The 72,089-nt window shown below is 34.2% G+C and overlaps 3 protein-coding genes and 2 long non-coding RNA genes across 7 annotated transcripts; 2 read left to right on the top strand and 3 right to left on the bottom strand.

The window, feature by feature from the left end:
* Positions 1-3,128: 3,128 nt before the first annotated feature.
* Positions 3,129-4,860, bottom strand: LOC126723162 (uncharacterized). The gene is made up of 4 exons (XR_007654179.1): positions 4,294-4,860; positions 4,020-4,138; positions 3,881-3,912; positions 3,129-3,467 (listed from the first exon to the last, which is right to left on the bottom strand). It is a non-coding gene; the product is annotated as an uncharacterized LOC126723162 (long non-coding RNA).
* A 372-nt stretch (positions 4,861-5,232) lies between these two features.
* LOC126723161 (calreticulin-3-like) lies at positions 5,233-10,063 on the bottom strand. Of its 2 annotated transcripts, XM_050426455.1 has the most exons (16): positions 9,804-10,062; positions 9,608-9,683; positions 9,381-9,523; positions 9,066-9,289; positions 8,903-8,959; positions 8,758-8,805; positions 8,386-8,472; positions 8,236-8,293; positions 8,050-8,117; positions 7,859-7,951; positions 7,719-7,775; positions 7,533-7,628; positions 6,899-6,928; positions 5,778-6,209; positions 5,498-5,686; positions 5,233-5,412 (listed from the first exon to the last, which is right to left on the bottom strand). In XM_050426455.1, the coding sequence occupies exons 4-15, from the start codon at positions 9,120-9,122 to the stop codon at positions 5,651-5,653; spliced, it is 1,119 nt and encodes a 372-aa protein (XP_050282412.1). In that variant the 5' UTR covers positions 9,123-9,289; positions 9,381-9,523; positions 9,608-9,683; positions 9,804-10,062; the 3' UTR covers positions 5,233-5,412; positions 5,498-5,650. The 2 variants fall into 2 exon arrangements, with proteins under 2 accessions (XP_050282412.1, XP_050282413.1); XM_050426456.1 differs by lacking the exon at positions 6,899-6,928 and having other exon boundaries at positions 9,804-10,063.
* A 9,890-nt stretch (positions 10,064-19,953) lies between these two features.
* LOC126722278 (serine/threonine-protein phosphatase 7 long form homolog) lies at positions 19,954-32,925 on the bottom strand. The gene is made up of 5 exons (XM_050425437.1): positions 32,828-32,925; positions 32,442-32,553; positions 20,601-21,364; positions 20,138-20,228; positions 19,954-20,025 (listed from the first exon to the last, which is right to left on the bottom strand). Exons 1-5 carry the CDS (start codon positions 32,923-32,925, stop codon positions 19,954-19,956), a joined length of 1,137 nt encoding a protein of 378 aa, XP_050281394.1.
* On the top strand, positions 28,914-31,225 carry LOC126723163 (uncharacterized). Its single transcript, XR_007654180.1, has 5 exons — positions 28,914-29,011; positions 29,211-29,273; positions 30,374-30,436; positions 30,564-30,632; positions 30,739-31,225. It is a non-coding gene; the product is annotated as an uncharacterized LOC126723163 (long non-coding RNA).
* Positions 32,926-66,056: 33,131 nt separating the features above from the next.
* On the top strand, positions 66,057-72,070 carry LOC126723156 (UPF0481 protein At3g47200-like). Of its 2 annotated transcripts, none has more exons than XM_050426449.1 (2): positions 66,057-66,197; positions 70,191-72,070. In XM_050426449.1, exon 2 carries the CDS (start codon positions 70,320-70,322, stop codon positions 71,856-71,858), a length of 1,539 nt encoding a protein of 512 aa, XP_050282406.1. In that variant the 5' UTR covers positions 66,057-66,197; positions 70,191-70,319; the 3' UTR covers positions 71,859-72,070. The 2 variants fall into 2 exon arrangements, with proteins under 2 accessions (XP_050282406.1, XP_050282407.1); XM_050426450.1 differs by having other exon boundaries at positions 66,063-66,197; positions 70,200-72,070.
* The last annotated feature ends 19 nt before the right edge of the window (positions 72,071-72,089 follow it).

Here is a 72,089-nt window from a genome sequence, read left to right as displayed (position 1 = left end):
ACTAAATTCAATGGTATGCGGATGGTTACGTCTTATGTGGGTCCACACACTTGTATACCCTTTGGCCTAAAAAGAGATGGTAGAATGATGGATTCGCATTTTGTTGCATCAGAAATTATGGGAAAATTGCAAAAAAATCACACTGCACGTATTGATGAGCTGTGGGAGATCATACGTACTAAGTATAATCATGAGCTTTCTTACTATAAAGTATGGGACGCAAAACAAAAGGCAATTGCTAAGATATTTGGGGATTGGGAGGAGTCTTACCAAAAGTTGCGAAAGTTGTTGTTGGCATACTTGGATGAGGACTCAGGTACCCAGTACAGCTATCACACCATACCTAGGCCACACGAAGGTACTGCGTTACTACGCTATGTATATTGGGCATTCGCTCCATGCATTGCTGCATTCCAATATTGCAGGCCAGTGATTAGTATTGACGGGACTCATCTGTATGGTAAATACAAAGGGGTATTGATGATTGCAATGGCAACCGATGCTAACCAAAAGGTTTTGCCTCTCGCCTTCGCTGTTGTGGACAAGGAGTCAGGGGCTAGTTGGGGGTGGTTTTTAGAGTGTCTCAGGATTTCCATAGAGCATGTCATACCTAACGATGGCATTTGTATTATTTCTGACCGACATAAAGGTATTAAATGTGCCATTCGAGAGTGGCCTAGACGTGAGGACGGAAGAGAACAGGTATATCATCGATATTGCCTTCGACATGTTGCTAGCAACTTCAACAGACACTTTGATAACCCGATTCTAAAGGCATTGGCCTTGAAAGCTGGATATGCGAGTAATGAAGCTAAATTTAAGTCCATAATGGAATCCATTAAGGAGGCCGAGATTAATTTACTGAGGGGTGTAGACCCTACTGATACGCGGATTGAACGTTATATGCCGTACACATATCTAGTGAGTGAGGATGTGGAGAAATGGACCCAGTCACATGATGGTGGAAGACGTTACGGGGCAATGACAACCAATATCTCCGAGTGCTTTAATGGGGTACTTAAAGGTGCCCGCGGTTTGCCCATTGCTGCAATGGTTCATTTCACTTGGTGCAAACTTGTTGCATATTTCCACGATCGACATAAACAAATTACTTCTGATCTCTCTCGAGGTAAGCTGTGGAGTGATTATGCAATGGAGATCTATAGCAGAAATGAGCAGAAAATTGCAGGACACACTGTGAGGAATTTTAATCATGCAGAGGGTGTATATCAGGTGGTTACCCCGTACAATGACCATAGAGGTGGAGGGGGAAACCACAGTCATGAAGTGCGCATATTTGCTAGAACATGTGGTTGCAGAAAGTGGCAAAACTTGAAGATCCCTTGTTCACATGCAATTAAAGTTCTTCAAGGTCTGCATCTCAATGCGACCAACTATATTGACCCATGTTACAGTTTGAACAACGCCATTCTCACATATTCACATAATTTTGTGGTACCAAAGTCAGAGTCTGAGTGGAGGGACGTTTCCGGACCACGATGGGTGCCTGACCCACTGCTGTTGCGGGGCACAGGTCGTCCTGTGAAGTCAAGAATAAGGAATGAAATGGATGGGGTACGGCGAGAACGGGGAAGCCGGAGGGAAGATACGGACTTGAGGGAGACTCAACCGAGGCAACGATGCGGAGTGTGTCATCAAGAGGGGCATAACCGTAGAAGTTGTCCCAATTCCCGTGGGGCATCAACAAGTGGTACTGCTATAAACTAGGCAAGTGCCCTCACTGTTTTTATATAATATATGCAGAATTTCATTTTGTTATAGTTCTTTGCATTTGGAAACTAATGACCGTATTTTAATTTTTGGCAGGCAAGCGGAAACTCGATTTTGCTAAGTGACATTGTACGTGGAACTTGTGGTTATCTTCTGTATGGACAAGTGCTAGGTGACTATGTAGAGTATGTTGTATCAGTATGGAGAAGTGCTTGGTGACTATGTAAAGTATGTTGTATCAGTATGGTTTAGTATGGACAAGTGGTAGGCAAATATGGAGACTATGTTGTATTTATTAGTTGTTATTTTGGTAATTGTTGAATGTTGTTGTAATTGAACTATTTGCTGTCTATTGTACTTGTTACTATAGTTGCGTTGTGCAGCTTTTGTCTATAATGCCAGCAATTATATTACGGCTGGCATTAGTAGCTACTACTTTGGCAAATTCAACCACAGGGCCCTCCTTTGAAGCGATGATAGCTAGTATTGAATGTATTTTGTCCGTTAATAGGGAACCTATAATGGGTATGAATAGTAACTGTTTGAATCCAGTTGTTTGCATATGATGTACGAGCCATTTACCAGTATTGTATCTACTTGTTTACCGCTGCTCATGTTATGTGTTCTGGATCTAGTTTACTGCTGCAGGGGAAGAGAAACCAATTATGGTTTACTGCTGCACGAGTAGGTGCCAAAAACAAAAAAAAAAACAAAAAAACCCCAGTAGAAATCGACTCTGTGATAGTCGATTTCCCATAGAAATCGACTCTTTGAGAGTCGATTTCCCATAGAAATCGACTCTTTGAGAGTCGATTTCCTATAGAAATCGACTATAAGATGGTCGACTTCCACTGGGGGATTTTTTTTTTTTTTTTTAATCCAGTTGGGAACTAATTTCAACAGGCAAGTGAATAGTATTGAAGTGGACTAAAATAGACTGAATGAACCTAATAGACGGAATGGACCTAAGTGGACCGAATTGGACCGAAATAGACCAAAATGACCAAATAGACTGAATTGGACCGAATTAACCAAAGTGGACCTAAGTGAACCAAATTAGACCGAAATGGACCAAATGGGACTGAACATAAAGTCATAACCCGATTATGTATGTGCATGAAATACATATGCCAGATCAAACAGCCAGCTAAAGTTGATGCCAAAGTTGGCACTTATAAATAAAGTCATAACCCATGTGTTTATAGTTTTGATCTTCATGGCGGTCAACATGAGACCTATTATTGCCCAACTATAAAATGCTCACTGCTTGTTCCGAGAAACTAAAACTGGTTTTTCAAATGGAGAAACCATCTTGCTTGTACAAAACCATCAGTCACTAATTGCTAAAAATGATACTGTCCCTTTTGAAACACTATTTGAAAGAATCTTAACACAAGTTGATCGGACAAGTTCACAAAATATAAGCCAAACAATCTATAGAGGAAGTTCATACATCAAAAGGCACCATGCTATTCTCTCATAACTTGACCAATCAAAGACTTAAAAATAAAACGTATTATGCAGATCTTATATTAGTTGCTGGGAAGCATAAGCAGGTCTCCTTCCATTAACTTTACGCAGAATATGGTATCCTCAAGGCCATTCTTTGGGCAAGCCAAGGTCTTTCTGAATCTGGGTCAATGAAACGAGGCATGAGGAACTGTTCTGCTTCTTCGTCTATCAATTCTCTAGCCCATGCGACCCTCTTTGATGGGCAACTACCTGGCCCATAGCACCTGCATTTTTAATTGAAGCATTCCATACTTATTTAGTGTGCTATTAAGAATAAACTTTCATAAAGACACCAGCATCCATTTCAGAAGAAAAGTCAAAGAAAAGAAAGTACAACCAACTCCACCAAAACAGTAATCCAACATGTTATCAATTCATTTTCATTTTCATCTCTACTCAGCATCAAAAAAAGGTTATCAATAAGCATCTGCACTTGTTACAAGCTACCAAATCATAATGGTAAAATTGGCGAAAATTTTATTGCAATTTATTAATTATATGGTCAAAAATGCGATGTTCATAATAAAGGTTTATGGTCATTAAGCACAGGAATTAGCAAGCAAAGAATTTGAGAAGCATGGTGATGTGTGCTGGCAGCAGCCACACCAAATTGACTATGCTGGGATTGGACGCTTACCAAGTTAATTGAGTCATACTTTTCATCAGCAGCTGTAAAACAAGAAAGGTATGTTGTAAGCACTTCACACACTAATGTAGAATGACAACAATTGAATTTAGCGGAAATTCATACAATCAATCTAGTATCAAGTAATTACATAATTTTTTAAGGTAAAATACAAGACTTTGAGCCTGCACTGTGCTTTCTGCTGCTTTTGATGCCAGGTACAAGCAGGTTGGAGCCAGAAGACGCGGATCATATTCTGTCATACTCTTTCTGAAAGCACAAAAAGGAGTTAAGCTTAGCAACCAAAAGAGGTGATGCTATTTTTGTTTTTTGTTTTTGTTTTCTTGTTTTCACTTTCATCAGTCACTTCATCAAATTCAGAATCCTCAGTGGCATGTTCACTTTCAGAGTCACTCAACACATACCTTGTTTTCTAACTTGGTTCACCCTTTGAGGTCTTGCTCTTGCTGGTGCAACTTCAATAGTTTCTTCAGTACTGGCAGAAGTAGAAGCAGAACCCGAATTTTCTTCATTTTCAGTCACTTCATTTACCTTACCAACCCTTCCCAACACAGAACCACTTTTCTTGTTGAATGGAGATGCCCTCATCTTTCTCACTTTCTTCTCCAGTGAAATCCTGGAATTTTCAGCAGGCTTTAACATGTCAGTTAAAAGCTTCTGGGCCAATGTCTGAGGCTGCTGCTTATTCGCTGCACCTCTCTTCTTTGCCGCTGTAGGGGCCTTAACTGCCTTAGCATTTGCAGCCAGTTTTCCCCGCCCTTTTTCCTCGCTTCTGGAGTAGCTACAACTTCTATCTCACTATCTTCATCATCATCATCATCATCATCATCAATGTCATTAAAGCCAGTTTAATCATCATCATCATCATCAGATATCTCCGAAACAGTTGCCAAGGGCTTCTTCTTCTGTGCAGCAGCAGCCCTTTTGCTAGGTTCTTTCTTCTTGGCTGGTACTTTGGGCACTTTAGTCTCCATGGCTATCAGGCATAAAAACAAAGAGAAATTTACTGTGGGAATACTTACAGAAAAAACAGTCCAACACATTCCCAATGATCACGGTAAAAGATCATGGAAAAATTCACAAGAAACTAATTATTAGTGATGCTGAATCTCAAGTGGAAATTTTAGTTGGTGCTTGTAACATGGAAATTTTTTATCTATGTACATTACAGTATTTTCTTCTCTTATAATTGATTTTATGAAGAATATTGTCAGAAACACAATTTCTCACACAAGATCATATATTAACTGGTTTGCAAACAATATCCCCATATCATCCACTGTAATTTTTCTTACATTACAGCTGAGTTGTGTAAAGATCATAATAACACAACCTAATGAAATATAATAATATATATTGAACGGCTGATTGATCAGGAGATGCATCGAGGTTATAGGCAGCAAGTCGTTCTTTAAGCTCATCCTTTCCAAGGAAAAATAGAACATAGGAACAGAAACAGACCTTACCAGGAGCTTTCCTAGAGCCTGCTCTGTCTTTGGGTTTTGCTGCCTCAGGAGCTTTCTCTGGTAAATGAAGCAGAAGTAAACCAAAAATCAAACAAAAGAATGTAATTCCCATATAATAAACATAATATTTTTTGACACTTACCAATTTCCCTTGCAGCCACAGATGACGAGACAGCTTCTGCAACAGATTCTGCATTATTTGCCTTCTTATTATTGTTCTTCCGTGGGTTCTTGGGTGCTTGTCTAGCAGACTTCATAGCAGCTTCACCCCTTGCTTTGCCTCTCATTTTCTTTCTTAACTCCTCTGCCTCACATCACTTCTCTCTAGCTCCTAAATGACATAAAACTAAAAACAGTCAACAAATAGAAAGACAGAAAAATAAACAAATCATCACAAGGAATTGTTAATTTTTCAGTCATACATCGAGTTGCCCCTCCAAAGCATCAAGATCTGTCCTCCAAAAGGACTTTGGAGTTTCCTTTCTCAAATCATCAACCTCCTTATTGACCTTATCCCTTTCAGCGCATAACTCCTGAACCTTCTCAATGGTCAAGCTTCCAATTGCCATGGCCAGTAGATACTCATAATCACTTATCTGTACCCCATTACTACTGCTGTCAGCAGGAGATTTCACTTCTGTTTCTTCTGTATCATCAGTTGCACCAGCAACTTCTGGCTCAACAACTTTAGTTTTCTTTGGAAAAGGAGTGAAACCTTTTGTTTGCAGCTCAACAAACAGAGCAGCTCTCTTCCTATTACTTACAATGATCTCTCCCTTCACAACTGCAAGGATAAACCTAACCTTGTTTTCTAACTTCAACAACTCCATTTCACGTTTGTTCAGTAGAAATTTCTGCACAAAATACAAAAACTGCAATTAATAATTGTTTCCCTAATTTATGGCTGAAATTATTGAGTATCAGTGTTCTATTTGTGTTCACACAACAGGCCATGACATCAAAGGCAAAATAGACCCATTGTAATAAATTTGTTTTCACATACTCATTCTTCATCCCAACTAATGAAAAAACAATTTTTTTTTTTTTTAACAAGAAAGGTGTGTTCCAAATCACTCATCACTAATACATTGCCAATGCCAACTGCTCCACACCAACATTCTTTCAAATTTCCTCTCAAGATATAAATTCTATGAAGCAGCTTAACAAGCTTGCAATTTCTTAAAGCAACAAAGTTTTTCAGCAATTAGATTCTTCTGGAAAAAAAATACAAAAAATAATAATAATAAACAAAATAGATTCCAATATGTTTGACTGTAAGTCTGCTATAAGATGCTTCCAAAAAGAGAATTTACTTACTACATTCAGGATTTCCTAGAGATTAATATTCATGGAGGAAAAAAATAAATAAAAATAGACCTATGTGGAATGTGGTCAACTTGTAAATAAAAATAATTCAGAATACTTGGGGATGTTGAACAAATTACTGGGAACTCTCAGCGGTAGAAGAAAAACATATGCTTGTCATGACGAATACCACCTCTATTTGGCAATAAAAATAAGTAGAGAAAAGAATGAAGCTGACATGGTAATCATCCATGTAATCACGACGGTCCTGCATAACAAATTAAACCTTGAACTTAGGACAAACTTTGAAACAATCATACAAGTCTTTTGAGTCCAAAAAATAGGGAGAGTTTTAGAGAGCCAGGTAGGGGGGGGAAGCTGTCTAAAACTCTCCCTATATGGAATGTGGTCAACTTGTAAATAAAACAATCATCAATCTGCATCAGTTTCCTATTATAAAATTCCATTAAAATAAAGAACTGTTTCCATCAACTGATTGGCAGTACATTCAACATTATTTAGAAAAAAGGCCAAAAGCTTCCAATGAAAATCTTCGTTGGACACAACCACAGAGGAAATTCATTGTATTATTATGACATCTTCACAAAAATAAAATCTTGATATGAAAAATGTGTTTTGTCACGTCTGTAAAGAAGCCTTTGATGGGGAACAGCCATTAAATACACAGAAAATGCAACACAATCAATTAATTAATCACAGAAGACCAAAATTTCCTCAAAAATTAAAGGATTGGCTGGCCCAAGCCTATGATAGGCTTTATCACTTTTATCATAAGGGTGATCATCAAACAACCAATCATAACCAGATGAAATCATGAAAAATTTAAAAGGAGTGATGCCAATTGTACAAACCCTTCTGTATCTGTCCTTATATCTATCCCTGTACCGTCGATCATAACCCCGCTCTCTTCTCCTCCTTTCACCTTCTTGTCTTGCTCTTTGAGCTTCCTGCATGATGTTTGAAGATTTACAATCACTTGGAATGAAATTCAAGTAAGACTAAAGAAATTGCAATCAGCAGTAAGTATCGTTAAGAACCTCTTCCTCTCGTGCTTTTCTCACTTTCTCTGCTTCCTCAAAGGCCTCTTTTTCAATCTGAAGTTACAGAAAAGATATGCAAATAAGGAACTGCTATTGATCTAGAATCTAACAATAAAGTTTAAGGAGAAGGGCCACACCTCCCTGTTTGCAAATACTTCTTCCACAACTTGTGTTGCATAATCTGGGTCATCACAGATCAAAACATTGTCGTAAACTGACCCACCCTTTACCTGCATTATTTGACCCCATTAATCATATAGTTTATTCATAACAAGAGCAACATAATAATCAGTCTATCTAGCATAGTAGATTGAGACTTATGTCCTACCTGCCAAACCTCAATTCCTACATACTTAATTGGCTTAAGCCCATAAACATCAGGGTCATCTTCAAACTCTGGACATAGGAAAAAGGAAACCACTTAATGTCAACTTCAAATTTTTGTACCTGCGGTCCAAATTATTTTATATTTTATAATCAATGAAAAAAATTATATAGGTATGCTTCACAATACCTGGATTATCAATCCAAGGAGTCTTCCATTTTCCTTTATAATTGGGGTTCTTAATTTTCTGTCAAGTCAAAAAAGCAAGCTCATGAGAAACTGCAAAGGAGAATCAAGCTTCAAGCATTTTTGTGTATCTCTTGAGCTCAATTGGCATACCTTGGGCTTCCATAGTCCTTTATACGCTGGATTAGGTACCTTTGGGGGTTTCCACGCACCATTCTCTTCATCATCCCAGTTATGAGGCTGATCAGGGAAACTAAATTATGAGATTTTTTCATCTTCTATCATATTTTTCGTTTTCTTTTATCTTTTCTATAGGCACCATATCACAAAATAGCAGCATTAAACATCAAACTGGAAAATGGGAAATGAGGAGAGAAGTGGAACGTAAAGCAGCCTTTTGAAATATAGAGTGTACTGAAAAATAATGACAATTAGTAGTAGTGTTGGGTCCAACATCATTAAAGCCAGGCATTAATGATTATACATGGCTTTGCGTATGCATGGCTTCTTAAGCAATCAACTAACCTCTTTAGCTTTTGGGTCTGGAATTTCTTTTGGAATTGAATCATATCCCTGCAATACCAAGATAAACATTAATGGAAGCACATAATTTATACAGATACTAATTGCATTTTCAGTAGTTAGAAAGAAATATTTTTCGTTTTAATACCTCAGGTTTAACCTCACTAGGATCATCAATATATTCCCTATCCTCCCAGTCTGCAGGCTGTGAGATATGACAAATGACAGTCAAATTTCTAATGACAATTTCTAGAACTTGAATAGTTGTCATAAGAACAAGGTGAATCACAAACTATCGTAGGTCCACTTACAGATTTTCTGCTGTTGTTTCCAAAGTCCTCCAAGTCTTTAACAATTTCTTCATTCATCACACCATTGGCGCCAGCAGCATCACTATTCTTTTTCAAAAATTCATCCCTGTTCAACGAGCTGAAGATATCAAGTAATTTGCGTTCTCGAAACTTGTCCTCCTTCTCACGAACCTTCTTATGCAGCCAATCAGGATGTACTACCCTCTAGGGACGGGATTCGCAACCTGTTATAATCAACTCATCTTACTTCAGATCACACAAAAGAAAAAGGGAGATATACAAAGGAAAAAAATAACAATGAACAAGCAACAAAACCTGAAGCATTGCTGCAGGAATGGTAATAACTTTCTGAATTGCTGAACTAAGCCTTTGCTTGTAATAAGACCAGTCAATAATGGATCGAATGCCCACATCTGATGAAATCTTGCACCATCTCCGCACATAATGCTTCATTATTTCTGTGAATTCAAATGTGTACATGCTTTCTTTAGTACATAAACAAGAAGCAAATGAAATTTAAGAAAACCATGGCAAAACTTTACCAGCATCAGTTTCAAATATTGCAACAGGAACAGCACGCTCACTTAAGAAAACCTTGGATGATGCATTTAAATTTGGCTACATGCAAGTGGTATAAATAAAATAAATGTCAGATAATTGATGAGGATTTTGACAGTTGACATAAAAAAAACAAACACCAATATGTCACTTTATAAAGCATGAAGAGCAGAATCGTACTTGGTTTTGAAAGTAAAGTTCCCCGGAAAAGATCCAGGGAGCACACACCAGATACCATCTCTATCTAATTCAAGTGGTTTTCCAATTTTTTCAACCAATACGCGAGCATTCTGAATTATTTTTGCTCCTCTATTCGTAACTACTCCAGCCATTTCCATTGAGTACCATCTTGCACCCCTGGAAGAAATAAATGTTTGAGAGATAACACAAACACAGAAGCCACTGTAACAACAGGCTCCATACAATTAATACATTAAACCAAATGGAAATCACCAAACTCAGTTGTGCATGACGTAACCATAGAAGGAATTCAGTATACACTTATGGGCAAGTTGTAATGAATCATAAAGCACTACCATATCCTGCAAAAACAATACGAGACTATGTAACTCATCATCACAAATTGACTATATTCCAATTGTTCCAAAAGCTGATGAATACAACAACCACCTTGTGCTTCCTAGATTTTTATAGAATTTCCACTAGCCTTGGCTTCTGACAACTTCCCTTTCCAAACCTTGTGAAGTCCTTTGTATTCATACCTTCTGTCCCGAAAGCTTGAACAAGATCAAAAGAAATGCGACTTAGTGAAAAGAAAATGTAATTCAGGAATACACAGACGCACACAAAAGGACTTTCCTTTTGAATATTACAAATTCAGAATTTATAGCATACCAAAATTTTGAAACCCAAACGATTCTTTGTTAGTCACTACTACACATAGAAGCTTTTCTGGGCTGGAACTCTTTCAAGCTGACTTAGGTTTTCTATTATTTGCAAATCATATTGTAAAAGGGAAAATAATAATAAAGTTACCATAATCCATCTAGGAAAACACTATTTATTGGGAGAGAGTATTTAGCACAAATGCAAATATACGTTTGATTTTCTCTTCAATTCACCCCATCTGATTGCTCTAGTACAAAGTTGCTCCACCCTCTTGTGCAGAGCATGTGATTTTCTTGCAATCACATTACATCGTTAATTAACCCTTAAGAAAGAGGGCATCTGAGATAGAGTGTACTGAATGAAATTGAAACAAGACAAGGCAACAATAAAACTACTTCAGCTCGTGTAATAAAACCATTTAAAATAAAATGTAATTTATGGTTAAGTATATTTGAATCTGTACTTGTTTTCAGAAGTAAATACTGCACTTGATTTAAAAAGCTGAGGAAGCTTTTGGTTTTTTCCTGAGAGCATTTCCAAGGTGATGAATTAACTATAATCAGACTATATAAGCAATAACAATAAAATGAAATTCCAACAACAATAGAAATAATTGATAAGGAAGATATACTTGCCTGTTCTAGGATCCCGACCGGCAAAAACAATGGGCTCCATGCCTCCATCTAGCTCTGGCAGAGCAACTTGCAAAGCTACCTGAATTGGGTGAAGCCCCAAGGTACTATTCAACCATTCCTCAGTTGTCTGAAATACCAGAGGCAATGCAACAATATAAGGCACATCAAGCTTCCTCAGTGCCTCAACAGCCCTGGGATGATCCTGCTTGGCTGGCCCCCCGACAAGTGCAAAACCAGTAAGTGATATCACTGAATGCACAAACGGCTTCTTCGTGATTGGATCAATCAAATACCTCTCCACAGGCCCTGAAAAGTCAAGCCCACCGGCGAAAATTGGAATCACTTTAGCCCCTTTTGCCTCCAATTCCATAATCACAGCCACATAGTGACTCTCATCCCCAGTAACAATGTGACTCCTCTGCAAAATCAGACCAACAATTGGTGCATTTGGACCCTTAAGCTTCTCATTAGCATCCTTTTCTAGTATCATACCAATTCAAATACTCCTTCACATCCTCATACATACAAGGAGCCAAAGGATGACAAACCCCACTATCCAAATATAAAACCGGGTCCGAATACTCAATCTTGATCCCCTTCAGGGCAGGCACATAAGACCCAGAAATCATTTTCAAGAAAGTTTGCAGGTTATCAGGTGAGGCTCCTAGCCAAAACTGCAAAGTAAGTATATAAACCCTAGCATCCTGCGCCTTATCACTAGGCAAATATTTCAAAACCTTAGGCAAAGTCCTTTCAAACTAAGTTAACATACTCTCTGCAAACCCAGCAGACTGCTTCTTTCTCTTAAAGAGCTGGAAAAAGGGGCTCTTTGACTGTCCCAGCTATGACATACTGAAAGACCCCAGCTTGTTGAGTCTCATTACCTCAGGCATTGAACGAAACACCAACACTACATCAAGTCTTTCCCTTTCTTTCTCCACAGCATCCTTAACCTTCAAAGCAAGCTCCTCTACAAAAATGAAAGACCCAATAAAGATATTGGCATCCTCAAGGTCTTTACAGAAGGCTTTATATGTTGATTCATCACGAAGCTCTTCAACCAAGTAACCAACAACTTGAAAGGAAGCGTTCCTCTGGTTTTGGTTGAGAGCCTGAACTGCGGCTGTGAGTGATGATTGGTATTGTGCTAGGGAGTAGAACTGCAGAAAGAAAACAATAACCTTTTCACTGAAAGGGCAATAATGGCTGGTTCAATGCAAATGGAACCTGAATGAAGAATACAGCCTTACCTTTTCCCTGCTATAATGGACTCATATGCTTCTGCAGCATCAAATTTTGCCTGGTTTCTTTGAACGACATGCAATAGGTCACTCTTCACATTCATTAATTGTTGAACCGTGTCAAAAGATAGCTTCAAATAAGGTTTGTGCAAGCCAGAGAAATGGTTTTTCTGTCCAGAAGCATACAAAGATATCAGAATGCATATATAGGGATACAGAATTAAAATTGGACTGAAGAATAAATAATGATAATGATGTGCAAGGATATGACAATTAAATAACCAATCATAACAAGCCCACTATAGTAAATTAAGTCTGCAGGTGAATGATATAGATTATAAAATTATCTGCAACAATTATTTTACCATGGTACGACCTAACACTCCAAAAAAGATGATTAGCAAGAAAATGGGTTGAATAGACAACTATACACCCTAACTGCAAATTTGATGATTTCTTTTGCAAAACATAATGGTTATTTAATCATGAAGCATACAAGGAAAGATAACAAAAAGGTGGAATGATATAGTTTAAATATTCTTTGTCAATCATAAATAAATCATGCAATCCTATGCATACTTCCAGAATTTCTACAATTTAATGATAGGCTAACAAGAAAAGGCTAATGACCAAAAAGTAGAGCATAAGCCCAACTTCTGCATGAAGTACAAATTCAAGCAATAAAGATTAATTACCTGAGCCGCAGAAGTTGCACCATGCCGTTTTGACAGCTTACTCCGATCAGGTGCAATAATTGGATTCTCAAAGTTACTCACCAGTTCATCTTTCGGAGGTTCATACGGAGGCACGTTTTCAAGTTCTGCTTTACAAGCAGCAAGAAAAAGTTAGCAGTAATGATTCTTTGTTACCGAGATTCTTCTTGCAACCTCACGTGTTCCACTTCTTTATATTTCTTTCTAATACCCCTTAGGAAAAAATATAAAGAAATGGAAGACCTGAGGAAGCAAGAAGAATATCGGAAACATAGAATCATTAAAACTAACTTTATCTTGCTGCTGCTGAAGCAGGACTTGAAAACATGCCTCCATATGAACCTCCAAAAGATGAACTTGTGAGTAACTTTGAGAACCCAATTATTGATTTATGCCTCAGGTCGTGGGTTATGACGTGAACCCACGACCTGAAGCTTGAAGCCCATTTTGACGAAAATACTTTTCAGTAAAAAAAGATTAGAAACCTATTAGAAATAAGTCATGCCATGGAAAACAACACACCCACGAACCATTTACAAATTTAATTGTATGAAGTAACCAACCTCAGTATTAATCCTTGCTTTGGATATGGCATCATCCTTGAGCAACTTCTTCAATGCCTGCACAAAGTTCACTAACCATTAGCATCAGAAGTTGAAAATCTCTATACACTGCCAATAACCAAAAAACCTGAAAACATAGTCACTTGCCTTACGAAATGGAGAAACTATAAATAAATATAAGAGCTGAGGAAACAAGAAGAATATTGTCAACAAAGAATCATTGATGCAACAAGTTTGTAGCTACTGCTGAAACAGAACATAAAGCAAGATAGTCGTATTGTTGTTAGTTTTTGGTGGTTTACTACAGCTAAGATTCATTACAAAAATTTCTTATTTACAAGTAAAAAAAAAAAAGGAAAATCATTCTGTGCATGGTTTTTTCAAAGGTAGCTCTATTTACCTTATAGTGTTCCTGCTCTCTGTATAATTAGTTTGAAAGGACTAATTGGACAAATTCAGCTGTGGCTTTTACTAAGTTCCTGAAATAGTTGCTAGCTTTCTCTTGATCTAAATAGTTCCTTAACTTAAACACTGGTTATAATTTACTCACTTCTGTTTCCTGGCCGTAAGTCGTTGATTGGTTGAACTCCAGTTCAAAACTTGTTCAGGATTTATTCTCATAAGGCTCTCCTATCCCACTTAAGCTTTATGGCAAAGCCTAGGACTGCAAGTGTTTATTTATTTATAAACACTATTTTTTTGGCTCTTGTCTAACCTATTTCATTATATCTTTCACCCAAACCCTGGGTTTTGGGGTTCTTTTCTTGGATTCAATTTTCTTCTCCATTCTCTTCTAGTCCATTTATTACAGTAACCTAGCCTTAAACATATGCTTACATCGGGCTCTTCCCTATTTACCCCAACCTCATATTTCTCTTCTCTAACTCTTCCTCACCTAAGCAATATATCTGTACATGTAAGTAATGGACATAAATAATGTAAGCTGCACCCACATGTAAGAGGCAAATATTATAAATATAGCTAGAAGCATGAGACAGATTGTATGTCTCCGCCTTGAATTATAAACCCAAAGGGTGACCCTCGAAGCTTTTTCTTGGACTCCTCAAGACACAACTTTTACATTTCTTGTATAAATATAGCTGAAAATAGAGCAGGAAAATTCTTTGTATCATCAAGGGACAATATTTCATTAATGTACAATGAAATAAGTCAAGATTCAAAAAAATAAAAAAAAAATCATTAATAAAAGAAATAATTTAGATTCATATGTTGCAAAGAAAGATTAATAAGTCCAGAAAACTAACAAACAAGCAACATATAACCCAAAATTACAACGTACATCCTTTTTGTCAACTCGATGCTGTTCCGGAGGTTGGCAAAAGAAATCAGCATCAGCACGCAAAGGCCAACCCAGCCGGAAACAATCAACTGACCTACAATTCACGCCAACATAACTTTTAATATACTACATTCTGTACATACGAAACTCATATAAACAAAGAAACACATAGTACCAGAAATATTCATTTAAATCATCATAATTTCTCCACTGAGAATGCTTTGCTTTTCCTTCTTTGCTTCTTTTAGCTTCCTGTAAATCACAAAACAAATGGTAAGACAAAGCAGTCATATATCAATATAATAACATGCATTTTTATATACCCAAAAGAATGTGCAGAAGCAACACCTTTGCTATCGTCAAGAAAGGTATGGGAGTTACCACCTTCTTTAGAAAAGACTCATCGTCACCACCATAGGCTGGCTTTACAGGCTCACCAGTCATTGGACTGATACTTCCAGCCAGCATCCCATACAACTCAAACGCCATCTATAAAGATTGGAGTACAACAACTGAATAATTATACTTAAAATCAATAAAAGAATTAATTATACTCAATGATCAATGATAGTAACCATTTCAATGTTAGCAGAAATAAATTTTAAACATGTGTTTAAGAACCTGAAAATTCAGAGCAAGTCTATTAAAAATTGTTCTGAGTATCTATAATTTATCTTTTTTGGTCTGAGACCCAAACTTCCGCCAATTATGATACAGGGTTTTTTATCAAGTGTAAAGCACAATGTATCAAACGTGGTAATGGCCATAATGTACTACAAAAAACTTTATGGAAATTATAATCAACGTTTTAGAAAATTTACAACAGTAGAATTACTACAATGATATCAGTGCATAATTTAAGCCTTCCAAACTGTAATGACTAGACACTTGACAATATCACATAACTTGAAAAAGCTGAGCCAGGCTTATTTATGGAATTATTATTTTAAAAGAAAAGCCTTTATCTATGCTTCCTAAACAAGGGGGGAAAGAGAAAAAATTGGAGATGATCAGTACATACTCATCAAAATGTTTAGACTGAATGAGGTAGATATTGCTTACTGATTAATACATTTATTATTAAGTCTGTAGATTGCAAATTTAAACTACCTAAGAAGTCTATGAGAATATCAAAAACCAAGCACATGAAAGCCTATGATGGCACCTCTATCACATTGAATGGACCTAATTTAAAAACACATTCAAGCAATAAGTGAGTTGACTTGCATATTCTTGCAGCCCATTCAACCCCTCATATATCTTCCAAAGTTCCAAACCTCTCCTACCAATAGATCATAAAGCTGCAAATAGCAACAAAACATGCAGTCCTCGACACCATAAGCTAGGCATTTCCAACTACTCAATATGGCACATCAAAAGGCAAATGAAAAAACAAATTATGCATTTTCTTTCAGTTATAATCTCTCATTAATATCTGATAAAGAATTATTAAAAGTAAATTTTTTATTGTATTTTGGCTCCTTCAACTATCATGCCAACATCCTCACACTTGAATTAATTCTCATAAGTATCTAAATCTCTCATACATCTCCTTACGATTTAGTGCCCTAAAGAAATGGGAAAGAAAAATTATTCTTTTTTCTCTTCTTGCAATTTCATGTACAATTTGAATATCTACCTACATACATGATGATAAATATAGCAAAGGCATTCCGGCATGAATCTCAAGTTTGCAGCTTCTCCCCATATAAGAAGATATAAACCCATGTACAGTAATTTTCGCTGATGCACTACAACACTGTTGAATTGTTGGTAACCTGCCAATTAAAAAAACCATAAAGTAAGAGCATGAAAGAGAATAGACAATACACGAACTGTGAAAAATAAGGTGCTTTTAAGTACCAACTACAGCAGAAGGAAGCAGCAATGTAGCACTGTACATGAATATCTACCTCCAACTAATGTCCCAGCTGTACCTTTCACCTAGTTCAAATAATGTACATTAAAACCATTTCGGCCACAAAAATAATTTCATGAACTTTTCAACACCAGCTTGAAATGTCCAGTTCAAGGAATAAGGTATCATTTGAGTTACCTTTTTTGAACCTTACGCTTTCTCGTATAATAAGGAGGAGGTCTTGCATGTCCTTCGTCAGATGCCTCCGGCCCAACGTTGTGTCCATGTTTGTGCCCCCCTGTCCCACATAGAGGTGCCTTAGATATGCGTTTTGGCCGACCTTCTGCCGCTGCAGCTAACCCAACAGGCTGCTCAGGCTGAACATGGGGTGGGTCAACGGCTGAAGAAGGGCCAGTGGACGTACTGTGGGAAGGTGGGAGGGGTTGCAAGTCAGGAGGGGTTTGATCAAGACCCAGGTCAAATGATGGAATAGGTGATAGCTCAGGAAATGCCCGTGGGGTGGGTGGACGAATGTCAGACCCAGGACAGGCATGTGGGGTGGGTGGAGGGATGGTGGGACTAGGGGACTCATGTGGGGTGGGTGGAGGGATGGTGGGACTAGGGGACTCATGTGGAGTGGCTAAAGGGATGGTGGGGGTAGGGGATGGATGTGAGGTGGGTGAAGGGATGGTGGGGCTAACGGATGGATGTGGGGTGGGTGAAGGGATGGTGGGGCTAAGGGATGGATGTGCGGTGGATGGAGAGGGATCGAGGGTAGGGAGAACCTGAGGGGTAGCAACAGGCGGACGAGAGCAACGTCCGGTAGGAGCTGTGCTCGTGCTTGGGCTCTCAGTAGTGCTTGGCCTCTGAGTAGGCGCTGCCGCAGGAGTAGCTGCCGGTTCGTTCGGGGCCTCAGGTTCCCGAGGTCGTACACGGCCAATCTCATGCACTGCCTCCAGCACATTAATAATGTCATTGTGGGCCTCCGTGCCCACTGGGTGACGACGCATCATACGGACATATCCTTCAATCTGCACATAGAAAAACCAAGTATATTAATAATGCAATATCAAAATGAAGAAAGGCAATCAATAGATTAATATAGGCCGCAAGGTGAAGGTTAGTTAACTTCTTGATTTCTTTAGGACATGGAGATTGAGCTATGTACAGAAAGGTTGTAATGTAGTTGCTTTAAGGTTAGTTACATTTTCTACGAAAATGAAAGAGTGAGGGTGTAGTTGGATGAGACCCCTGCCTTTGTGTGGCAGGTGGTGGATACGGATGTAATAAGAATAGTTTCTATGAATAAATTATGATATTTCTTATACAGAAAAAAGGGATTGAAAAAGTTAGTTTAGGGGTGTTTGTGCAACTAGAATAAAGTTCCTCAGGATATCAACGCATTTTATCCTTGCTTGATCATATCAAAGTTATCTAAAGAGATGAAATATTATTTCATGGTTCCCTATTAGAAATGACTAACACTATGTAGATAAATAGTTCTAACACATCATAGGCAAGATTCATAATCCATAACATTTTATTCAATGTACATTCATGATAAAACCAGAAAACAAGATCTAGTACACTATCTTTGCCAACAATTCTTTCTCGTCTCTTGAACAACATGAACCTGTGTCACTCAGTGAAATATATGACAAAGACCTGCAATCATCAATAATAGTGCATGACAACCTAGCTTAACTTCAAATCAAATTGTCCCTACTGAAATTCTTAGAATTCTGTTAAGCCCAGCACAACTTTGATTTTGTACTCATATTTTTTTGATGATGTATGTAAATGAGAAGAAAAAAAAAATTATGCTTAATATAAAACCACTCTAGTTCTATCAATGGTATTCCCTTGACTCCAGCCCCCCAAGCCTTTCTAAATGAAATCTGTACTTATCAATAAATTATTTTAGAGCCAATGAGCTAGTTGCACAATTAGATTGAGTCTGAATTAAATCATGTATTAAAATTTGGAGACTATAAATAATAAATCAGTAATTCCCTAATCCCCTACTCTAACTGATTGATACAGTAACCACTAGCCAACTCTCACACCCAACTCACAGCTACCAATAACTGCCACTAATTGTCACTAATTGATTTCCCTTCTTCTTATTATAATACAATAGCAATACAGTCCCTAACAGTTGTTGCCACTGCCATTGCTAGTACCACTACCATCACTTGGCAGTGTCACAGCCATCACCACTGCCACAACTAGCACTCATCGGCATTACCACTACGACCACCACAATCATCACCACTGCTAACATTATGTTACCATATGATCATCAAATGACACATTCCCTACGGAATTTGAACTTGGGATTTGGATACTTGATTCCAAGTTCAAAATTCTGCAGGATTTTGGGATTACCTTTCTTGTTAACACAAGCAAAGGAAACCAATATTGGGAACTATCAAGTTACAACTTTGAGTAAAATTTCACCTCAAAATTCCTCATCTAAACACAATTTTTTTGAGAATTTCGAAATTCTTCTAAAAATATAAACCCATGATAGGTTCAAGTAAACTGATTTTCAATGATTTAGTACAGAAGTTATGTTGAGTATATTGGGAGCTTTCAACCTTGTAATCTAATCTAAGATTAACAACAGAATTAATTAGAGATGAAACAAGAGGTTAAGCATGAGCATAGTGTAAACTATGAACCACAGAAAGAAAGATTATTGTTTGTCTATAAGCAATCTTACGCAGACAACAATTTAAAAGGGAGGTTTGATGCTAAGCAAACATTGGACCACATAAGAAGAGTTCTCTAAACAGTGGTAAACTAAGTAACAAGTACGGTAAAATGTAGAACACGTGGAGAAGTTACCATTACAATGAATCTAGCACCGGGGATATCGATAAACCTTCGAGTTATCCTTGTGAACCAATCGAAGTACTCGTGCTGTAGAGGCATATCACCAAGCACTGCTTCACAACGATGTTGAAGGCGATGACCCCACTCCGTGAGATGCATAGCATGTCTCCGCATCCAATCAACACCCATCTTCCCCCTCAAATCAATGGCATGAAGCACCGGGTCCGTGTTAACATGGCGGGGAATTTCTTGGATCATCCCAAATTGCCGAACGACACGATCCGGTGTATGTTTCTCTACTAGATGGAAACATACAAGCGGCACCATTGCCGTCTACACTGCCCTCCCTGCAACGCACCACGGCGGAAGGTTCTCGTATTCATCTTCATACGGTTGCCACACCACCTACAACAGCCCAAAAACAAATATGCAACACATTAGGCAACTATCTTTCTATTTCAAAGTTCAGCAAATATATATCTTCTTGTTGAACATGTTGAACAAAGCATTTTCATACCTGGTTTGGCAACATTAAAGCTATTTGCTCCCGATACCTGTCCCTAAAGACCTGGGCGGGCCTATTTTTCTTGTTTGGGACCCACACCCACCTACAATCAAGAACAGGGGATCAATATCTACAACTTCCCAAGTAAGATAATATTATGATTAAAACTATAATGTAATCAGATATAACTACTAATAGAATCTTATAGAAATTTACTCAATTAATAATATCACTAGAATAAAAAAAGTCCTTAAGCCAAACAAAGCACATACAAGCCACATGACAATGACAAAAAATTAGAGTATATTAACGTAATCATATATATTGAAACTCTGTTTAACATTTTTAAATGTTGACATAAATGTTTTCACATACCCTTTTAAATAAAAATGAAAATTTATATTTTAAGTTACATGATTGTAAGCTTAGGTAATGATCACATATTGTAAATGAAGTTACTAAGGTACAGACTTACTTAAGGGACAGTGGACCACGCATTGGAGGACCATAAGCACCCACTGGTGGGCCACGCTCAACTGCCGGGCACAAAAAGGGGAATCTGGCCCACGCCCAATACTGGACCAACAATAAACACCCACCAATCTGACTGGCTCTCTTATCGCTTGCCCTGCATAACTGTCGGTACAGCCATGCAAGGCAAGCACTTCCCCAACTATACCTTCGTGGGTTGCGAAGGTCTTCCAACTGCTGCACCCACATTAGATGCACCCTATCACCGGATTTGTCCATGAAGATTGTGTCCCCCAATAGTGCTAGGATGTAGCATCGTGCGTACCTATGCACTTCATCGTCTTCAGCATTAGGCGGCAGTGGATTGGCAACTTGCTCCAAAAGCCGTTTGATGAGAATCCTCTGGCCACTACATTCCAGATGGTCTTCATTGGCAGGTCGAAAGCCAAGGTACTCATCGCACACAGTCTCCCATATTTTTTGTGTGCTCCCTGTTATAGCGTCACCATCAACAGGAAGTCCAAGAAGAACCTCCACATCCTGCAATGTGATGGTGACCTCACCATGCGGCATGTGGAATGTGTGAGTCTCGGGCCGCCATCGCTCCACTAAGGCCGTTATCAGGCCATGATCAATCTCTCTACCCAGAGTCCTGAGAAGTCCCTCCAAACCAAGTGCCTTAATGATGTCAATCACTCGATCATCCACCATTGGCTCTCGATTCGAGAACTCTTCACTACGGGCACGACATTTAAGGGACCCTGGATCCTGCACATAAGAAAACCATGGATTAACATATGACAGCAAGTTGAGTGCAATAGAAGTTGTTTATTATTTTTAACTTTGAAAATTGAAATGATACTTTAGAGTAACCCAAAATCGACTGTCAGAAACTCGAGATGTTACTAACCCAATTTCTTTCAAAACCGGACCTATTAACTAGATAGTTGGGAAATTAGGCCTATTTTCCAATTTCGTTCATTTTCACTCAACCAAAGGCATAAAGTAGACAAATGGTAGGAAGAAAATTCATGGGTGTTAACTGTTGGAGTGAAAATATATATTTATATTTATAGATAGTAAACATAATATAACAACAACCCAGTCTCAACATTCTCTAATCTTGTTGGGAAGCAAGTAGGAGTAGGTGACCGCCCGGCCACCTTTGTCCCATACTGCCATACATAGTATACTATAGGGTCTAATTCCCACAACATACCCCTATACTACACATAATATAGGACTGCATTTGATGTAGAACTGCTTGAAGTACTTCAAGCACAAAGTATAGGGTCTAGTTTCCCGAACATACCCACTTTTCTACACATAAATAGTATGGCATTCGATGAAGAACTGATTGAGGCCTTGAAGTACTTTAAGCACAATTGCAAAACTTGGGTGTTAGAGGTTGTAATTTCGGATTTTTAATTAAATTCAATCATGTATCAATGAATTACAAAAAAAAAAAAATCAATAAGAATTAAATTCAATTGTGTAGTTTATTGATCAATACAACTATATATTTAAACAATTGTCCTTTTGTTTATACAATAAAAAGATTATGGTTTTTTTCTTCCTTAAGGGCATTCAAAGTACTTGTATCTTCGTTTAAACCTTAAATGTTTCTATTGAAAACGCTAGGAGATGTCAATTAATTTCCAAATTACAAGACTCTTGACAATATACTTATATCCTTGTGACTATAAAGAATCACAACTAACATAATAGACAATGCAATTTAATCACTTATTTATTTGTTTGATATGATTTTTTTATTTAGATTATTTTATTTAAAAAAAATATTTGATGTAAGGCAATGCAAAAAGTTATATATATAAACGAAATAAGTTGAAAATAAATAAATCAATCAAACAAACACGTCTCCTTGTTCATAAAAGACACTATAATTCACAAAATGGCAGAATTTTGATAACTTGCCCAATTCAAAATTTTCAGCTGCTAGACCTAATATTTCCAACCTTTACCAGGATCAATCTTTTTTTTTTTTTTTTTTTTGAGAATTACCAGGATCAATCTTTACCACCCCATTTTTCCTTCAATCAATATATGGACCTTACTTGAAATTTGCGTCACTAGTAGTTATTGGCAGTGATAAAAACCATGTTGCAAAAGTTTCATATAGTATTAGCTGTCTCACAAATGCCTAATCCAACTCAAGACACTTTTTGACCAATGTATATTATCATACATCCAATATATTTCTTTTCTTGCTAATAAAGCTTAATGGCCGTTTAAACTAATAACGTCAATGTTTATGAGAATCATTACTTTATCAACTTTTTTTTCAATCAACTATTTGGTATGATGACAAATATATGTATCTAGTACAAATATATAAAGATGAACATGATTAATTTGTTTTAATTAGGGAATCCACCTGTTAAATCATAATATATCCAATTCAAAGCAGACTATTAAATAATAATAATGAGTAAAAAAACAGTATATCAAAACTGGATTATATTCCACCATGATTCATTTACAAAAGGGGGTCACCTCAAAAGGGATGAAAGGTGACTAAGGTGAGGTATAAAGGAGACATTGGATACTTAAAAGGAAATGAGGTTTCGTGGGGGGGTTTTTTCCCTTTGTCTCTATAAATCTCTGTTTGAAGAAATTAAAGAGATACCCAAAAATTGTCCTAGTATCCAAAGAGACTTAACGTTTGTCAAAGAATCCACCATATAAAAATACTATAATTACTTCTATGGCGTGACCTTTCCCAAGACCAATACAAAAGAAAAGGGTGACCTTTAGAGTAATACCTTTTTTCTATATATATATATAAAAAAAAGAATCATACCTCAAACCTTAAAAAAAAAAAATCCGAATATATAAAACTATATAATTTTTATTTATTTATTTTTGTGTCTAATGATTGCTAATTTGCTATTTAAATAATTTTATAATAATATTGCTATGAAGTGACTTACAAATATATCCAAGCCAACAAAAGTAACTGTAGAAGCATCCAAATATATATTAAAACAAAATGAACGGTAGAAGCATCCAACTATATATTAAAACAAAATCAACGGCCAAATATTGACGTGCTTTTTTGCAATTCATTAAAGTCAACACATGAAAACTTTTTCTCCAAAAAAATAAAAAAACCAGACTTTGTGTGCATGCTCTTCATTTTAAAATATTTGATTAGTGTTTTTAATGAAAAATATTTTATTAGTTGATTTAATAGGTTTAATCTTTTATCAATTATCGTGGATTTGAATATTAAGGTTGTGTTTGACATTGATTGAAAAAAGCAATTTTTTTATTCTATTCAACTTATTTTTTACTACTATTTCGGAGTCCCATTGCATATTTTGGTATTATTTATGGGTCTCATTGTATTATTTCAGCTAATTGTTAGTTTTATCTATAGTACGTTCAGTAAAAAAAATTTCAGTTTTAGTTAAATAAGTTGTTCTCAAACAAACTCTAAGTGTTTGTTTGGGAACAACTTATTACTAACAAAAATTAAAAACTTTAAGATCACTTACATTAGGAGAGAATAATTTAAAGAGTGAAAAAAGTTTTTATTTTATTGGTAGTAGAGATTGAAAGAAGTTATCTCCCAAGTATGGTCAATAAATTAATATATATATATATATATATATATATATATTCATTTTATCATATTTATAAACTACCATTTTTATACTTGAAAATTGAAATAATTTTATAATTTAATAGTTGAGATGAGGGATTTGAATTCTGGATATCTAGAATTAAAAGACCAAAAAATACCAACTAGTTGAGTTACAACTCTAAACTTATGCATATTGGTTTGAATTATGTAACAAAAATAAAGTAACCCAATAAAAGCAATCATCCAAGCATGAAACATTCCACCCAACCTCAAAACGAAGATAAAGCTAAAGAATTTTCACCATATTCTTTTTTGCTTTTAATTGATATACTACGAACAAAAAAAAAAAAGAAAAGAAAAGCAAAATAGAATTACATAAAAAGGTCTAAAATTAATACAATATGTTATATTAAATCCCATAATTTTATTTTATCAATTAAAGTTTCAAAAATATAAAATCATTTCAATTTGAAGTATATGTCTATCTCCATTATTAAATTTATAATCTGGATAATAATAGAGCAAGAAAAGGCAAAAGTTTATTAATTAAAGCTGCATTTCTCTTATGATTTGTTTATAAATTAATTTGGCAGCAACTAAATAGAAATAATATAGAGAGAAAACTCAAAATAAAGAAAGTTTCACTTAGATTAAGAGAGTGAGTATTAGAAAATGGTTTGGCAAAAAAATTTTAAAAATTGAAATTAGAAGAGATGGTAAAATATATAATTTATTAACAGTTTTAATTTTTTTTTTCCCTGTTTCATTATTGGCCAAAAGAATGTAATTATGAAAATGAATAGTGGAAAGGACAGTTTATGATAAGTTTAAAACCTTAATGGACAAAATGAAAAATTACTACAATAAATTAAGAGGTCGATTAAAGACATAATGACCACGTTTACAAACCAGCAGGACTATGATGTGGGCAAAATAGTAATTTCGCCACCACAAATGAAATTTATTTATGTATTTTTTGATAACACAAATGAAATTTATTATTCGTACACGAGCGCAAACTTACTTTAATATATTAAAAAAAAATATTTATATTTTTTCAATTTTGGTTTTACGGGTTTCACATTCAAAGATCCAAGAAATTTCCAAACTGTAAAAGGAAAAGGAAAAATAGAAAATACAAGAGAATTGGAATATAGTTCTCACATTTCTCACATTGATTCTTCACTGTGATTCTCTGTGCTTTTTTTTTTTTTTTTTTTTTACACTACTCATATAATTTTCAACTACTTATACCTGAATTGGGTATGTTTTATTCCGAACTAATTTCACAGCGTTTGGTCACCAATATACTCTTAAATTCACAACCTTTATGTGAGTTCATTTTTTGTTTTTTGGGTTTTCTTTTATCTGAGTGATTTGAGGGTCTGATTTATGCGAAAGATTGAAGATTTTTTCTGGGTTTGATTGGAAAAGAAGTCTGGAAAGTGGGGTTCATACAACTTCTGAGCTACCGATGCTAGATAACCGGCAGGTTCAGAAGAATGCTATGCGTAATCAATCCGCAAACAACATTGAAGGTAGGACTGAGTTTTCGTGCACCCTTTGAGGTGTACGGAGATCTGATTATAGTTTTGTTTTAAGGAATATGTTTTATGGTTTTTGGTGTTTGGTTTTGATCATGGTGGTTTTGTTTTAACTATTGTCAACTTTTCTTTTTTGTATTTATGGTTTTAAGTTTGAGATGGTTGTGTTTTGTATTAAGTGGGGGGGTTGTTGTTTTGATGAAGTTTGATCCATGGTACAATGCATATTGAGGTTTGGAAGATTCTGGTTTTTGTTTTTGGTTATAATGAATTAAGTGGTATTTTGCCTTGTTTAACGGGTTGTGGGTTTTGAGTTTGATGAACATATGTGGTTGAAATGAATGTTGACGCTACTTATCTTGTTTTTGTTGTGATCAATGGTTAAATATATGTATTTTAAGTTTGAAGTCTATATAGAGATTGTTTGGAATTAGTTCGCTGGCCTTATCCTTCTATGACTGATGATGACATGTCGGTTTGTGGTTTTGAGGAAATTTAATAACACCCAATTAATTTATAACACCCACCATGGATTAACATAACCATGGAATAACATACAACTTATAAACATACAACTTATTATTAATTTCTAAAAGCTAGTTAATGACTTGATGCTAACTAAGAAAATTACACTTTAAAAATATTTAGGTCATAAAATCTCTTATTGGCATCAATGTTAAACATTCGTTTTTTCTAAATAAACATGTAATATTCATAGAAAGAAAAGACTTAGAAACAAATCACAGGGGGAGGGAATTAATCCCTTCTCTATCTTGTGATTTAAAACGAAAATTTAGTGAGGAAGAGATAGTGTTAAAATGTAGACACAAACCCGATTATGTATGTGCAATTTTGGAAATTGACCATATTATAGATGCATGCAGAAGTACCTTAGAGAGTAAAGAAAGGATTTGAAGTGCTGCACTTGTACTTCTGCACAGTTTTAATATATATACATGTTTGTAAGTAAGAATCGTTGGAAGCCCATGTGTTTGTACTACACGCAAGGCAAGTGCACTAAGGTAAGCCTTAACTCCTAACCCACCAACCCCATCACTCTTAAACCCCCATTTTTTGCTGCATTTGATGTTTATCTATCTCTCTAGCTTCAGCTTTTGGTTCTTCTATCGTGTACATGTGTTTTTTTTGTGATTGAATAGCCTTTATGTACTATTGTTGTGAAACAATAATATTTTTTTCTTTGTTCTCTATTTTGTCTTTTGGGTTATCAAACTTGGCTTATAATTGACCATGTCGTATTCAATACATATGTCAAGAACTATTGAAGTATGTGACTGTATAAAAACAGGTACATAGATAATAAAAAGGATGGAAAGAAAAAAGGGAAAAAAGGAAAATTTTTGGATATGGTGATTGGTGAAGTCATTAGTTGAAGACCCTCTAGAATTTCAGTTATTTGTAAACGCATGTTGAAACCAATAGCTTTATCTTAAGTAAAGGCAAAACAAAAGGTGCAACTATGACTATGGTTCTAGTTTCAAATTATGAAAGTGTTGTTGTCTTCTAAGAATTAGGGACACTTCATTTGGGATGCCGTGTACGTTTGGGACACTTCTGCACCCGTGTCCCTGTCGTATCATTTTTTTTTTTAAATTGTGGGTCACGAGAGATATACTTATCTTTTATTTTTTTTAGTTTTAATCTTGAACACTTATATACTCTTATATTCTCATTATATTCTGCATGATATTGGTGATGGGTCGAGCGGTTGAAGTTTTGGCAAGACTGTTGTTGTGGGGAGACACCTCTTGCTGTCAACTTTCTTCAATTGTTTAGATTTTTCCTAGATAAGGAGGCAAGTGTGGCTGAATGAAGTTCAGTAATGGGGTCTTTTTTGGGATGTTAGTTTCTTTTGTTGGGGGGGGGGGTGGTTTCATGTTCAGGAATTGCAGGCTGTGTTGAGCTTCATGTATACCATATATGGCTCTCCAGTAAGGGGGTTTGGGGAGGATAAAATGAGCTGGAAACCAATATCATACAAAGATAGCTTTCCATACAAAGAAAGTAACCCTTTTTGGGGCCTTCATCTTCCAAACACTCTTCCAAGGGAAAGGAGAACCTGCCCTAGAGCTCAAAGCCGTATAGAAAGTTTTGGCTTAAAAACCATGACCTGTGTAAGGGACCCTACATAATTTGTTTTCACCAGTCTACCTAGTTTTGGCAGAATAAATAGTATGAAAGAAAGAAATAATGTTTGGTTTAACTACGGGTCTAGAACAGAAAGTTCTTTTCCTCCTTGAGACATATATCAATGCAGCTTTTGTGGTGTTCCTTGATGCAAATAAGACTAAGAGCTGCGTGGAAATTTTGAGCATCTCCCATGGTCTAACATAGTTACTATTTCTTCTTCTTAGCTTTCATCTGCAGGGTTTATTCGCTTGCCAAGGTTTGACATGGCAATGGCTAAATCTGAGGCTGTCCTAGCTGCTGAAGATATCAATATTGTCACTGTGTAGGTTCTTTTGAACACACTGTCTAGGTTCTTACTGTTTAATTTCTCCTGCTAATATATTCAAATTGTTCCCTAAAGTCAAATATTTAATAATTGTCACTGTTCACAGCTATGGTAGAATATACTGCTTGCAAGTTGATAGAGTTGCGATGCTCCTCCACTCATATAGGTTTTACCGTGATGCTGTCATACAACAGGTAAGTTCTTGCCCAATTATTTTCCAGTCCTTTGATTCACTCAAGTTGGATTTTCAATCCATTAGTGGCAGACTAGCTGGATTCGTTTAAATAATTATCATGCCTTTAAAGCACATTTGAAAACCAATTTAGGATGTTGGTTATAGAGTATACAGACAGGCTTTATTACAATTTCTAAATGATAGAGTTGAACATGCATGAGTTTATTTTGTGATATGTTCATCATTTTGGTAAATTTATTTGACATTGTTCAACTAATGTATGGTTTTATTTTTTTTAATGAATCATAGCCTTCAAATGCTACTAGTAGGAGTGAGCACTTGACCCGGCCCACCCAAAAACCGACCCGACCCGATAGGTTTTGGGCGGGTCTGAGAATATTCGGGTCGGGTTTCGGGTTATATTTTCGGGTTATTATCGGGTTAGGGTCGGTTTCGGGTCATATAAATACCCTATGTCTGAACCCGATTTTTGTGTTTGTGAAAAAAAACCCTACGTGGTCTCTATGCAATCTCCGCCTCCCTCATCTCTCTCTTTATTCCTCAAAGCCTTACAAGCCAATTTCAAGCTATTTGCTCCATTTGTCTCTGTGTAAGTCATAGAATAAATAGCTAAACCTATTTCTTGTTATCTCTGTTTCTTGTTAATAGAGTTGGGTTTTTAATACTTTCGGATTTTGGGGTTTTTTTCTATGTGAATATTCTGTTTGGGTTTGATTTTCTTGCGTTTTGTGATGTGGGTTTTGGCTTGAATCGTTTTTTTTAAGGACCCATTTTGATTTTTTTTTCAGGTTTTAAACTAAAGAGCTCTTCTGCCTCTCTTTGGGGTTTCACTATTTTGCATTTTCGCCAAGGTAAAAGACCTCTACCACTCCCATCTTTGAAAGCTTTACTCTGTTTCTCTGTTGGATTCGTGTACTTTTTAAGTGTTCTGTTTGCTTTATTTTCTTAAACCAAAGAACCCATGTCCTTTAAGTATGTCATGTTTTTTGCTGATATATTCACATGTAATGGTTTTGATTTTAGCTAAAAATTCTATTTATTGACATTTGCATATAAATTATGAAAGGGGAAACTATATGTATACCTTTTATTTATTCATCCAAAGAATAAACAAACTTGGAAACTGTCAGAACAGGGTTCTTTGAGCTAATTGAGGAGTTATTTCAACTGTTTTTAAAGATTAAGACGTTGTATCTGCTGTGGTGCAGTCACTGTTTTGTGTAGTTTTCTGTGTTGGCAGAGTTGTTACCAAGTTTGTTGCATGTTCTATTTCGATGTTTGGTGTTGTTAGTTTGCTATGTTGATGCAACTTTTGATGCTCTTGTTCCACCCATTTCGATTATTTCTTATCCATGTGTGAAAATGTCTGCATTGAGCAGTAAAACTAGCACATGTTAATGACTGCTAGCAAATATCCGTCATGGGCATATATACACATTAAACTACCCATTTTGCATCCTTAAATGCTTATGTATCAGAAATATCGACTTGACAAGTAGTTGGAGTAAATAGGTTGACCCAGCTATATAATGCTCTAGCGTGTACACAACTGTGTTATAAATAGAAATAGTTGATTTCCATATGCTCTCATGTACCACTTGGTTTATTGGGTAAAGCTTTAAGCTAATAGGTCCGCATCTTTCTGATATGCTAATTATAGTACAAATATACACAGGCAATATGGTAGAAGTGCAAGTGCAAGTGCAAATGTCTTTTTAATTGTTTAGTTGTACATTTTTTTGTGCAATATGTTTTTGGAATATCAGGTGGAAGTTATTTTTAAGCTCTGTCCAAACTTAAAGGAGCTCTCTCATTCATCATCCAATGTTGTTGATTCTATTTGAACAAATTGCCTTAACTTTGCATTGGTCCTTTGTTTATCTAGCTTTTGGTGATGATTAAAATAAAAAGTTGTATTCCTATCCCTTGTTTTTTTCTTCTTTTTGGGCAGTCGCTAGCTGAACTTAGAGAGGAGGAAAGTTTGCTATTGACGGAAAGGATAAATTTGAAAAATGTATGTTTCTTTGACTTCTTTTCCTGGGATATCTTCTTGTTTCTCCTATGTTGTTTCCTTAATCTAAATGTCTTATTGGAGATACCTAAATACTGAAATATTAATAATTTACTAATTCATTGAGCAGGAACTGCCAGCTTTGTGTCTCACTCTTGAGAAACAGAGAGCTACAAATGACAGTTTGAAGAGAATTAAGGTTAGTTTGCCTCTCTAATCAATTTCTTTGTCGTTTCTTTGATTAAAGGTGTTAGTACCAATTATAGCATCCATTCAGAATTTAAAAGAATATTTCTTTTTTGCAGCAACCCCATGTGTATGAAGCCAAGTTTAATGTTGGAGCTTGAAGAAGTGCTTACATGCAGGATTACTGAAAAGAAACTTTTTTTTGACAACTAAGCATTCTGCCCAGCAATGGATTGCTGTAATCTGCTTCACGACTAAGCATTTTGTTGTAATGTAAAGCTTTAGATATCTTGCCATAGTTTTTCATTTCCGGCTCTTTAGTGCTTGTGTTGGTTTGTATGCATTTGTTTTGCTTTCTCAAAGTTCTGACACTGTTTGGAGAGTTCACAACAGAATGAAATGAATTAGAGTGGATAGGTTATAAATGAATGGAATGTGGAGGACTATATTATTTTCTTTTGTTTGGTGTGTTTTGGAGTTGCATAAGAGAAGGAATGGAAAGAAGAGATATCATACTTGCACCTCAGATGGTTCAGTGAAGATATTGTTGGTTTTGTGTTTTTATTGTGTGTATCCATTTAATAGTCATAAATGTGGCTTGCTAAGGAGATTTTAGCTTTTATTTTCATAAATTTTTTTTTAAATGATTTCATATTGGATATTTTTTAAATAGTATAATTTTTTTTTAAAAATGATTTGATATTGGATTTTTTTTTTTAATGAGATTATTATTACAAAAAAGAATATAGTAACTAAATGCTCATGGAAAACAACAAGCAGCAGCAGCAAAAAAAAAAAAAAAAAACCAACCCGTGACCCGACCCGAGACCCGGAAAACCGACCCGATTTCAGACCCGATTTTCCGGGTCGGATCGGGTTTCAGACAGACAAACCCGATTTCTGTCGGGTCGGGTTTCGGGTCACAGTAAACCCGACCCGAACTGACCCAATATCAGTCCTACCTACTAGTCACCTCATCAGAAAAAGCTCAACTTATGTATCTATTACATGCCGCATTTTTTGTCTAAATATTCAAAACTCATTGCAAAGAAGAGTAGAATACCCAAAATTTTGTTGCTAGACTCTGTATGGTTTGATGCTATATAAACCTAGGCAAGAAGTGCCTGGTAGAGTATCTATATCATGATAAACTATCACTAGCACCAAAAGCTTGAACAAATAAGAAATGCTGAATTTAATTAATCTCTTTGGGGGAAGATTTTTTACTTGTGATAATCTCATCGAGCGAGGTTTCTATTTAGCTGGTTGGTGTTACATGTGCCAGTGTAGTGGGGAGACGGTAGATCATTTGTTGATCCCTAGTGATATTGCATATGCTTTATGGATCTAGTATTTAGAGCATTTGGGATTTAATGGGTGTTACCAAGAAGGGTAGTTGATCTCTTGTTCACTTGGAGGAATTAGTTCAGGGAGCACTTATCAAATATTTGTAACTTTTCCCGTTATGTTTGATGTGGCTATGGTGGAAGGACTAAGATAGTCGTATTTTTTAAGATTCAGAATAATTAAAGGTCTAGTTGGAATCATTGCTAATTTGAACTCATGTTTGATTGGTCTAGAGCGTCGGGTCTTACATGTAGTAACTCCCTTCTAGAAATTAATAAACTGAGAAACTATTACTTACAATTCACTAGCCATCAATAAAACAATATATCATGTTTACAGCCTATGATTCGTTTTTTCTAAATAAACATGTAATATTCATAGAAAGAAAAGACTTAGAAACAAACTAAAGTCCAGGTTCAAAAAACAAAATTCACCACACACAAAAAAAAGTGAAATCTTTAGTGGTGTGTTTTACCTGCCCATTCCAAATGGCTTCTGATCGATGGTTGGGCTGCAACGTCAACACTGACGTGTCAATGGGGCCAGGCTGCGCATGGTTAATCTCTCCAGCATTTGCAGCAGCCATACTGCACAAAAATGATAAGCAATTAGCACATACTAGACATTATTGAAAACAAAAACAAAAACAACCTAAAAAATATTGTCAATAATAATACATAATGAAACAAGGTATGCATTTGATGTTACATCTAACTTTTTCTTTTATATAGGTTATTTGAACAAACCTCTAACAAAACCACAAAATACAAAATATAAACCAGCATATAATGTATCCGTGAACTTATCATAAGACATTGCAGAAAATCTACTAAATATACATAACCATTGGATACATTTTACAGGAGACAAGATTTAACACATATCTCAGATGAATCTGAAGCATGTGTGTTATCTGCAATCAAATACCCAAATTCATCCCCTTCAAAGCTACACCACATGTCATGCCATTTTTTTGTCCTCCTTCATCACAATAATATACTCAAACAAAAAGAAATAAAAAAACACTGATGTTATCTAAAATGGGTCTTCGAAATTTGTCTTAAGAACATAAAATTCGAATCTAAAAAACTAAGTGAGAAATGGCATACTTGAAAAATGGGAACGAATTGAAGCAACAATCTGGGAATGAAGAAGAATGCTTCTTATACAAAAAAAAAAAAAAAAAAAAAAATACAAACAAACAAACAAAACGAACTGACTCACCTTTTTTTCTTCTATTTCTTTCAGATACCGCATAGGTGAGCGAGAGAGTGACTGAGACTGGGTCGGTGAGGCTGAGAGGGTGAGTGGGTTGGGGCCGGCGTCGGCGACGGTGACGCTGAGAGAGTGAGAGGAGGAGAGGGTGAGTGACAGTGTCGGTTTGCTGAGAGGGTGAGTGAGGCGTTTGACTGATGAGGGAGAGTGAGTGGGTGGGTGACTGAAAGAGAGGGTGAGTGGGTTGGGGCCGGCGTCGGCGACGGTGACGCTGAGAGAGTGAGAGAAGGAGAGGGTGAGTGAGGGTGAGCGAGTGTCTGTAGAGGCGTTTGACTAAGCGAGAGTCTGTAGAGGAGAGTGAGTGAGTGGGTGGGCGATTGAAACTCTCTTAAATTCAAAAATATCCTATTAGAAATCGACCTTCACACACTCGGTTTCCAGGTCGTGCTCCACGTCAGTCCACGTCAATGGCACGTGACACCAACATGGAAATCGACTCTCTGATGGTCGATTTTTAGATGGCTGCCACCTGGCAATAACGCCACATCAGATGTCACGGACAACCAAAACCGACTCTGTGAGAGTCGATTTACAAGGCCCAAAATCGACTGTCAGAAACTCGAGATGTTACTAACCCAATTTCTTTCAAAACCGGACCTATTAACTAGATAGTTGGGAAATTAGGCCTATTTTCCAATTTCGTTTGCTGTGTTGTCTTTGTGTTTGCATCTCTCTTCCCTTAATCTTTGCCATTTAATTTCTGTTGTAGATGTGATTTTATTTGGTTTAGATTATGTTATCAATTCTGTTTTAGCTTATTTACATTTTCTGCATGTACATTGTTTGTTGATAAGTTTGAATTGGTTATTTGTAATTTGAGGGTCTAAACGTTCAAGGGTGTTTTACACATTTTGAACATTTAAGACTGTTAGTGAGTCAGTGACCTCCACTCAGATACTCAAGATTTTCAATCTAAGCCGGACTTGCGTCTATTGGAAACAGTTTGAGCAAGAGTAATGGTAGATACATAATAAAAAAATCATAACAATTTCACAATATTCTTAAATTACCATGACAACTCATACATGAGCCAACTATATATATTAATCTTTAAAAAAAATTGTAGTAATCTTCTATTGAATTTTTTTTTAATGATATAACATACTAATCTGGAAATGTTGTAAATTTTTTTTAACTTTTTGTTAAGTTCATAGCATTACTCTTTGAGCAAATGCAAAGAAAGAATAGGATTAGGGACATGAATCTTATTTCATTGGGAATTTTAATTGCATGAAATAAATCTCAAAAGAATTTTTTTTTTCCTTCGAAGAAGTTGTTAGAATAAATTATCATAAGGTCATGCTAATGAGTGCTCTAAGGGCATTAGTTAACAATCCATTTTAGAAAAGTTTTAACACAACTTTTATGAGAAATGAAAAAAACTGTCAAAACATTCATTTTTCTTTTCTTTTCTCATAAAACTTTTTTTAAATGGATTATTAACCAATGCCCTAAAGGCATTCGTTAGCATTTTCCATTATCATAATCATTTACTATCCCACAACAAACATGGATCGTGAGCTACAAAGTTTTAACATCCTTACAAATTTTTTATGCTAACCTTTGCGAGGATCATAAATTTTAACAACCACGTGATAGAGGATCTTAACTACTATGACTAGGAAAGACTTGAAGTCCCATTAAGTTTTGTGTTAACGAGTAGGACCTACCTTTGATAATCCCAACTACTAGTATTTATGATAGGGAAAAATTAAAAAAAAAAAAAAAAAAAAAAAAAAAAAAAAAACCCTTAAGAGGATTTGTAAGGACGCGATTTGTAACGACCCGTAATAGTGTTGGGTTCGCACGTAAAAATGCCCAAACAATATCATTTATAGAGCGTGGGTTTGAAAGGCTAGGCCCCAGTCACCAGACAGTGGGTTTTTCGTGGTGTTCATACATTGTTTAAATCGTGTTCGCCTTGGGAGTCTTTCTCCTGGAGGCGGGCTGGGAGACTCTGGTTTTTGGCCATTTTTCCTAGCCTCCTTCCCCGGATTGCTTATTTTTCCTTTTATACTAGCCTGTCTTCCTTATCCAACGTCCACGTGTAGGGTTCGATTTTCCAAGACTGATACTTGTCCCATCAGCCCATACTCAGAGTGGTTGGGGGTGGTTGTAAAAGCTGAAGGGTATGGCTCTGTTAGGTGCAGAGTATTGAATGGCAGTAAATGCAGCTTTCCCTTTGTCCTTGGTCGTTAAACTATCCAGGGTGTCCTTCCTTATTGACATAGATTTTTTTTTTTAGACTGTTTCTGTTCCGTTTTTGTCCTTCCTTCCAGGGGGACCTCGGACATGCCGAGGACTGAATCGTCCTCGACTGTGTCCCAGGACTATTTTGTACTTGTATTACCTATCCTTGGCTATAACCTTCCTCGGCTCAGGCCTTGGGCCCCAATGAATAAATGGGCCAGGGCCACAGATTATCGGGCCCTACAATAGCCCCTCAAAATCCTGCTGTCCAACCTCTTGGTCGGAGAGGAGGGTTTTGGTAATGTCAAGCCTTTATTGCGGCTCATTTAACTCTGCCCTTCATTAATATTGGTATCTCTTCATCTACCCAGGAATCATACCGGGCTACGAGACATTCCTTCTGAATTCATTCACAATGCGTTCCTGCCGTTTCGTTATCCAAAATGCGCCTTTAATGATTTCCCTTTACGAGACCATTTAAATTCGACGGTATTTGTCGGTGTGGGGAAGTGGAACGGGTATATTCTAGTTTACAGGTTTTCTTGGAAATCTGGACAGATTAAATACCTCTCATTTTGCCCTTCATATAAGAAGAAAGGCATGAGATTATTTCTTTCATATAGAGACCTTTTTAATCCTTCTGAAACCAGAAACCCTTAGCCACCTCCAGAGTTTACTTTATCTGCTAGTTACACCTTATATTGTGATACGTTCAAGATAGGAGTGAGTAATGAAAGAACCATACCCTTCTCAGAAATACCATGTTCTTATGAAGCTAAAAATGGCTCGGTCAGGGCAGGGATGGCAGAGACTCAAGATACTTCTCACCCTCCTTTCAGCCAAAATCCGAAGCAGGGGCTCGTCGCGTCAAACTTTCGGCGCGACTGAGCTGGGGTCACCCATTATCAGTACCAGCCGCTCTCTCATGAGCATAGCTAACATGGCACCAGTATGTTAGGAGTCAGGATTGACGCAGGGCCCCTGCTTCTTCCTCTCTTCATTCACTGGTGCCTCCTTTTACCTCTCTTTCTTCTTCTTTTCACCACCAGATCCATCCTGGTGCTTTTCCTTCTTCTTCTTCCTCTTCTTCTCCTCCTTCTTTCTCTTCTTCTCCTCCTTCTTTCTCTAAAAAAGGTCCTCCTCTCAATATAGGCGTTACTGTGGCAGAGTTTGAAAGGACTTCGGAGACGAGTTTAAAAAGACATCTGATTGTTTATTTGTCTTATTGTTGTTGTTGTTTTTTTTTTTATTATTGTTTTTGTAATCCACCTTCTGTATAGGCTTGTTTAAGCCCTTCTTTGTACGTTGTAATACCTCTTTATATTAATAAAAGTTGTTATTGCTTTGTTTCACATGTTCTATCTCTTTATTTCTGAAATGGTTACGCTATGAATAGACATACTATCTTGTGAATTCTTTTTATTTTTACACTTTGACCGATGCCTAGGACCGAAACCCTAAAAAGAGCTTGCTCCGTGCTTATCGAAGTTAGTCGGCGTAAGAATGCCGATTTGAACAAATGACACTTAAGGCAGAAATCCTTACCAGGAAAAAGAAAAGTATATTATGATGGGTTTATTAGAGTTATCTAGCGTAATAATGCCGACCCAAGAAAACGATACTTAGGGTCGAAAATCCTTACTAAAGATAAAAGATACTATTATAAACGTATTGGAGGTATTGTATATAAAAAGACCGACCTGAAAATGGGTTGCATGCCCCAAACTTAAACGAGGTGATGGCGGAATGCCCGATGCCGTGTAGGAAATAATCACCCGAGGATACCCAAAATGAACAACACCTGCAGGTAGCTGAATAATAAGGCGTTTTGCCATCTTCCTAATAACTTTCGTAGCCTTAACCTTTTTCTGGTGTTTGGTCCGAGGACTGAGTAACTTAAAATTTTCCTTGAGTAGTTGGTTTTCCCATAGGTTTGAGTTCAAGGACCATGCAATACTTTGGTTCTGTCCAAAACTTGATTTTGATAAGCAGGTTTCCCCATAGATTTGAGTCCGAGGACCATGCAATACCTTAGTTCTGTCCAAAACTTGATTTTGATAAGTAGTTGATTTCCCCATAGGTTTGAGTTCGAGGACCATGCAATACCTTGGTTCTGTCCAAAACTTAATTTTAATAAGTAGTTGGTTTCCCCATAGGTTTGAGTCCGAGGACTATGCAATACCTTGGTTCTGTCCAAAACTTGATTTTGATAAGTAGTTGGTTTCCCCATAGGTTTGAGTCTGAGGACCATGCAATACCTTGGTTCTATCCAAAACTTGATTTTAATAAGTAGTTGGTTTCCCCATAGGTTTGAGTCCGAGGACCATGCAATACCTTGGTTCTGTTCAAAACTTGATTTTAATAAGTAGTTGGTTTCCCCATAGGTTTGAGTCTGAGGACCATGCAATACCTTGGTTCTGTCCAAAACTTGATTTTGATAAGTAGTTGGTTTTCCCATAGGTTTGAGTCCGAGGACCATGCAATACCTTGGTTCTGTCCAAAACTTGATTTTGATAAGTAGTTGGTTTCCCCATAGGTTTGAGTCTGAGGACCATGCAATACCTTGGTTCTGTCCAAAACTTGATTTTGTTAAGTAGTTGGTTTCCCCATAGGTTTGAGTCCGAGGACCATGCAATACCTTGGTTCTGTCCAAAACTTGATTTTGATAAGTAGTTGGGGGAATTAACCCCTCGGCTATGGCACGAGACCTTGGTTTTGGGGGAATTAGCTCCTCGGCCAAGCCCCTAGAATCATTCGTGCGGTTGACGCTTCGCAGCGTAGCTCCTAGTAAAGAAACATAACCCTTAGTGGAACTTTACACTAGAACATTACAACCGGTTGTTGGAAATGATAAAGGGACTCTCTCGACCTACCGCCTGTGCCAACACACAAGCCTTCCCCACAGATGGCGCCAATTGTAAGTATGCGATTTGTAATGACCCGTAATAGTGTTGGGTTCGCACGTAAAAAGGCCCAAACAATATCATTTATAGAGCATGGGTTTGAAAGGTTAGGCCCCAGTCACCAGACGGTGAGTTTTTCATGGTGTTCATACATGATTTAAATCGTGTTCGCCCTGGGAGTCTTTCTCCTGGAGGCGAGCTGGGAGGCTCTGGTTTTTGGCCATTTTTCCTAGCCTCCTTCCCCAGATTGCTTATTTTTCCTTTTATACTAGCCTGTCTTCCTTATCCAACGTCCACGTGTGGGGTTCGATTTTCCAAGACTGATACTTGTCCCATCAGCCCATACTCAGAGTAGTTGGGGATGGTTGTAAAAGCTAAAGGGTATGGCTCTGTCAGGTGCAGAGTATTGAATGGCAGTAAGTGCAGCTTTCCCTTTGTCCTTGGTCGTTAAACTATCCAGGGTGTCCTTCCCTATTGACATAGATATTTTTAGATTTTTTTTTTAGACTGTTTTTGTTCTGTTTTTGTCCTTCCTTCCAGGGGGACCTCGGACATGCCGAGGACTAAATCGTCCTTGGCTGTGTCCCAGGACTATTTTGTACTTGTATTACCTATCCTTGGCTATAACCTTCCTCGGCTCGGGCCTTGGGCCCCAATGAATAAATGGGCCAGGGCCACAGATTATCGGGCCCTACAGGATTAATTTAAGAAATATTTTTTAAAAATTTTATGTGAAAATTAAAAAGTAACTAACTTTTTTCACATAATTTTTTTTTTATATTTCCCATAAAAGTAATATTAAAACTCTCCTAAATATTAAATTTCCTAACAGGCGAATTCCAAGAATTTGGGTTTCATAGAAATAATCTTGGCCCCCTAAACATAATCCTTAACCACTTAAACAAAATAAATAAATAAAGTGCCAAATAAAATTAGCCCAAATGATAGCAAAAATAGACTAAACAACAATAAAATTAGGTCAAATAACAACAAATAAACAAAAATGTTAACAAAAAGCTCATTGAAAAACAAAAAATAAAACCCTTCAACCCATTCATAAGCTCATTTAGATTCATAACTCATTCAATGCATTCAATAAACATAATCCATAATTTCATTTTTCCAAAAAATTGGTACCGAGAGAGATACTGTGGCAATGAGATTCACAATCAACTATGCTCTTCTCGGAGGCTTGGCACAATTGCAACAGTTATCATTCATTGCTCTCTCTGTCACTCACTATCCATTTTTTATATTCCTTATCATTGTTTCTAAATTCTCTCTCACTTTATTACTATCATCTCAACAGCTGTAGATAATTCTCCTATAATCAAAATTCATTCACATTGAAGCCGATGATGTGGCACGCATGTGCTACGATGTGTGAAAAGTATACATCTCTTCAATTCTGGCTCAAGGTCTTGGCCTAAGGTTCACATTACTAACTCCCCCCCCCCCCCAAAATGAAAAAGAAAAAAAAAAGACAGCCTTATATCATAAGACTTTGGGTTTTTTCTCACCACCAAAAAAAAAAAAAAAAACCCTCCAAAATATTTGAAAAATAGAAATTTGTAAGGTTGAATTTTATCAACCATCTTGTTGGCTTTATTCCGTGCTAAATTTGCTTGTATTTTAGCAATTAGTAACCCTATATTTAGGTGGGAATCATGTAAAGGTAGTGTGTGTGAGAGTGAAGAAATGCTCAAGATTGTGCAAAGAAGTAAGGGCTCGCAATTGGATCTCGCGGGTGGCTCGCGGCTTGCAAGCCGCCAAAAAGGTGCACACGTGTCAAGCATGCCAGAAGCTGAAGAGTCGCGCTAGCTGTTGCACTACAGGACAAAAGTCCCAGGCTGGCCAGGCCATTAGCTCGCGGCTTGAATTCGCGACTCAACCCAGTCGCGAGGTCAAGTTTCCAGAACACCTTGTTTAGGAAAAACCTGACTTTTCACATTCCTTCTCACCCTACTATATATATACCCTTATACCCACGATATTGAGAGAGCTTTCAGAGAGAATTTTGAGAGAGAAACCTTAGAGAAAAATAAGATTGATTCATCCACAATCTTCACATAGAAACTCTTCAAATTCCTCTACTCTCTTCCCCTCCATTGTCAAATCCTTGAGAGATACATTACCAAAACTTTTTCTCACCATACCCATATCTGTGAGGAGACCATTTGATGTTTGGGAAGCAGTTAAGAAAGGACCAATTTCATATTGGTAGATGCTATGGTTAAATAGCGGAATCCAGCAAGCTAAAGAAGAAATAGATTTGGCATAACCTCGTTAGAGTAGGAGCTTGGAGGGCTTAGGTATATTGGGTAGATTAGGCTTGGAGGGTCTTCTGATGTTCATGTATCCCAACTATATTCTTTAATAGATTGTTTACTGCTTGGAGGGCAGCGGAGAGGTTTTACGCCGAGGGGTTCAGTTTCCTCTTCAATAACACATCGAGTGTTGTCCTTATATTTGCATCTCTCTTCCCTTAATCTTTTCCATTTAATTTCTGCTGTGGATGTAAATTTATTTGGTTTAGATTGTTTATCAATTCTGTATTAAACTTACGTTCATTTTCCGCACATTAATTGTTTGATATTAAGCTTGAATTGGTAATTTGTAATTTGGGAGTCTAAACGTTCAAGGTGTTTTATACACTATTTGAACTTTCAAAACTCAACCCAATTAAAACCCTAAATTGTTTGGCAAAAAAATGTTGTAATTGTGTTGAATCATCAATAATGATTTATTCTCACTAACATCGAGCCGTTAGCAACTCTAGTGATATACATGAACTTTGTGCGAGTTGAGTTCGATTACAAAACTACAACTTGGTTTCATTGCAAGTTAGTGACTAGGGAACCAAAGGGATTGATCCTAAGGACGTTGATTTGTTTAAAGCCTGAGCAAGTACGATGGATCTAGTTCAAGAATGGAAGCTTGTGTGTGATGTGGAAAAGATGGTTAGAATGTAGAAATTCAGATTCTCTCAGCCTTTGGTCATGCTCCTTATTGAGAGTAGTGTTGCATAAAAATAACCTAAATTCTCTATGCTAGGTCGTTCTCCTTCTCACTAATTTTCCGAATGCTAATATGATGATTTCCTTTTAATTTTATAGCAAAAAATGCTTTGAAAATCTAATTTTCCATTCCATCCCTCTATCTTAGAGTATTTGAGCTCATGTTTACTCTCTTGATCATCTTGATAAAAGTTTGTAGTGAAAAACAACTCCAAAAAATTAAAAATCTAGAGGTTTTGAGCAGAAGTGTAGTTTTGACAATTTAGAGTGCTTCTTATTAGATCATTAAAATAATATAAAATTATATAGGAAATTTCTAAAAACTCTTGTTATTAAAATTTTAATCAGGGTAGTATTTTTTTTAAAATTCTTCATTTCCGTCATAAAGTTTTACAATTTTTTTAATGAATAAAAACAAAAGGAGAGAACATCAACTGGATACAACCACAATGTGTATGATATAATTTTTACTATATTTTTTTATAAGAGAATGTACAATTACAATGGGGACGAGGAATTTTAACCCTAGACGTCTATGTTGAAAAGATTGGGAGGTGCCAGTTGAATTGCAAAACTCTTTTAAAGACCTTTCAAAGCATTAGTTTTTCTCATGTTTGTCAGCAAAGGAACTCTGTAGCTCACAACCTTGCTAGATATGCAAGATAAGTTAATAGTTTGGTAGTGTGGATGAAAGATGTTCCACCACAACTTAATGATGTACTTGTAGCTGATTTTGGCTGATTTTTATTAATGAAAGCATAGTTTTTCTTCTCAAATAATAATAATAATAATAATAATACAAGGCTCTTGACAATTATTACTGTATAGTATATAATATAATATGAATTGATCATGACTTGAGCTTATATAAAATTAAATTGTATATATTTTTTTGACAATAACTAAATGATTGAGATACTATACCAAAGTCTTTATACTTTCATGTGGGATGCTTTTAAAATATATATATATATATATATATATTTAATAAGTTTAGTTACAATTTTTGAAATTTTCTATTATTTTTAATTAATAGTAACTCATTGATGTTGTATATTCAAAAGATTTAAAATGTTCACGAGTCTAACTAAAGCTTTTTAAAATTTAAGGTTTAAATTGAAATCACTATAAATTATATGAAAATTATATAATTTACCAAACTTTTTAATGAAGTTTAACCACTTGATGCAAAAATAGTGTTGCCACATTTAAAGGAATGATATCTTTTAAAACCCAATTTTTATTGTGGAAGTGGCGTCTTACTGTTCCAGCCGTTGGCTATATTATTTCCCCTCTTGTGGATAAGACATTCAGAAAATCGCATAAAGTAATAATCTGTGGTTTGAAACTAAAACCTTCGAGTCTATGTCATTCTTTAAGCCAATGATCCTACCATCTCAATGGGGGGTATATGTGGTAGTATATGATTTAATTTCTTTATATTCCTCAGAGTAATGACTAAAATTTTGACGTGCCCTTTCATATTAACTCTTTTCGCCAGCCAAGATGAGGGTGACAATCGAATCATTCTCGTATTCAATAAATGACATTAGCAATGACTTTTGTGGATGTATGTAGATCCACTGCTGTAGCATGTATGTAGGTAAAATAGATAAAATAACTTTTGATAGAACTAAAAAGCTAAATTTTTAGCTCCATTGCTGTGGATGCTCTTAGGGTTTATGTAAGAGTTGTTGCAATCAGCAGGCTACAGGGCCAATTCTTCATTTCATTTCAGTTGAGCATTGCATGTTGTGACTTGTCATGAATAATTGTATGAGAGAGAGTGAGAGAGCATATCTCATTTTTGAGGGAGACTCGATTGTAAAATGTGGTCATGTATCGTTTACTGAGTATGACAGAATCATAAATCACCATAGTTCCAATTAATACATATGTTGATGTGATGATGTATCATTATCTTCCATATGCATAGAATGATATCACAAAATGAAAAAGATGAAAGTAAACTATTAAATTTATCGGTTGCTTGAATTTGTAGAGAGGAACACTGAAATCCATTATATGCAGGAAAAAATTTTGGTTGAAATTTTTTAATAATAAAATTTAGTTTTTGTTTAATAATATTTGCTTTTTGATATATTTTAGTGTGTAACGTACCAATTGATTATTATTGATCCTTTATGTGGATCAAGTTTTATAAATTAAAATATATATATATATATATATATATAATTATATATATATATTATATTTTATCAATGTCTTTTATGATTCCAAACATATATATATATATATATATATATATATTAATAAATAAAAAAAGAAGGGGGCAAAAGGAAAATAAAGTAGTATTTTTAATCTAAAAGGAAAAATACAAATAAATAAATAAAAGAACATTGCCACTACTTTTGAAAAATAAAAAACTTTGTTCTTGTTCTTCTTCAAGTGAGAATTTGAACAAAAAAAATTAAATTAAATTAAAATATAATATATATATATATATATATATATATATATATGTGTGTTTATTAATTTAGTTCTTTTCGGTTTCTATAAATTAGTGATTGTACACTTTCTTATGCGATTATATATTTTCTTTGAAACCAATGTGATACTATATATATATATATATATGTTGTGATATCTACTACATAATGATTACTCTTTATCATTAGGTTAAGATATCAAAAGGCACTTTCACCTTCCCTTTAAATGCATTATGTGTGTATATAATTTGTTAATAAAAAAATTATATTAATAGTCTTACATCTTAACCCTAATTGTTCTTTGTTTATTTCTAATCCTAATAGTTCTTTTCAAGCGACAAGTGAGAATTATTGGTGATATTTGGTGATCCAATGATATTTATCATCTAAAAAGAACAATAAATTATTTAATACTAACAAAATCAATGCTAATTTGTTATATTAAATAAATAACTTAATGACTTAACACTAGCCAAACTAATGTTTATTTCATATAAATAATCAAATATAATTCGTTAAACCATAAAAAATGATTTTTGAAGACATATTTTGAAAAGGAAAACTTGTGAAGTTTTCCAAAAGTGTCACTTTTGAATTTTAAAAAGGAAGTTGGGTGTTTGAAAAAGGAAATTATTATTCAAATATTTGAAGGACAGAGTATTCTCTTAGATATTTTAAAAATTGTATGAATTTTTCTCTTTGAGATGATATTTTCAAAAGGGACCCAAATAATGATAAAACTTTTTTAGTGGAAATGGTACTTCTGAGAAAAAAAAGGAATTTTCGGAAAATGGTCTAAAACTCATACTTATTTGAAAATTTGTTTTTGAAAAGAAGTTGGAAAACTAATTTTGAAAACTACTTGTAAAACTTGTTTTAATTTATGAGAATGTTTTTGGAAATTATTTCAAAAAATGTTTTCGAAAGAGAATGTGAATTAAGCCATTTGATGTAGGAAAATGGGATTTAAAATTCTAGTTAAAAAAACCCATTACAAGATAATAACAAAAATAACAAAGGTAATAACAACATACTAGTAAACATTGATCTAAAAAATGAGAATCAAATCAAGTAGCCAACATTATAAATTCCACATGCATATAAATATAAATCTAATTATATATATATATACATATGTATATATATATATATATAAATATATATATGTATGTATAGATACCTATATATATATATATATATATGTATGTATGTAACATGGAAAGAATCTCATTCATAACCAATGCATTCAAGCATGTAATTATACGCTTATTCCAAATAGAAAATCAATTCAATCATACTAACATCCAAACATGTTAATCACACTTATTACAAAGTAATATCTCGTTAGAATTTTCTCCATTGACTAAATCTTTGTGTTTAAATTTACTTTTCGCTATACCTTAGATTTGACAAATTGTTTTTTTTTTAGAAACAAACACACACAAGAGAGAAAAGAAAATTGGTTCTAATACAAATGCACATCACAATTCCACTCAAAAGTTATGATAACTTTTAAGAGAGGATGTGACAAGTTATACTACATATAACACATTATTAATTGGACCAGTTCAATTGGATTAATTAACAACTTGGCTAATTAAACTAAATTGCGGTCTAAACATTTTTTTTTACAACACTTACCACATCCTAAGCCTACTCAAAAGATCATGGACCATAAATTACAACACTAAAAAAGTACGAGTACCTTACATCTTGTTCTTATAATTTCCTTGTTCGTTATATTCTCTCTTTTTTATTCTGTCCAAGAATATCAAAATGTTGATTTAACCAAGTTCATCCCTTAGGCCAATGATCTACTTCCTACCCCTTAGGTTGGCCCCATTGCCTTCTAGCTCCTTGGCCCTTTGGCTCATCTAGATAAGGGTAAGGAGGTCGATCGATCCTCTAATTAAAATCAACCTTGTATCGTCTTTTGACCCTCTAACAAAGTTTGAGCATGCCCTAGAACATCTTGAGATGATTTAGCAAAAGATAGACTTTACACTAAGTTGGACCTCTTAGGTAATTACATAAAAAAAAATTATATTATCTATGACAAAAAAAAAAAAAAAAAACTGCCTTTTGTCTTTGATTAAATTATCCATTTATGACTTCTATAAGTTATCATTCTTGTTTTATAATTTTTCTCATCCTGTTTTCCTAGGTTCTAACTTTTACCAAGGACTATTAATTTTAACAAACCCCATAAACAAATGTGTTAACTACTGTAAACAAAGCGAGACTCATAGCCAAGTGGTGTGTAATTAACTTAGTAGTACAATTTGTTCTCTTTTATTAAGAGAATAATTGTTCAAATTGACTCTCCATTATTATTACAATTGTATTATTAAAAAAAAAAAAAAAACCTTGTCCTTACAATAAATTGGGTAGTTAATTACCTTTTTTTTTTTTTAATAATAAAAATATATAGTGGAGGAGGGGAAGGCCACACCTATGATACACGTTCATTCACAATAGAACCTATCATGTGTGGCAAGAATTTCTCTTATGGGACAGACTCAAGTCCTATTTCTCTTCTTATCACATAAAGACAGAAAGAAGGTGAAGACACGAAGCAAGTCAATCCTAACAACTGCAAGATTTTGACGTGTGGCCCTTCATATCTTAACTCTTTTCACTGGCTCTTCAGGAAAAAACAGACACAGAAAAAGTATTCAGTCTTTGATGCTAATGAACTAATTAATGGCAAGTTGGTGAGATAGTTGTATGTTTGTGATTGTGAGAATGACGCAATCGCTATTACGTGTTTTATGCTTTACTTGTTTGAGAGAGAGTGATCTGGGATCACTCGATAAATAGGAGCTAGTGCAAGAAGATTTTAAGAATTTTTTATGAAGTGTGTAATAATGAAAAAGGAAATGTTAACAAATGCCTTAAGGGCATTGTGTTATGAACCATTTTTATAAATATTTTATAAAAAAATGATAAATCAATTAATTTGGTTAACATATTTTTATATTTCTCATAAATATTATTTTAATGTATTGTATATATTATTTTAATATATAGAATTGAAGAATAGAACATGTGATGTATGATGTATTGTAAAATGGTGTATTAACATTAATAAAGTGACTTTTTAATGTGTCAAAATGACATTTTTATAAAACACCTTATGGAAATACTCTTAGGCCGCCCATTATATTTAATTGGTGTGTTTTTTTCCCCATTGAAAAGTGGATGAGTGAGTATCAGTTACAGTTAGTTCAGAGTCACTTCGATTATTTAGTAAAATCCCTTATTATCAGCTAGATAAACTAGAAATTTCAGATTGAATTTTATTTACGTGATAAAAAAGGATTTATGAGAAGAAAAATGTTACTTTTTGTAGGGTAAGCATGTGGTACCCAAGGAAAAATACTTAAAAAGAACTATATAGAAACTTCAAATACTGTCTCAATTTGACATTTAAAACAAAAAAGATTTGGGTTTGACGAGTGTAAAATATTTTCTGAAAACTATTGCAGACATTTGGTACGACATAAAATCGATCCCAATCAAACATAAATTATTTTCAGATTACCAGGAAATCTGTTTGCTACAAAGCAAAAAATGTTAAGGATCCTTCCACATAAAAAAAAAATAAATAAAAAAAAGAACAAGAAGTAGTTTTCTCAGGAAATATATATATATATTTTTTTTTCAATTTAAAATGTATTTTAAATAAAAAAAATATTTTTACATCAAAGTAAACAGAGCATAAACCTTTTTTTTTTTTTAAATCATGTGAGGGCGAATTTCTTAGTGCACATAGTGTAGCTATCAATTCTCTGTTCGCCGTTGTCTTAATTTTGCTCAAAATCTTGGCCCATTTTCGTCATTTTATAGTCTTCATATGTGTGCAAAAAATTTCCTATATTTTTATATAGATATTAAATAACAACTTAAATAATCACTTTAAATACTAATATTGAAAAACTTATACCAACTTAAAAATAATCACAATCAAAATAAATTATTGAAAATTTTACTATTTAGCACAATAAAAAAGAAGTACAAAGGAAAAATTAAAACAAATAACAAAAACTATCGATTAAACTTACACATTCAGATGGATAATAGCTTACACTTGAAACTTCCAAAATGAAAATTGAAATTTTATTTTTATTTTTATTTTTATTTTTTGTGTGGATTTTAAAAGTTTTGGGGGGCAATATGTGAAATTTTGAGATATATCTTGGGCATTTTGGAGGTTGTTGGAGGTATATTCCATCATTTTAATGGGTTTTTTTTTTTTTTTTTTGGGTGGTCCTTTTTTTGTTAATTTGGTAGTTTAATGGTATTTTAATCATATTCTATCAAATGTTATCCGTAGAATTTTTTTTTTTTCTATAAAAAAATTAGAAAAATTCTAAACACGAATATAGATAGTAATAAATTTGGAAATAAAAATTTCATTATTGGACTAAAAAAATATTATTTCATTATTCTTATATAAAAACACCTATACAGTTCATTTAAAAAAAAATCCTATACGAATGAAGGGTCTATAATCTACTTTTATTTAAGATTAATAAAAAAAAATCAATGCTTAAGCACATTAGTTATCAAATCTCAATTTTACTCTTATTGATTTATATTTCTGATGATATTTACAAAAAAAAATTAAACTATGCCGTTTCACATAATTATTATTACAAGCATTATTTTAGTGTTCAGGAACATATCAAGCCTAGCCTATTTTGTTCAAGCATGGTTTAGTATCTAAACAAGAGAAATACCACGTTTATAGCATTTTCAAAAACTTCAAATTTTGAATGTTAGAATTTTAGGATTTGAAAAGCATATAGATTTAGTTTCTTAGAAGTTTAATTTGAATTTTTTTTCCCTAAAGTTGCACATAAGTGTAATAAATCTAACAGAAATTAAAAATTAAGACTTAAATACTTAACTATAGTTTTGACTTTTCCGATCATGAATATTTTTTAAATTAGGCTTCATGACAAAATAGAATATAATTTTTTAATAAATTTTTTTAATTAGGTACAATGAAAGAGGAATTGAAGGAAATTTTATAACCCAATCGATTATAAATAATTATTGGGATTCAAAATAACGTCAAGCTCTATTTTACTAGGTGATTGAGTTGATATGTATTGAGAAATAATTATTTTGTATCGATACTAAATAGATACTAATTATACTAATTTAGTTTTAAATCTTAGTATATTTATTGTTGTTGGAAGGTAGCTACTTTGTGTTTGTGCTGCCGTACAAAGATGGAACTCATGAAACCCTGCATCGAGGTCGAGATTGAAGAGTGTGATGATATTATTGTAGACGTACCATTAGCCTTAGACCTGGGCCGTGATGAGCAGCCCGATTGTTGTATCTACAGGGTTCCCGAAAAACTCCACAAAGTAAATAAAGATGCCTACACTCCAATGCTGATTTCAATAGGCCCTTTTCATCACCATGAAAAAAAGTTGAAGAAGATGGAACAGTTGAAATTGAGATATTTCATGGAAGCCTTATATCGGACTAAAAAGGACCAGAAGGATCTTGCAAAATACATTGTAGAAAATGAAGTACTTATCCGTCATTGTTATGCAGAGATATTCCACAACATCAACAGTAAAGAATTCATAAAAATGATTCTTTTGGATTCTTTTTTTATCATTGAGCACTTGTTGAGGACTAAGGAAAAATCATGAAGGAGTTCGCCCTCAAATGGCACTACCTACTTCGAATGTACATGGTGGGTGCAGGATTTATGTCTGTTTAATTGCAAAAAAGTACGGAGAAACCGAGAAGAAGACAATCAAGAAGGTGTGGATCTACTTGTTGAGAAAAAGGTTGTCGTTAACTGGCTAGGAAACAATGAGGCAGTGGCAACTCTGATCAACAAACTTGGGCACCAAATTGTGGAAGGCAATCAATCCTGTCACTATGAACTCAGTGAAAAAATTCGCGGGCACTATAGCAGCTGTTGGAGCAAACTCATGGCAACTTTAACACATGAATATTTCCGTGATTTTTGGAGAGGCACCACAACTCTTGTTGCAATTGTGGTCCTGTTTTCACTTTCTGGAATTTCGTTATCTCTTCTATCATTCACCGTTAAACATTTGTGGTTGGTTCAGTGTTTGTTGGAGACTCGGAGTTGGAGTGCTTTGCTTCTGGTTGCTTTAGTTGCGTCTGAACTTTGTAATAATGCTTTGCTTCTAGCTAGTATACCAAATGTATTCATGTTGTAAGTTTGTGATGTCGTTTCCGCAGTATGGACAGGAGAAGAGTCCCTATTTTAGCAAATAAAGCTCTATGTTATGTTATGTTATCACAATGAAATCCAATCCAATGACATTTAAGCTAATATTCATTTCCTGTATTGCTCCAAAACTTTGTCGAGCTGTTTGGCTCGTGGAATGTTGCGACCATTACCATAACATTAAATATATGTGACATATTACAGGGTTTGGTTCGTTTATATGCACATAAAATTACAGGAATATAAGATTACCAAGAGATTCACATTATAATAATAATTTTATTATCATGTGATTATCTTATGAGACTGTGATAATCCTATACAATGTAGTAAATTATTAAACTAAAAAAAATGTTCATGTTATGACATATACACTCCGTTTTTTTTTTTAAAATAAAATATTTTACGGAAAATGTTTTTCCATTTTTAGTTGTTTGTTTACAGGTATAATATAGTCAAACCTGTAAGATTACAAAATTATCATTGAACAAAATGACATAAGGGTAAAACTTATTACACACTAGTGTGTATACACCCAAGTGTTAAGGTTTACTAAAATCGAGAGTTTAACTCACATTTTCAATTTTGAAATCATAAGTTAGACTCACAATTTTAGTGTTATTACACATTGTGTGGATATACACAAATTTATAATAAATATTGTCCAATGACATAAATACACCCCAAAACATCGAAAGATAATCAAAATACTTTTAAAACCTCCAAAATAATCAAAATACCTTCAATATATATCTTTAAAATGACCCAACCCAATAAAAATTAAAATGACAAAAAAAAAAAAAAAAAACTACTAAAATCTCTTAAGTGACCAAAATATCATAGTAGTTTCCAAAATCACCAAAATTACCATTGAAACCTCCAAAATACCCTTAAAACCACTTTAATTACTGAATTTCCTTAATAACTTTAAAATTAGAAAAATTCCCAAAATCTCTAAATTGACCCCCAAAAAAAAAAAGTCCTCTTAACTCTCCATATTGACTAAAATGACCCTCCAAATCAAGAAAATGACCATAATACCCTTTAGGCCTTCAAAAATTACCCATAATACCATTGAAAACCCCAAATGAACAAAATATACAAGAAATCTTCCAAGTTGATCAAAATACCCCTTAAGTCTCTGATACGACTAGAATGTGCTTAAAATCTCCAAAATATTCAAAAATATTAAAAATGACCAAAACGCCTCACAAAACCTCCAAAATGTCCCAAAAACCACCAATACATCTAAATTGACAAAAATGCCTCACTAATGCATGAAGACATGCATGTATATAGTATGGTTTGAGTTTTTCTTAAATTACAAATAAATATAATAGTTTTACCCCAAAAAAAAAAAAAAAATTATTAGCTCCCGCCATGAGTGCGATAAGTATGGATAGCCGAATAGGCTCTTCACTTGAGTCCTGCTTTTGAGGTTTTTGAGCGAATAAGAGGTAAGTATCAGGTCGTGTTCTATTTGACTTCACAACAAACACTATTATATTTTGGCAAAAATTTTAAATCATTATTTTTTCTTCCTATAACTATATTTATCCAAATGCAACCAATCAGATATGAGGAAGTGGATCTTATAATAGGATGTGTAATTTGATTTGTTGTATTGGATTCCTATGCATAGACTGATCTCTTTTTGCCAGTCAGGATGAGGGTGACACTTTCTGAATTATTTTTGTTTTCGATAAAAAGACAATATCAATGGTCCTACTTCATTAATGAACGAATTAATCGCAAGTGTATCGATTCATTAGTGATTGCACCCTGCAGGGTCTAGAGTTTGATTTTTTAGCATTGGTCATCAGTCTAGCATTAATTGTAGCTTGAAACTAACAATACTAAACTGAAGTCCAAGTACATGATGATCATCAGTCTGGCAAAACAAATAAATGTGATTTTTTTTTAATGATAGAATATGAAAGGTTAATTCTTAATTTAAATAGTGCTACACTCTTATTAACTATAAATTAGAATACGTTGTTGGCCATTTAAAAAATTTATAAAAAAAAAAAAAAAAAGACTACACTTTTAGTCTTTAAAATTTTAAAGTTATCTAACCATTAGTCCTTGACATGACAAAGTTGAAGTGATTGTTTTCAGTCCCTAAAAAATATAAATGATCAATTGTCCCTTAAAAAATTTAGAATGGTCACTTTTTAGTTCTTAATGTGTGGAATGCAATGATGACGTAAGCCCCTACCACTTGACCAACCAATGTGTTGGTTACATTACACAACCAATGTTTATATTCGATTGATTTTGCAAACAAATAGACCCCATTATTGTAATTCAAAATATGAAGTTCATGTGACGGTTGCGTAGCCAAAGGCATTTCTATCTATAGGTAGCATTTGACATACTGTGAAGAGCCTTCCTTAACCTTAAATAGAATATTGATCCAGTAGCCTAACACAAACATGAACTTTGAGCTCAAACTTTTCTTTCTCAAAAAGTTGATGCTAACTTTCAGCCAGAACTATAAATTTTAACAACCTCATGGACAAGGATCTCAACTACTGTGACTATGATAGACTTGTATTCACGTTAAATTCTGTGATAAAGAATACATCTAATTTCCGTTATCCCAACTAATGCTATTTACAATATTGGGTCCACCGAGGATACACAATATTATTCACATTTGTTGGATCCAAATCCTCTAAAGATTTTCTAGGATACTTCATCAGTAAATTTATTAAATTCTAACTACTCTTTTATGATTTAAGAGTCTAAACTCTCACAAAAATACTTTCAATTGTTTTGTTTGCAACATTATTTTATTATTTTAAGAATATTGTTAGTAAAATTCTAACATGGTAGAATCTAGGCCCTTAAATTATAAAATAGTGGTTAGGATTTAAAGAAATCTACTGATAGAGTACCCAAAGAAATCTAGAGTATCTAAATCCACATTTGCCATATGCATATAAGATATATATATATATATATATATATTTTTTTTTTTTTTTTGAGGAACAACCGGCCAACTGGGGCACTCTATTTAATAACTAAAAAATCCAGTGCAAAGCAGTTATAAAGATTTGGAGGAACATCCTCCATCCAGATCATAACAAGAGAGAATAGTCTTGCTCTCTGTGCTATGTGCGTGGGAGAAAGAAAAGCATTACCTTGCCTAGGTGTGTGAGAGAAAGAAATGCTCTTATAAGCTAAGTTGGGTGTTGTTAAAGATTGCCTTAGAGTGGCTGGAACAAAAATCAATTTTATAGAATCTTACAAGGTAAAAACAAAATATGATCATGGTAAAGAATGATAAAAATATGCTAGCAATTGATTTTTTTTTTTTTTTTTCCATTTGATTATGATTTAATATTGTCTTATACAAAACAAGATTGTTGCCAAAAAAATTTACTCTAGAAATTATATTGATGACTCTACATTTAACCATTAAAAGATGTTAGGTTCTAAAAGTTTAGAACAATTGGCAAATCGTAAACACAAACTTGTCTAGATATAGATCTTAGAGTCTATAAGTATTATTAGACAATGCTCAAGGTAATTCAAGTCAAGAATTAAGAACATACAAGCTGCAAGAAGAAGATTTCATAATCTATCTAGTTCGATCGATCGAAAGACAGACTCGATCGATCGAAAGTCGTATCTGCAGAATTTTAATTAAGCCTAAACAGCAGTTCAAGCCTATTAAGGATTAGGGTTTCAGATCTACTTCTCCCAGTATATAAAGGAAACCCTAAGCATGTTTTTATAAGACTTTTTAGAGAGAGAAGAGAGTGCCTCTTTTTTATTTAGGGTTTTGTTCCTAAAAAGCTCTCTCATATCTTCTACCAGTGTTATTACTTGAAGAATCTCAAGATTCGGTATTGTAAAAATTGCTGCCTTCTCTAGTCATCAAAGGTGCTGATGATCTAAACCTTCAAGGGTGGTCTTAGAGTCACAAACAGGAGAATTTGTGTTGCTAAACCTTTGAGTGAGATCTCAAAGTCATAAACGTGGGTGTTTGTGTTTTACAAAGGCCAAAGAAAGAAGGAATCTGTGGTCTCGGAGCTTGCACGTGGTCGTGTCAGTAAGTTTCTACTGGTAGGTAACAATAGAATGTTAGTGGTCTAAGTCGCTATTGTAAAACTTCGATTCTTTCTAGTGGATTTGCTGTTTACCTTGAGAATAGCTAGGTTAAATCCTCCCCAGGTTTTTTACCGGTTTGGTTTTCCTAGGTTATCATATCGTTGTGTTTTTTATTTTCCGCTGCTATACATTGATATGATATATTTGTGTTAACCTAGTTTTGTTAATTTGACTAAGTAATCACTTGACTAATTACCTAGGTTAATCTGATTGTGGTTTTAAGGGGTCTAAAAACGTACAAAAGAGGATATAACATTGGTGATCAATAACATAGAGGCAAATTATCAAGAAAATCTAGAATTGATGAAAAAAATATCTAGTCTTACAACAAGCAAAGAAATTAAAGCTTGAAGATGTTATGGAGAAGAAGATCAAGTTGATTGAGGAAAATGGCGAAAATAATGATATGAAAATTTTTGGAAATACTATGGACGGTGAGACCGTAACATACACAATTGGATGATATTGTGAATCAATTGAAAAGTGCAAAGAAGAAATTTTAGGTTATGCAAATTTTGGGAAAATTATTTTAAACTAGTTTCAAAGATGGACAAGTATTCGAATTATCTAAATTTATCCAAATGCAATCAATCAGATACGAGGAAGAGGATCTTATAATAGGATGTGTAATTTGATTTGTTGTATTGGATTCCTATGCATAGGCAAGTCAATTCAAGTAATGGCAAGATTAATCTCTTTTTGTTGTATTTGATTTGTTGTGTGACCCTCGACTCATCTCTTTTTGCCAGTCATAATGAGGGTTACACTTTCTGAATTATTTTTGTGTTTGATAAAAAGACATTATCAATGGTCCTGCTTCCTTAATGAACGAATTAATTGCAAGTGTATCGTTTCATTAGTGATTGCAACCTGCCGGGTCAAGAGTTTGATTTTTTAGCATTGTAGCTTCAAACTGACATTATTGAACTGAAATCCAATTACATGATGATTATCAGTCTGAGAGTGAGAGAGAGACAGAGGGAGAGCAAATGTCATCTGTGAGGGTGACTTCATTTTTACATCTTGATGGTAGACATGTATAAAAATCTTATATGTATTTGAAAATGTGATCAACTAACATTTTAATTTGTGGCAAAACAAAGAAATATGATTTTTTTTTTTTTTTTTATGATAGAATATGAAAGGGTTAAATCTTATTTTAAATAGTGCCACACTCTTATTAACTATAAACTAGAATACGTTGTTGGCCATTATTTTAAAAAAAAAAGAAAAAAAAAAAAAAAAAAGAAAGGACTTCACTGTTGATCCTAAACTTGCTCATAATCGATTTTAGTTTTTGGAATTTTAAAGTTATCTCATTGTTATTACTTGACATAACAAAGTTAAAGTGATCATTTTCAATCCCTAAAAAAAATTAAATAATCAATCATCCTGTAAAAAAATTAGAATGATCACTTTTTAATTCTTAATGTGTTGAATGAAGTGATGACATGTCAGCTTTTAAGTTGGCCACATCATCTAAAGGACAAAGTATTAATTTTGAAATTTAATAACTTCTACACTTTCTTTTTATCATTAGGTCAAAACACCGGTTAATTTTGACTAGTGTGGCTTTCCCACTTGAGTATGATTATAATAGCACTCTAACCGCTTTTAAGCTAAAAACCCAACACCATAGTCATTGATGAGCTAGATGAACAGCCTACAGGTAGGGCTATAAGGAGCCGTAACACGCTGCTAGTAGAGGAACTCAATCCCATGCCTAGAGCATGTTGGCCCAAGCCCTTACCAGTAGGCCAACCAATGTGTTGGTTACATTACACATATGGGTTTATATTCAAAAGGTTTTGCAAACAAATTGACCGGTCATTATTGTAATTACATAAATGTAAATATTCAAAATGTGATGTTCATGGGACGGTTGCGTAGCCAAAGGCATTTTAGCATTTGACTTGCTGTGATATCTATAGGCAGCATTTGCCTTACTGTGAAGAGCCTTCCTTAACCTTAAATAAAATATTTATCCGTAGTCTTTTATCCAGTAGCCTAAAACAAACATGAACTTTGACCTCAAACTTTTCTCTCTCAAAAATTAAGTTGATGCTAACTTTCAGCCAGAACTATAAATTTTAACAACCTCATGGACAAGGATCTCCACTACTGTGACTATGACAGAATTGTATTCACGTTAAATTCTGTGATAAATAATACACCTAACTTCAATTATCCCGTTTCTCAAATAAATAAATAAAAAATAAAAAAATAAAACTTCAATTATCCCAACTAATGCTATTTACGATATTGGGTCCACCTATGATACACAATATTATTCACATTTGCCATATGCATCTCTTATAAGATAAGTTGGGTGTTGTTAAAGTTTGCCTTAGAGTGGTTGGAACAAAATAAATTTATAGAATCATACAAGTTAAAAACAAAATACGTTCATGGTCAAGAATGAGAAAAATATGCTAGCAAATTGATTTTTTTTTTTTTTCTAAAAAAAAATTTACTCTAGAAATTATATTGATGACTCTACATTTAACCATTAAAAGAGGATATAACATTGGTGATCAATAACATAGAGGCAAATTATCAAGAAAATCTAGAGGTGATGAAAAAATATCAAGTCTTACAACAAGCAGGGAAATTAAAGCTTGAAGATGTTATGGAGAAGAAGAATGATATAAAAAATTTTGGAAATACTATGGACGGTGAGGTCGTAACTCACACAATTCATAAGATTTAGTTGATTTCTTGAGAATTACTACAATACAAGCTATTAATTTTCTTGGAGTTGAAAAGTTTAATGTATTCCCTAATCTTTTATTGGTTGATATTGTGAATCAATTGAAGAGTGCAAAGAAGAAATTCTAGGCTATGCAAATTGTAGGAAAATATTTTAAACTGCTTTCGAAGATGGACAAGTATTCGAACTATTTGTTATTTGGAGTGGACAGATTCAGTTTTCAAACGAGAACTTGAGGTTGAGTTTCATTTAAGTGGAGGGGTGTGATATAGGACAAGATGTGCATTTTAATTTTTATCATTTTTTAATTTTTTAATTTCCATGATTTTAAGAAATGAGATTTTATTTCCTTGATTTCAAGGTGTTTTTAACTTTTAAGGGTTTGTTAGTCAAAATCGATTCCTATTAGAGTACTCAATCAATTTGGGTATTCTAGGAATATTTTTATTTTAATAAATAAGTTTTGTGTAGTCTTTAAAAAGACCTGCAAATATATAAAACGAAAATTTGGAGTTCAGAATACCAATAATATTTTCAAAGAAGTTTTATCTTCTTTATGGCCGATTCTAGAATTCTTGTTTGTGGATTCACAATAACAATTTTGATTTGTAGGAGAGAGAGAGAGAATGACTTTGCTCTATTGTTTTGAGATATATATTATCATAATTAGTCGCTTACATGTGCTATGCATGGGAATCTACCTATTTATGAGGTAGATTAAAATAATTTTATAAAATCTTAAATTGATTAAAAAACTACACCATTGCATGATTTGCCCTTGTATGACTTCAATTTGTGTTACAATTTGATAGAGAAGTCATTGCTTGAACATGTAATGGCTTACAAAAAAAATTTCAGAAAGTTTCAAATACTGCAAAAAAATAACTCAAAAATTCATATATTAAAACTTTTAAAAGACCAAAAAATATTAAAGAATCAGATGATTCACTACTTAGAAAATATTGAAACAAAACAAAATATATATAACTAAATAGTAAAGAAATATAAGAGAAAAATAAGTTACATTCAAAAGAGTAATTTATGGCTATAACACACGTGTGTATGTGTGACTACACAAATTCGGATGTTAAAACTTCCAAAATGCCAAAAGAAGATATATAATTAAAGAACAAGTTATTGAACAATTCAAAAAATATATGACTATTCAAAAGAAAAATACAAGAAAAAGAAAATAGTACATGAACCCATAAAGTATTAAGTTTTAAATTTTAACGGGTCTAAAATTTAAACAAACCTTATCAGCATGTGGTTGACGCTAAAAAATGTTGAGTAGGAGCCCACATTGAAATAATAAAAACCATACCTCCTCTGAATATATCATATATAACCTTTCTGCCCAAGAACTTAACATACTTTCATATTCTGAGGTGAAGCAAAAACATATGCAATAACAACAACCTTAAATTTCAATTATTATAAGCTTTTTCTATTTTGTAAAAAATGGCTAAAAAGAGTTTGGTAGTTCATGTACACAAGTTACTTTTAAAAAAATACATGAAAAATCATAAAATAATTTTTTTTTTTTTTTTAACAAAGTAGAGAAGAAGAAAATAATAGAAGAAGAGCTCATACCTCTACTCAGTGATTTTTTTTTTTAAATATTGGGGTTTGCACAACTTTTATAGTGCTCATGATTAATCTCGCAAATTTAGAGATAAATTATCAACGTTTGAATTTGAGTTTGACTTTAAGTTGAACTTGTTAGAGAGATAAAGTCGCACTTCTTGTTAAGTTTGAACTATACAAAAATAATTTTGTTTTAAAAAAATGATAATAATGAGTTTGAGTTTAAGTTGGACTTGTTAAAGAAATATAGTTTCATTCCTTGTTTGGACTAAACAAAAATAATTTTATTTAAAAAGAATGAGAATGATGTGGCAAGCTCTAGAAAGATCAATAAAAAGTTAAAGGTTTCAGTTATATATATATATATATATATATATATATATATATAACTATTGTATTTTAAATAACAAGAAATATTTATCTAATTTTTGTAACTAATTGTAAAAAAATATCTTCTTTTCCAAAATTATAAGGATATTATAAACGGCAAGGGTCAGGGCATGATAATTTTTAATTTTTTTTTAACTAGAGGTGATTTTTTTTTTTTGGAACATGATTTTTCTTTTTTCATTAAATTTGGGTGATTGCTCTTTTTAAGTGGTTATTTTTGTTACTTTTTTGTTTTAATTGGGCATCATTCTTTAAGAAGGGTATTTGAGTAAATTTCTTCAAATCCTTTTTCTTTCATTGCTCCACTTTTCCACTCCCAACCAATCAAAATGGAGAGAAAATAAAATATTTTCTATTTTCTTACTTTTTCATCCTCCTACCATTTTCTATCCTCTTACTATTCCACTCCTCCAACCAAATGGAACCTAATGGTTATGTAATAAATAGAATATTTATCGATAATCTTTTATCCATTAACCTAAAAATAGGGAAATTATTGTGTACTCTCGGAGTACCATAAATACATACTCTCTCCTCTCACATGAATGATAGATCCCACTAATTAAATTCATGGTGAGACCCACTATTTATATGAGAGGAGAAACAACACATTTATGGTACTCCGAGAGTACTTAATAATTTTCCCATAAAATAAACATGAACTTTGGCATCAAACTTTTCTCTCCCAAAAAGTTGATGCTAACTTTCAGCCAGAACTATAAATTTTAACAACCCCATGGACAAGGATCTCAACTACCGTGACTATGATAGACTTGTATGCACGTTAAATTCTGCCATAAAGAATACACCTAATTTCCATTATCCCTTTTCCTCAAAAAAAAAAAAAAAAAGAAAAATCCATTATCCCAACTAATGCTATTTACTATATTGGGTCCACCATTTTCCATATGCATCTCTTATAAGTTGGGTGTTGTTGATTAAAGTTTGCCTTGTGGGAACAAAATCATTTTTATAGAATCTGACAACCTAGATGAGAGCTACACTTTCTAAAGGAAAATGCTAAAGCAATTAATTGCTTTTTTTTTTTTTTTTTTTTTGAGAATGAAGCAGCAATTAATTGCTTGTATTCGGTAAAACGACCTTTGCATCATTTCCTTAATGAACGAATTAATCGCAAGTCTCTCGTTTCATTGGTGATAACAGCCGGCGGGGCCAAGTGTTTAATTTTTTTTTTGTTTCCAATGAAACAGACAGCATTGGTCCTCAGTCGATCATGACATGACCAAAGTGAATTACATGTTGATCATCAAAGAGAGTGAGAGAGTGAATGTTTTTTTTTTTTTTTTTTGGATAAGACAATAAAATTTAAACTTATAGTGTCAGTTCTCAGATTGCGCACTTTATTATCAAGTCAAAACACTATTTGATTTTAGGTGTAGATTAGGTTTAAACCACATATTTCGTATTCAATGACAACAAAACGTTACTAATTGAGCTAACGGGAACTTACAAATAGTGTTTTGAGAACTTACAAATAGTGTTTTGAGAACTTACAACCTAGATGAGAGCTACACTTTCTAAAGGAAAATGCTAAAGCAATTAATTGCTCTTTTTTTTTTTTTTTTTTTTGAGAATGAAGCAGCAATTAAGTGCTTGTATTCGGTAAAACGACCTTTGCATCATTTCCTTAATGAACGAATTAATCGCAAGTCTCTCGTTTCACTGGTGATAACAGCCGGCGGGGCCAAGTGTTTAATTTTTTTTGTTTCCAATGAAACAGACAACATTGGTCCTCAGTCGATCATGACATAACCAAAGTGAATTACATGTTGATCATCAAAGAGAGTGAGAGAGTGAATGTTTTTTTTTTTTTTTGGATAAGACAATAAAATTTAAACTTATAGTGTCAGTTCTCCGATTGCGCACTTTATTATCAAGTCAAAACACTATTTGATTTTAGGTGTAGATTAGGTTTAAACCACATATTTCGTATTCAATGACAACAAAACGTTACTAATTGAGCTAACGGGAACTTACAAATAGTGTTTTGAGAACTTACAAATAGTGTTTTGAGAACTTACAACCTAGATGAGAGCTACACTTTCTAAAGGAAAATGCTAAAGCAATTAATTGCTTTTTTTTTTTTTTTTTTTTTTTGAGAATAAAGCAGCAATTAATTGCTTGTATTCGGTAAAACGACATTTGCATCATTTCCTTAATGAACGAATTTATCGCAAGTCTCTCGTTTCACTGGTGATAACAGCCGGTGGGGCCAAGTGTTTAATTTTTTTTGTTTCCAATGAAACAGACAGCATTGGTCCTCAGTCGATCATGACATGACCAAAGTGAATTACATGTTGATCATCAAAGAGAGTGAGAGAGTGAATGTTTTTTTTTTTTTTTGGATAAGACAATAAAATTTAAACTTATAGTGTCAATTCTCCGATTGCGCACTTTATTATCAAGTCAAAACACTATTTGATTTTAGGTGTAGATTAGGTTTAAACCACATATTTCGTATTCAATGACAACAAAACGTTACTAATTGAGCTAACGGGAACTTACAAATAGTGTTTTGAGAACTTACAAATAGTGTTTTGAGAACTTACAACTTAGATGAGAGCTACACTTTCTAAAGGAAAATGCTAAAGCAATTAATTGCTTTTTTTTTTTTTTTTTTTTGAGAATGAAGCAGCAATTAATTGCTTGTATTCGGTAAAACGACCTTTGCATCATTTCCTTAATGAACGAATTAATCGCAAGTCTCTCGTTTCACTGGTGATAACAGCCGGCAGGGCCAAGTGTTTAATTTTTTTTGTTTCCAATGAAACAGACAGCATTGGTCCTCAGTCGATCATGACATGACCAAAGTGAATTACATGTTAATCATCAAAGAGAGTGAGAGAGTGAATGTTTTTTTTTTTTTTTTTGGATAAGACAATAAAATTTAAACTTATAGTGTCAGTTCTCCGATTGCGCACTTTATTATCAAGTCAAAACACTATTTGATTTTAGGTGTAGATTAGGTTTAAACCACATATTTCGTATTCAATGACAACAAAACGTTACTAATTGAGCTAACGGGAACTTACAAAGAAAATGTCATTTGTGAGAGTTATTTCATTTTATGTAATGATAGTAGACGTATAAAAATATTATAATAAAGTACGTTTTTTGTCCATAGGGATGCGTTTATTATATCCCTTTACATTTCAATTTTTTTCATTTCTACTCTTCATGTTCGACTCCATTTTCATATTTGTCTTGCCATCCATTTGTTTTAGTAATCTAACCATTAAGTGTCATTCATGTTGAAATAATTAACATATCACTACATGTAAAATGCTGTGAAATCCAAGAATTCCATTGTTATAGGCACAAACACACACACAAACAGAAAAGGAAAAAAACCATAATATGAACTTTTAGATTACTAACAGAAATGGATTTAAGAGGCAGTATAAAATTGAAATCAAACACACAATGTCAAAATGAAAATTTGAAAAATAAAGGACCAGAATGAAATCAACATCAAACTCGATGGAGCAAAAGTGTACTTTAGTCGAAAATGTTACATTTATTTAAGAGAGAATTACCAAATTGAAGAGCTGAAGACTAGAGAGCAAAAACCCACTTGTTTTCTCTATCTTTTACCTCCCCAATTGTCAATTAAAACCATCACACAGAAATAAGCCTTCAATATTTTTGGCATTGTTTGGAGCTTGGGAGCTTGGGACTCATTAGAGAATAATCTCAAATCTTCAAGTGGTCTTAAAGTGACCAAGGAGACTTGAATGTGCGGTTGGTGGCGTAACTTGTGGATCGAGTGGCTATCAAGAAGAAGTGATTCTAGGAATTAGTTGCTAGCCGGAATTGATAACTTAAGTACATAGTCATTACTTAGCTTAGGGTGTTTTTTAGGTAAAACATATTGCTACTATTCTTGATTAGTGATTTTTTTTTTTTTTGGTTGGAATTGTAAGCTTACATAAATAGTCATTACTTAGTTTAAGGGGATTTGTAGGTAATATCCTGGGTTTAAAATTGGAACAGTCAAAGAATCGAAAATGGGTAAAGTTTTCGGTTTTTACCAATTGAACCGCTGGTTTTATGGTTGAACCATCGTTTTTCCCAAATTTTACTAGAACAATTCCATGTTTGGTTCTCGATTGAACCAAGAAAACCAATCAATCCAGTCCGATTCTTAAAACCATGGGTAATATGTATTGCATCTATTCCTGATTAGTGGATTATTTATTTATTTATATATTTATTTTGTGTTATAGCCATTGGAGAGTTTTTTTCTACTTGGTTCTTCAGTTTTTCATTTTTAAACACTTTTTTGGTTCTCGTGGGTGCTTGATTATTAATTGGGATTGTTACGTTGTTTATCTATCTATGCATATATCAATTGGTTAATTATATTAGCAATCAAACTTAAATTCTATAAATATTTTAAAATGGGCATAAGTCATAAAATCAAGTTCTGAATTCTTCTATCACTTTTCTTAGCATATGCCCATTGATTGTAGTTTATATCCAACAAGAATCAAAGAGAATGACTGTGTGTTGTCATTTTGATTCATTTATAATACTCTAGCGTAGAAATGAATGGCAAATTCAAATTCTATGCAAACACCTCAAACATCTCAATAGTCTATAGTGAGTAAAAGTCGCTGGTCACTATTGTTGGGTTACACGTGTGAGTGAAGTCCCACATTGAATAAAGATGAGAAGAATGAGTGATTAATATAATATAATTGAGCACATACCCATTGGGCTTAGGCCTTTTGAGTTAAAGTGTGTTTCTATATATTATATTAATTACTTAAGGAAGCTCCCCAAGGTGTTTTTCCCCCCCACAAGTGGTATCAGAGCCCATGGTGGTGTTCGGCGAAAGTGGTAAGGTGTTCATGGTCCCTACCCAACGGGGAAAGAAAAAGCCTAAACGGCCCACACACAAAGATCTTGGAGAAGAAAAAAATGAGCCCAACAAATGAATATTGCTAATGGTGCTAAATAATGGTGTGATGCAAGGTTCCCATGGACATGGACGTGCGGGGTTCCCATGGATGTGTGTGCGGGGTTGACACGTGGTTCCCATGGATGGCGTACGAGAGACTCATGGATGATGCATTGATGAAGTGAAAAGCCCATTAGGCAAGGGGGAGTGAGTAGGACTTGTTTATGGCCCATAGAAAGGTCTTGAAGCCCACAGAGAAGCAGAGACTCACACGTGAGGGGGAGATTGTTGGATTACACGTGTGAGTGAAATCCCACATTGAATAAAGATGAGAAGAATGAGTAATTAATATAATATAATTGAGTGTTTATCCCCTCGACAACTACTAATGCCACTTGTTGACATCATCTGCTTACAACATTGATGATGTCACATGCCAGCGATAGTATAGTGGTTCTAGAATCTGAAATTTATTCACAAACTCTTTGTAACAATTACATGATAGGTGATTATTTACCACTTACACAAAGACTAATAATTTTTATGGGACAGAATTTGGTTTCTAATTCTATCACTCTGTGTGAATAAGATGCAAGTAAATCATTCTACTTATAAATAAAAAATAAAAAATAAAAAAAAAAACACAATAGTACAAGTCTTCGTTTTACACACCATAAGAATAATACTAAGTATTATTCACAAACCTTCCATAAATTTTGCTTTCGCAAATCAATTGTAAATTTAAAGCTGGAAAAGGTGAGAATTAAGTTGGTATGTTCTTTTGTAAATTTGTGTAAATGACGTCATCATAGCATGGTGTGTTCTGTGCTTTTCCTGAGAGAGAGAGAGATAAAAAATTAAAAATTAAAAAAAAAATTAAAAATTATTTGTTTCGAGTCATGCCCATTTAATTTATTTTATGATTTAGATTAAATTTGACAAATTTAAAAGTATATAGACTATCATACCATTTTAAATTTTAGTGTAAATTCTATTCACATCCTCTGAGGTTTGGACTAAAACCAATTAGATCTAAGATTTTTCAACACTAACCAATTTGATCCTTAAAACTAATTTAGTCCCTAAAACAGTTGAGAAAAAAATAACTAACTATTTAAGGACTAAGTTGGCTTTAGAGACTCTGCCGTTTATCCTAAAAAAAAAATGGTTTTAGAAATGAGGTGATAGTTTGTAAATTTCTATATTTGAAAAGTCAATTATTTTAGAAATACACTATTTGTCACAATTTGCTAAAGTAGTTGTGAGAGGTTAACAATCGTTCACACATTAAGGGTGTGTTTGGTTCGTGTAAAAGCATTTCCGCAAAATATTCTATTTTTCGGAAATGCTATTTTCCGGAAAGAAAAATGTTTTCATGTGTTTGGTTGTCACAAAATTCGTTTTACGGAAAATTAATTTCGGTGTTTGGTTCATTCAAACATTTTTACAGAAAATGCATCAAATCCGGCAAAAGAAACAAAACCCAGCAAAAGAAAATGAATCAATTCCACACTCATTCACAAAAGAAACAAAACCCAGCAAAAAAATTCATCAAATCCGGTCAAATTGAGATCGCACGGCGAAGGAGAAGATGAGATCGTGCGGTGAAGGCGACATTGAGCGGAGACGAGATCAGTGCGATCATCCGACCAGCGGCGCCATCGACAATCGCGATCGCGCCGCTCGTCGATCAACGAGCGCGCTCGTCAAACGCGCACCGCTTGCCGATCGCGCCGCTTGTCGATCGACGAGCGGTGCGATCGTCCAACGAGTGCGTTCGTCGATCGACGAGCGGCACAATCGACGAGCGCGATCGACGATCGCGATTGATGAGATCGCGCGGTGCGATCGTCCACGAGCGGCGTGATCGTCGATTGCGCTCGTCGGACGATCGCACCGCGTGATCTCATCGATCGCGATCGTCCGACGAGCAGCGCGATCAACAATCGGTGCTCTCCGATCTGGGCTCTCTCTCTCTCTCTCTCTCTCTTTTTCCGGAAATGAATTGAAGTGAAAATAAGGGTGTAATCCAATTTCCAGGTCAAAGGAGTAATTGTTGGTCAACAGTAAATGATTTTCTGGAAAATTTTATTTTCCGTTACTGCCAAACACGCGGGTTTGTTTTCCCCTGAAATCATTTTTCCTCAAAACAAACGCACCCTAACCCACTACTTTTTGCTTTGTCCTTATACTATTTCTTAAAAAATAAAATCTGAACCACTTGAAATGGCTGGGGGGCCCGCCGGTTTACAATATAAATAGGAGCACAAAAGACATTAAGGAACCATCAAGTGCACAATATCTTTCCTTTTATAATTGACTTTTAGTTATGAGCGAAGAGAAAATGAATTGAAGCTTGCTTCATCAAGCACCATCTCTAGCCAACTGTGCTGTCCCTTGGAATTAACAAGCATTCTCTTCAAAAGAAAATTCACAGGTTCTTTAGTCCATCCCTTCACTTTATTTTATTCTTCAATATAAAGTTTGCCAAAAATTGAGCATTTACTAATTTAATTGAGTTCATATTTGGTAACGTGTACTTCGGAATTTTACTAAAAATTTACCTTATAAGTTGGGTTCTAAATGTTTTTATACTATGTCTGTGACACTGTCCACCACCACAATAGAGCTTCACCAAGGAACAATAAACTACCACACACTGCCACAAATAAGTCAAGACCTGCTCTTCTCTCTTCTGACCCCATATGTAGACCTAGCAAAATAGGTCAAGCCTTTAGCAATAAAGTTAAACTTATTTTTAATTGACTCATTTTCAATAAATGTTTGCATAATAAATTTTTATTAAATTTTTATGTTGTAGATGAAAATACAAATGATATCACTTGTCAATTTGACAAGTAGTTCTCATACATAAAATGTTTTAACCATTGGATCTACTACTAACCTAGGTAGTTTCTTTTCTTTTTCTTTTTTTTTCCATTTTTTTCATAAGTTCATTTTATATTTTCCTCCAATTTTACGTTCTTTACCTAACATGTTATTGTTGTTCTTAGAGTTATATATATAGAGAGAGAGAGTATAAGTTTGGTTTTTTTTTTTTTTTTTTTTTTTCGCTTTTCATAGTTTATTTGCTTATATATGTACAGTTTTTTTTTTTTTTTTTAAATTTCAATTATTTTGTAAGTACAACTATAATTTTGCATGCTTTCAACAAAGAAGCTAATTCAAAAGCACACTTACTTTTAGAGGTGATATTAATCTTATCTTTTTTTCTTTTTCTTTTTTTTTTTTTAAAGTTTCATGTATAACATGTATAAATTTTTTTTTTCCTTCTTTTGTGAAATTTGTTAGTTTTTTAAGACCTTGTAAACTCAGATTGTTTAACCTAATTAATTAACCAAGTTAATACTTATGTTTATTATTCAAATCTAAGTTAAACACATACAATCATATCCTCTAGTAATTAATTTCTAAAACATCCAAACAAGGAAAAAGATAACCATTCATCTCCCCTCTTCTCTCATCTTCTCTACTTTCTAGTTGTTCTAGAGTTCAAACTTTCAAACACACTATTGATTAATAAAAAAATATTTTAAATGAGTAATTACTTGATATTTTGGAAACAATATTCCTCAACAATAACAGGTTTGATAAGAGATATTCTAATATGATCTATGTACAACTTATGAAAGAGAAGAAGAGATTGGTAGGTAGTGGAGAAAAAGGAGATGAAATTCAAATCAAAGAAATGGGGCAACACATATTCCATATTATTATGAATATAGAATAATAGTTTTATTGAAGAAAGAGAAGTGCTACTATATATGTTACAACATCACTAATGAACATATAAATATTATCTCGACTGGAAAAAAGAATAAAAAAAAAAAAAGCCATGCACCATGGCCGTATATGAAAACATATGTGGATACTTTTTCTTTTCTTTTCTTTTCATTTTTTATATAGATATAATAGAAATTTAATTTATTGTGACTGCTCCTTGATAATTGCGTTATATTATTGGGCAAGACACCAATTAGTTTTTTTTATAGGCGAGGTTTGAATCTCAAATCTCTTATTCGACAACAAGAACTTTACTAGTTAAGCTTATTGGAACCCACTAGATGATTTTTCTTTAAATGTTCATAAATAATTTATATTCATGATAAGAAACAACCAAATTTATATTAATGTCTTTAGCAAACAAACAAACATTTAATCTAATTTCAAGTTTGACTATTTGTCAAATTATGCTTATACATAATAATGTATTTATGAATAAGTTAGTAAGCATGAAGCTTTATTTTAATTATATATATATATATATATATATGAGACAATCAATTTATTTTTTCTTTATTTTTTTCCCTTTCTATACAAAATTTCTTTTAAGGGTTTGTATATGGGTTTTACTACCAAAAAAAGCCAAGGATGAGGTACTACTGTTGCCGACCTTTAGATTTTGCAATACTAATACAATTATTACATACATACAAATAGCTGGTGCATGTGCCTGTGTTTTCCCACTTTGGTGGTGAGTTAGAAGAAGGACTACCAAGGGTCAATCATGAAATTAATGAGAATCTAGGCTTGAAATTTCTAACAAACATTTTTAGGCCATCTCAAAGGATCATTCTAGTAATTACTAGATGCAGTGGTGTAGGGAGAGGACCCAAACCCACCCCTCTCCCCGCACACCACCCCACTTTTTTAAGGAAAATTATTAGGTACTCCCGGAGTACCATAAATGTGTACTCCCTCCTCTCATATGAATGGTGGGTCCCATTATGAATTTAAGGCATATAAAAGTAATATTTATTAATTAATTATTTGAATTAATTTATTTTATACATTTCATGTTTTCTAAAACTATTATTATACATTAATGTGTAATCTTCAATTTATTCAACACAAAAAATTATTTAAAATATTCAAAGTATTAATTATAATTAATTTAAAGGATAACTACACAACTTAGTGAAAAACAAAAATTCTCTTAAATTATATAAAATTGACTTGATCAAATTTTTATATATAAATAAAAATAATATATATATTTATATATAGGCACACTCAATCATCTAATAGACACGTTTTAAGCATAAATTGATATGTGTGGGTATGAATTATAGATATATTTTGCTTGGCCCTACTGGAAAACATTGTTGGCTTTGCCACTAACCTAGTATATGTGAGGCAAGGAATTACACTCATTTGAGAGAATAGTGAGGTGCTCAAATCTCCAAGGGCTCTATGTACTCCCCTTAGCCAAAAAAAAAAAAAAAAAAAAAAAAAAAAACACCTACCTCTTAATATTACTTCAGGTCTTTTTTTGTTGGGGTGGGTGTCTTTAAAATCCTTGGATTTATTATCCCTCTTCCTTTTTCTTTTCTTTTTGTCTCTTATCTCCTCTTGTGTAAAGCTTTCTAGGTTTTGCTGATTTGGTCAGATTTCCTTATTCCCTCTTTAAACTCTTTTTCCCCCTTTTTTCGAACACCTTTTTGGATTATTGAGAACCATATAAGTTAAAAGGATGATTAAGCTTTATTTTGTCTAATGGTATTCAAATTAATTAAAATGATGATTAACCTTTATTACATATTTATGAAGTCTTTTAAGTCATTGCTCAGAAAGCCAAGGGTTTCTTTGTTCTTTTACCTTTCTTAGTCTCTCGCATCAAAAGCTTTCGGTGTTCTTTTACCTTTCTTAGTCTCTCGCATCAAAAGCTTTCGGTGTTATTTCCTATTTTATTTAAGAAATCCTTTGTCACACAGACAAAGTTTAGTTACAAACTTAATTGAATGAGAGGTGACATCCACCTAAATTGAACAAGTATCCTGTCATGTGAATCTCACATGATGACCTTAACTCATTTAATGGACCCATTATGGTATGTTATGAGGGGCATGGTTGAGTGGGTCTTAGATAGATATGGGTGGTGGTTAGTTATTTGATTGGCAATTGGTGGCTAATTAGGTAAGGGAGTAATCGGATTTTGTGTGGGTGATTCTACTCATGGGTTTAGGTTGAGTTATTGAGATCAGTTGACATGAACTTGGGTCAAATGGATGTAGTTGACGGCTTTGAAAAATGATATTGATTCAGTGATGTGGTGACACTATGGAGGTGAAAGGGAGTGGGGATAGGGAATGGCAAAGAAAGACAGGGGATTGGGGGTGCCAATGGAGTGAGAGAAAGTGGTTGAGAGAGAGAGAGAGATGGACGGGAGAGTAACGACTTAAGTTTTGAATGGGTTCGTTAAATGACTTAAGAAGGTTGGGTGAGATGGCATGTCCTCCAACTTGATTAATTTGTAATTAAACTTTGTTCTTGTTACCATTTCATTTTTTTTTTTTTTTTTTTTTTTTTTTTTTTTTTGCGTATTAATATATTAATGTATATGCAACAAGTTTTTACCCATTGAGAGGTGAGACTTACCCCTGCTTGTTAATGTTGTTTTTGCGGCTAGGAAAAAAAGAGCACGACAGGTGGAAAAGCCGGAAGGGTAGCATTTCCATATATTAGTGATTCAATCGGTCCGTGCAAAGAGTTGATTATTGACCTTCGACCTCACAAGCGGTCCGTGCAAAGAGTTTCTATGGCAGAACAACGTGGAAATTCAAACTATTTCCCGGACATGGAAATTCAAATAACGCCGTCAGAACAACGTGGAGGCAAAGAGTATAGTATAGAAATTCCCCCACCAGTCCAGCAAGTGGAACCTGAAAAGCGGCGCGAGTGTTGTATCTACAAAGTTCCCCTGAAACTCCGCAGAGTAAATGAAGATGCCTACACTCCAATGCTAATTTCAATAGGCCCTTATCATCACAAAAGAAAAAATTTGAAGAAAATGGAAGACTTAAAAAGAAGATATTTCTGGGATGCCTGTGATCGGACGAACAAGAGCCCGGAGGATCTTTCAGGACGCATCCAAGAACTCGACTACCGGAAGATCCTTCATTGTTATGCAGATGACAGTCACATGATGAAGGAGGAAGATTTCATGACAATGATTCTTTTGGATTCTATTTTTATCATTGAAGAGTTGTGGAGGACTAATGAAAACCCGCCAATGAGCCCACCAGCAATGACTACCATTTCCCAAAAGTGTGAGTGGAGGATGTGGGGTGCATGTGTAATAAATTTCCAAAAAGAAAGAAAAGAAGACAATTCAGAAAAGAAAAACCATGAAAAGGAAAACCCATGGCGAAGCTATAACATAATGCAGGACTTGCTATTACTAGAAAATCAGGTTCCATTTTTTGTTCTGGAGGATTTATACGAGTTTGCCTACAGTGACCTTTTTATGTACCCGCAAAATGAAGATAATTCCTTTCGTAGGCATGTCCATAAATACTTCTTCCATTTCTGGGAAATATCCGGTTTTGTTCGCGATTCTGATTACGAGAAGATATTCGCTAGTAAGAAGAAGGAAGTCAAACATTTTACTGATTTCCTAAGATATTTTCTCCTTCCACATAATCCAACATGTGGACGTAGTTTTGAACGTGTACCTTGTGCAACCAACCTGTCTGAGGCAGGAGTGGAATTCAAAGTCAGCAAATCCGAGAATGGACGCTTACTTGACATTCAATTTCGAAAGAGTGCCTTATTGGAAATTTGTCCATTTTTAGACTTTTCATGGCTCTTGAGTTGCTTTCCTTGCCTCAAATGCTTGGAGATCATGCAACCTGTCTTGGAACTTAAATCCTTTATAATAGGGGATGAAACTGAATCTGTTGTTCGAAACCTCATGGCCTTAGAGCAGTGTCATTATCCACGGGAAGCTTACGTATGTAATTATATTGTATTGTTGGATCATCTTATCAACACTGCAGCAGATGTGGATCTACTTGTTGAGAAAAACGTTATCGTTAACTGGCTAGGCAACAATAAGGCAGTCGCAACTCTGATCAACGGCCTTTGCCTACAAATTATAGAAGGTAATCATTCCTGTTACTTTGAACTCAGTGAAAAGATTAAACATCACTATAACAGCCGTTGGAGCAAACTCATGGCATCCTTAACAAATCTATATTTCAAAGATTTTTGGAGAGGGACAGCAACTGTTGTTGGAATCATGGTCCTGCTTTTCGCTTTCTGGAATTTCCTTAGGCCTTTTGTCTTTCACACTTGAACATCTGTGTGCTTCAGTGTTTGTTGGAGACTTGGTGCTTTGCTTCTGCTTATTTAGATGCATTCTGAACTTTGTAATAATGCTTTGCTTCTAGCTTAACAAATGTTTTGTTGTAAGTTTGTGATGTTTCCACATCTATAAACTGGTGTGGTGAGTCTGTATTTTAGCAAATAAAGCTATATGCTATGTTAATGAATCTTGCGATCGCAACATGCATCTACGCAAATATCA

Source organism: Quercus robur, chromosome 4 (assembly GCF_932294415.1).
Source record: "Quercus robur chromosome 4, dhQueRobu3.1, whole genome shotgun sequence".
Lineage (NCBI taxonomy): Eukaryota > Viridiplantae > Streptophyta > Magnoliopsida > Fagales > Fagaceae > Quercus > Quercus robur.
The sequence above is the reverse complement of the archived record's forward strand: the minus strand, read 5'-3'. Positions and strand labels throughout refer to the sequence as shown.

Excerpts from the sequence above, each read along its gene's own strand:
- LOC126723161 (XM_050426455.1), bottom strand. The coding sequence starts at position 9,122 with ATGAATGAAGAAATTGTTAAAGACTTGGAGGACTTTGGAAACAACAGC. Across the intron at positions 8,960-9,065 it reads GAAACAACAGCAGAAAATCT|CCTGCAGACTGGGAGGATAG; the intron begins GTAAGTGGACCT and ends CATATCTCACAG. Across the intron at positions 8,806-8,902 it reads CTAGTGAGGTTAAACCTGAG|GGATATGATTCAATTCCAAA; the intron begins GTATTAAAACGA and ends TTGGTATTGCAG.
- LOC126722278 (XM_050425437.1), bottom strand. The coding sequence starts at position 32,925 with ATGTGGTGTAGCTTTGAAGGGGATGAATTTGGGTATTTGATTGCAGAT. Across the intron at positions 32,554-32,827 it reads TGTGTTAAATCTTGTCTCCT|TATGGCTGCTGCAAATGCTG; the intron begins GTAAAATGTATC and ends ATTTTTGTGCAG. Across the intron at positions 20,026-20,137 it reads CTTTAATGTTGCCAAACCAG|GTGGTGTGGCAACCGTATGA; the intron begins GTATGAAAATGC and ends GGGCTGTTGTAG.
- LOC126723156 (XM_050426449.1), top strand. The coding sequence starts at position 70,320 with ATGGCAGAACAACGTGGAAATTCAAACTATTTCCCGGACATGGAAATT.